The 72,089-nt window shown below is 34.2% G+C and overlaps 5 protein-coding genes across 7 annotated transcripts in view; 3 read left to right on the plus strand and 2 right to left on the minus strand.

The window, feature by feature from the left end:
- Positions 1–2,199, minus strand: part of LOC119835681 (LIM homeobox transcription factor 1-beta) — an 8,090-nt gene extending 5,891 nt beyond the window's left edge. The window contains exon 1 of the mRNA XM_038360650.1: positions 2,075–2,199. Coding sequence (XP_038216578.1) covers positions 2,075–2,165 — 91 coding nt within the window. The 5' untranslated portion in view covers positions 2,166–2,199. The remainder of the gene's footprint in view (positions 1–2,074) is intronic.
- A 32,361-nt stretch (positions 2,200–34,560) lies between these two features.
- Positions 34,561–37,263, plus strand: LOC119835769. Its single transcript, XM_038360755.1, has 6 exons — positions 34,561–34,568; positions 34,834–34,844; positions 35,062–35,296; positions 36,054–36,189; positions 36,323–36,450; positions 37,098–37,263. Exons 1-6 carry the CDS (start codon positions 34,561–34,563, stop codon positions 37,231–37,233), a joined length of 654 nt encoding a protein of 217 aa, XP_038216683.1. The 3' UTR covers positions 37,234–37,263.
- A 1,533-nt stretch (positions 37,264–38,796) lies between these two features.
- LOC119835770 lies at positions 38,797–39,814 on the plus strand. The gene is made up of 3 exons (XM_038360756.1): positions 38,797–38,837; positions 39,276–39,477; positions 39,560–39,814. Exons 1-3 carry the CDS (start codon positions 38,797–38,799, stop codon positions 39,812–39,814), a joined length of 498 nt encoding a protein of 165 aa, XP_038216684.1.
- A 3,111-nt stretch (positions 39,815–42,925) lies between these two features.
- On the plus strand, positions 42,926–60,166 carry LOC119835453 (F-box/WD repeat-containing protein 7). 2 transcript variants are annotated; one of them, XM_038360277.1, is made up of 13 exons: positions 42,926–43,099; positions 44,345–44,434; positions 44,719–44,761; positions 44,831–45,553; positions 46,257–46,340; positions 46,532–46,576; positions 47,051–47,223; positions 49,352–49,567; positions 51,496–51,784; positions 51,879–52,060; positions 54,522–54,747; positions 55,393–55,603; positions 56,172–60,166. In XM_038360277.1, the coding sequence occupies exons 4-13, from the start codon at positions 44,843–44,845 to the stop codon at positions 56,456–56,458; spliced, it is 2,424 nt and encodes an 807-aa protein (XP_038216205.1). In that variant the 5' UTR covers positions 42,926–43,099; positions 44,345–44,434; positions 44,719–44,761; positions 44,831–44,842; the 3' UTR covers positions 56,459–60,166. The 2 variants fall into 2 exon arrangements, with proteins under 2 accessions (XP_038216205.1, XP_038216204.1); XM_038360276.1 differs by lacking the exon at positions 44,345–44,434 and having other exon boundaries at positions 56,172–56,458.
- Positions 60,167–61,398: 1,232 nt separating this feature from the next.
- Positions 61,399–72,089, minus strand: part of LOC119835394 (protein bric-a-brac 1-like) — a 183,568-nt gene continuing 172,877 nt past the window's right edge. The window contains exons 2-5 of one of the 2 annotated variants that reach the window (XM_038360151.1): positions 68,419–68,476; positions 67,669–67,932; positions 66,245–66,411; positions 61,399–65,793 (exon numbers count right to left, since the gene is read on the minus strand). In XM_038360151.1, the coding sequence (XP_038216079.1) occupies positions 65,302–65,793; positions 66,245–66,411; positions 67,669–67,932; positions 68,419–68,476 (981 nt within the window). In that variant the 3' untranslated portion in view covers positions 61,399–65,301. Of the gene's footprint in view, positions 65,794–66,244; positions 66,412–67,668; positions 67,936–68,418; positions 68,477–72,089 lie in introns of both variants that reach the window. The other variant, XM_038360150.1, reaches the window with a different exon arrangement.

Raw genomic sequence — 72,089 nt, forward strand, 5'->3', positions numbered from 1 at the left:
TCCCAGCGAAATCTCGTGAAACATTTTCCCCACAATGTTCTCTGAATAAATACAAAACAAACAAAGTAATGATCACTTTAAATTTCACTAAAAGGTAAAACATTCAGGGTTTGTGCAATCGAAAAGCGAATAATTTCAATTTGACTGGACCATTTCCTGATAAATAACTCAAATATCTGATCGGAAGCGTTTTGTTTGCATTTATTTTCGGGCACGATTTTACAAATAAATTTCGGTTTTGTTTAAAGTTTTATCTCATGTACATATTATATAATGTAACCCTATTTTAATTACACATCTGTTTACTGTATATTAAGCAAACAATGTTGAAATTAATTTTAATAAAATCAAAAGGTAACCCAGTAAAAAGGTAAGTCAGTACGTAATATCGAAAATCGCTTCTTTTATAGTGATAAGATTATGTAAGGACTAGTCTAAATTTGGAGTTGGATATATCCGCTAGGATCAGGTTTTCCAATAGAGCCGTATTCAACCTCAGAGCTCCCGCAAATTTCGAAGAAAATTTTAAGTTTCCTAAAAAGCTTAAAGCTTTTCCTTAAAAGCTTAGAATTTGGCTTGGAGGTAGTTAATAATTACTGGAGGGCTAGGGTAAGAAGGTTTGAGAGATATCGCAAATTTGAATGACAGCCCTGCACTTATAGTGCTAAAAATATAAAGGGAATGTCGGTAGCCTGTTTGTTGAAAAGTTTGATGTCCTTCAAACTTGATAATTAAACTTCAATGTTGTTGAGCTCCACTAAGTATTCGTACTTTATTGCAACAGGCACGGACTAGAGGTGACTAAGGGTTTTTACAGATTGGTACTAGGGCTCAGACGTTTTTCTTTGTATTATAGATTCAGAATTGTTGAAAAAATGAAGAGTTTGTGCATAGGAGACAATTACGAAATTAACATTTTGACTGGGCTCCAGACCGCCACGCGCACTCTGTTTATTTCTTTATATTTGTAATCTTAATAATGAGTGTCATCCTATGGCTGAAAATTAGTAACGTGAAGAATTTTACCACATTGACTGAATGGACTATTATATGTTAAGTATAAAAGTTGAAATTATAATATTAACACCTATATAAGTCATTGCATCAAGTTAATGATCGGTCGGCTTTTTTATATTCAACTCGATAATACGAACCGTGGCTAAAAGTACATTATGGTACTTTAGGCGTGGTACTATATATACTATTACCATATACAAATTAAAATTCTGCACAATATTTAACAAACATTGTAATTTTTTTCCCAGACTTAATTTATGACTCATCTGTTTCTATTTTAAATAAGACAAAATCTAATTAAACAACTTAGTATATAGTCTATACATATCCAAGCAGATATACAAGACATCTCCACAACAATGCGGACGAGGTAGTTGGCTACAGCTTATAAATGTTTAATACAATAATTATTTAGTTATAATTTAATAATGGATTTAAAATTAATATTGAATGTTTATATGTATGTATAGGTACTAAGATATTACAAATATATTATATGCAATTAAGTATGTGTATACATACATATATGTTTGTTAAGGCAAGAAAGTTACCGTCGGCATCGACCAGAAACATAGACAGGAAGCGGAAATGCATTAAAATCCTAATAATATGCCAATTACGTATCTAACTTATGCACTAAGATTTGTAATACATATCTACACCAACACAAATTCTTGTGTACAAGGAATTATCAGCAATTTACCAGTAACTCGTTGCTTAATAATAATTATTAAATAGCTCTTCAAATTGCTTATTGAAATACAATGAATAAAAATGTTATCATCATAACTGGCTAATAATAATTATTTTACTGTAGACAACGATTTTAGAATAAATACTTAAAAGTTTTTTCCCTGATTTTGTATGTCATTTCATTACGTATAAACAAATCAAGTGTGACGTTTGTGAAGTAACTTTATCTTTAGAGTACATTAAAAATAAAATCTTCGCTGACTAAATTGATCGACAGGAACACAAGGCAAATATAAAAGTCTAAAATTAAACACATATTTATAAAAACTTCGCAATTTCATAAAAAAAAATCACTTCCACTGACCTGTTCTCCCTGCACAGGAGAGCGGCGGCTGCATGCCCTCCTGCATCAATCCCGAATTAATATTCGTGTAAAACTCTAACATTTTTTTCATATAAACTGAGTGACACACACAACGCGACCTCCGCGCCGGCCGAACGAACAGTGACGTCGACCGGGCACCCTCAGTCCTCACCGCTTCAGCTCCCATTCTTATCCCGCCAATCAGGACCCCTTCGTGCGACTCCGCCCAAAAGTCTAACCCAACCTACCTATTATACAGAAAGCTATTATATTTTCCCGCTGCGATACGGCGACTAAATGTTTTTTTCCGACCAAAGGAAAATTCGGCAGTGTTGCTCTGATTACGACCGCGAATTTTGGAACAGGGACGCACAATAAAAACAGCTTCAGTATTTAATGGGAGATTTTTACGAAAAGATTCCTAATTACAAGAAAATGTTAGTGAGAATTTTCTTTTTATAATCGATATATTTTAATATGAAGTGATGAAACAAGTTTCTTAAAAATATCGCGACTATGAAAAAAGTTTTAATTAATTTGGGTTATAGGCCTATTATCAAGACTACAATTATTCTAACTTCATATTTTCACTTCATGTTCGGTTATTAAATTTTGCTTTTTGTTACGTTGGAATACTAACAATGAAAGTTGAAGATTTTAACTACTATTATAATTTAATGGTGGCAATGTTTGAGAAATTTACTATTTCATTAGATTGATTATTCAGGTATATAAAATGAATATTGCAGTCAGTAGATTTTTTTTTTAAATCCTTGTATTTAACCATTTAGAGCTTGAACAGATTTCCACACAATTCGGTAATAAGATAGATTATTTACAAAGAGAAAAACAGGGAACAAAGAACTTGTGACATTGAAATGAAAAATTTAAATAAACCTAGTAAACTATGTTGGTAATGACTGCCTAATGAATTGAAATTATTTAAGTTTATCCTGTCTAGAACTAAGAAAGTTTTCTTATATTACAGGCTTAAACTTGATGTTTAACTCTATTCCCTTCTATTGTATTCATACTTTCATCGGGTAGAAAGAAAGTTTTATATTACTACACGGAATAGGAGATATGAATAGCTAAAGGTTGAACGATGAAAGTGTACACCGACCATGATACCTTCACGCTTACTTTTTGTTTTTCCATTTTTTAAAGTTACTTACTACATCTACCGTATTATCTTGGTAATCCAAGCGAAGAGAATCCAGCCTATTGATTATTTCAGCTATTCTGTAGTTATAAGTAAGTTAGTTTTAACTTTATAAAACTACTTTCATTTATATAGTAAACATTCCGCTTGAAGACAAATAAACAAATACGCTTTCCTATTTATAGTATTAATCAGCAAGTATAGCTAAATACAACTTGCAAAAGTAACCCTTCAAAATTAATGAGTCACAAACAAACTCATCGCATATATTATGAGTACCTAATGCAATTGTTTGACACCAAAACCGCAAATAATTTGAATATATATTTGTATTATCGGTACCTATGTGGGAACACTGGTATTATTTCGACATTCTTTCTATAACACCATAATGGTTAGCAATATTGCATTATTAATTAACTATTATACGTTAATCGTTTCAATCTGTTTATACAGGCTTCATTTAATTATTACAATAGTTTACGTAATTCCTGTATAACAAATACACACGAATATATACCTACTACCTATATATCCTACTCTTTACAGGCAGTATTTCTTAAATTTATATAAATAAATAAATGTTACTAATGAACTCATCTGCTTAAATGGTGATATACAATTTCATAGATATTAATACACATACGATCTTTGCTCTCGAAGCTTTTTCTGTTGTGAAAGAGTGTAGACATACAAATACGAATAGTTAAGTTCTTAGTCCGGTGTGCAAATGTTTACGCGGACGTATTCGGCGGGCGAGAGGGTTCAAGAACGTAGAAGAAATGCTGGAAAAGGCAATAGGCTAAATAAAAAAAGCAAATGATTGACTGAAAGCACAACATATAACTGTTTGATGAAAGGGGGAGGGGATTTGAACCCCTAAAACCACCTAACCTGGCTACACCCGTGATTGTTTGCAAGTACTACATCCAATTCTAATGGAAGGAAATATAAGTAACTGACATTTATGTATAAAATAATCGTGATTAATCTAAAGACAACCGATACTATTAAATGTGTACCAAACTATTCCATAATGTTACCTATACCGGGCTCTACGATCTGCTATACTACACGTTTTAATTATTGTTTCCTAAATAGATACAAGCTGTATGTTACGGCTAAACTATTAACAGACAGCACACCAAATGTAAATTTAATTAACATGTCTATGTTTGTTTATGTGACCCCGTGAATAAACATTTGTTGTTCAGATAATATATAGAACGCTAATGCCATAACATTATCCAATAGCGTAATAATGATCAAAGGTATTCACGGGTGACTAATTTGTTAAATGTTGTCGTTAATCAGAATGTTCAATGATAATATATTAGTAGACTAGCCGTGCCTGCGGCTCCGCGTGGGAGTCAATTAGATACAGTAGTACTTGCTCCCGTTAGTGTCAAATAAAAGTAACATATAAATCTAAAAAACGTACCTAGAGTAGCCCGTATAGAGATCAATACAAACGGGTATAGAAAATAATAAAGAACCTTGTTTGTGTATTTGTATTTGTGTACTTGTATGGTTCGCCTCATGGTAATCGAACACTACCGCCCATGAATTGTGAAAGTCAAATGGTACCGACCTGGTACCCAAAAAAGCCTAATAACCTTTATGGACACTGACTTGGACTTGATTTAATTTTTTACTGCTTTAGGGCAGCTTTATCTTTAAAAACATTTGTGTACTGAACTAGAGCCTTAATTCAGAAATGATACAAAGATCACCTCGCGTTATAATTAGTGTATTGATTTATCAAAACGTAAGAAGTTTATAATATAATAGACATACAATCTGGTTCCTTCAATAAATGGATTAAATATGATTACAGTATGTGTAAAAAGTTTCACTATCACAGAAGGTGGGGTAACTGCGGGGTATTAAATAATACCTAAATAAAAATAAAGCAAAACACAAACCTCGTATACATACTCTGTTATAAGACTAAGCCGAGAGAAACAATATTATTTAAGCAAAGTACAAACAAGATAGAACATTTCATCCCAGTGCTTTCAACTTTGACGACCTAAGCTTAAGTTTAACATTCTTGAGTTGCTATTTGCATCTTGTGTTTGATCGAAGGTTTCGGCATGGTTCTAAATAATAGATGTTTCTGAAACAATTAACAGTGTTCTGATGTTAGTGATAATGCTTCCTATTTCTATGCAGTAGTACTACTACGTCTTTTCTTGAGTTTGATATTACGCGAGTATATAAATTACTAGCTGTGCCGCGCGGTTGCACACGCAAAAGTAAGTGTTTAATTGATCATATGTAATTCAAAAAATAAAAGTATATCTTTTCAGTGGTTAAGTGGAACAACAAATATACATTATAATATTTAAAGACTAGGAGAATTATTCGACAGACTATCTAAAATCACGCTTGTTCCATATAAATAATGATAATAATAGTACAGTAACAGAATATAAATAACAGCATAGACTTTTAATAAATACCGTTTAATAAACTGACACAAACTCTTTTTTTATGTCACCGTCGGCATTAGAGCTGGAATCGAGAAAGGATTGACGAGAGGAATAAAGGAAAGGATGGGGAAAGATAAGGAAAAGTATATGGGCCTCCGGCACCCCCACGCACCGAACGAAACACAGCAATATGCTATTTCACGCCGGTTTTCTATGTGGGTGTGGTACTTCCCCCGTGCGAGCTGGCCCAATTCGTTCCGAAGCATGCTCGACTACCACAATAGAAACGTAGATTCAATCAACCATTTTTTTGTTTCCAAAATTATACCTATTTTATTTACCATACATCTTTAAGTAAGTACTTACCTTAAAAAATTGTACATACATACTTTTCTGAAAAGTTTATTTAATGATTTGCAGTTTAGTCTCGATAGCAATATAATATATGTCATCGATTCTTAAAAATCATTCACGATTCATATATCAAGAGATTTAAAAATAGGTTAAGAAACAATTTACATATTAATTATATTGCGATTTATTTATCTTCTCATATCTCACACCTATCACATCTCTCTATTCGTGGGGTACATATTCTCAATATGAACTATCAAAAACAGTCGGATGTACATAGTAAAAACGCGACGGTTGCATTTATTAAAATATAAAATAATACAGTGAAGAGAAATCCCTAGTTTTTTATGCCAAAAAACAGCTGGAGAGGTATCTCGGTTAGGGCACTTATCATATAGTATGCGCATTGTGTTCAAGTAGGCCAATTCTGCCATTGAACAACTACTTACACCATCCGTCTATAAACACACGTGGGATTACGAATTTTTTGGGATGTGGCATTGTGTTTTAATAAAAAATGCATTGCGAATTGAGAACTTCCCGTTGTTTCGGAACGATTTAAAATCGCTGCTATTCTGCGAAGTAAAATACGCCTTTTTTCCAATTAAATAAAATTGGGTCATCCATTGAAATTTTTCTCTCTAGTTTTTAAAAGAAATACCCTTTCACCGGGTAGAAAATTTGACCGATAACACAGCACTAAAATACTAGAAAAGGCACAACTAGAAATTAATAGAGTGACTTAAATACGAGTACATACAGTTTACAGTATCTTAAACTACTAAACGATAAAACTCGAATCAATAACGAGCAGAAATTCACACGATTCACCACAAGCCGCATCCGTTCTTCGTACTTTTATAGAATTTACATGGAATTATTATTATGTTTTCATTTATCAGTATCAAAGAATGGCTCTGCGTGCGTTGGTTCCATTGTGAATTCACCTCACCACTTCAAGTCCAATGGTGGAATGAACAAGTAAAATACGAAACGGGTTGCCGCAACCCGTTCTTAATACGAGTACAATTTGTGCAATACCCAGTTACGCGTGATCATTGAAGGTTCATAGATTTTTTCTAGACCTACCTGAAATGACAAGTAGATTGCGTATTGATGGATTGTGGTTTTTGTACGGGATAAAAAACAATGTTTGTTTAGCAAATAATATTCTACGACCATCTTTTTTTTTTTTTTTTTTTTTTTTTTTAATGTCATAGTCGGCAATGGAGCTGGTGGGACGCCTGATGGTAAGCGCTACCACCGCCCATGAACATTTGTAGAGGCGTAAAGTCGATTACAGACCTTACGCCTCTACAAATGGATTGCCGACTTAAAATTGGGAAGGGATTAAGAAAGGATTGGCGAGAGGAATAAAGGAGAGGACTGAGAAGGGGAAGGAAAAGGATATGGGCCTCCGGCTCCCCCACTCACCGAACGAAACACAGCAGAATGCTATTTCACGCCGGTCTTCTGTGGGGGTGTGGTACTTCCCCGGTGCGAGCTGGCCCAATGCGTGCCGAAGCGTGCTCGACTACCACATACAAATTACAATTACAATCGTTTTAATCTTACCTCTTAAAACCGGGTAGCACATTCGCAGAAGCACTAGCTCTGCGAATGTTCGTGTCGATGGTGATCGCTTACCATCAAGCAAACCTCCAGCTCAGTTGCCCGCTATGACATAAAAAAACCATTCCTCCTGCACCGAGATCAAATAGATAAGCATTACGAACGAAGTCTCATATATATTTGTGACAAATGCACGTCAATATATAAAGCTGCTTTATTGAATAAGAAACAACAACAATACGCACATTTCCAATAGTCGTAAGTTGTCAAAAAAAAATGAATATCTGTTTAAAACTGAGATGCGTAAACAAACTAGTTATAATGTAAGTATAAAGCCAGAGCCGCGCTCCGGGTAACTTTCGCATAGTTTGAATAGTGCTGTGTAGATGGATCCGTACTTTCACGTTGTAACTTCGTATTACGGAGAAAGCATTTTGTTCTTTACTAGCTGCTCGCCCCGGCTTCAACTGGCTTGACCTGAGAAAACACATAGTCTAGGTTACTCGGCAGAGTAATTGTTATTTACTAATGGTAATTTTTTTTTTTTTAAATTAGTGCCGAAGTTTATAAGAATATTTGTTATATGCTACAAGAATTTCTTCCAATACCACAAATGTACAAGTTACTCTGTCTGTTTGTCTTTTTCACGTCAACAGCACTGAACCGATAAGAATCAAATTTAGTATTTACAAAGTTTGAGGTCCAATAAAAGTCATAGGATCGGTTCTATTCCGGAAATCTCACGAGAACGGAAACCCCGATACTCGTTAAATATAAGAATAAAGAAATGGTCACTACCCGCACGTGCTACAATATAACAGAAAAATATTTTATTTTTATAATATTAGCATAGATAAAGTATCATATTTTTATTATTTTACCGTTGTCTATTTCGAAATTGTATGTTTTTACTTAAAACTCCACACCCGGCTACCGGTAGACTTTGTTTTGTCGCTTTTCAAGTTTGTCCATGAGGAGACAAATTCAACAAACCAAATATCATTCAAAGTTCACATCACAAATGGGACCAATGCCTGTTTAGATTTAACAATTTTCAACAAAAAAAACCTAAACTACCGTCGAGTTATCAGAATCAGGCCAAACAGGATCACACGAGAGGCACCAGCTTTCAAATAAAAAAGGAATCATTAAATTCGTTCCACCAGTCGAAAGTTTAGAGGTAGCAATGCCAAAAAAATAACCGAATTGACTATCTCCTGTTAAGAATTCGCTTGAAAAACATCGTAATACACACAAATGGTTACAACTAATAGATAACCAATAATAACTTCTAGAGAAAAGTTACCCCGACTTAATGAACCTAAGTTGATATAAATATAAAAATTTTAAATACCTAATATGCTAAAATACTCGAGATATCATACCTATACTAAAACGTCCTCTGTCTTTATCAATTATTTCTCCATCTTATTTCCTTTCCCTTGCCTTAGCTTTTTCATCTACATTCCATGTTCCCTATCAATCCTTACATTCATCCCTTATCCTTTAAAGACTGCAATCAGCCTCTGCAAATACATAATGCTCCTGACATATAAAAAAAGGTCAAGTCATACGAACCCACTACCTTTATTTCAGTACTTCGAATCACACCACGGCGCTACGCACGGTTAAACTAAACTGTTTGTTTCTTTGTGCGCGGTAATATCAGGAACAATTGCTGAACAATTTATTTATCGAGGGATCGCTTCAAATTGCTTCAAAAATACGATAAAATTAATATTGATGAAATTATCTCGGTAGGTTTAAACGTACTCACATCACGCATGGCTTTAATGAATCAAGCATAAATGAAAATGCAGTGTATTACACGGAAATATTAATTAAATGAAGGTACACATTTAATTAAAATTTCCAAGCGTTATATTTAACGTAAAAACGAAACGATTGCTTTATTTTTGATTGCAATTACCTACGATACACGAAAGCTTATTGGATATTGCTGATTTTAATAAGTGCATCTATAATAAACAATCAGTAATTGTTTTCAATAATGTTTCCTATACTATTTAGTGTTTTCTTCTTATTTATTAACACAAAGAGAATAAGTTTTGTAAGAAATCCAACTTATGATTTTGAAAATTCTCAGCAGAAATATCACCACACAAGTTTTTATTCCTTCATTCATCCCTTCTTAGCTTAATAATATTTAGATAGTAGTGAAAATAATAGAAGAATAGTTATCCCTGTAAAGTGAATTACTTACATTTCGCAGGACAAAAAAATATTGTTGACAATCGCACTTCCATCTTAGCTGTTAATGTTTTTAAATTGATAGAAGTCATAATTTTAATGGATTTACTGTTACTATGTTTTTCTTATTGGTTTTCATATGAATCTGATAAATACCTAGGCATCTATCGTTGCGATAACTAAACATATTTGTTATTAAAAATCGTTTCGACATAGTCAATAGATAACGATGCACAAAAAATCACTCAGAAATTCACTTTGAAAATATTAGTTTTACTTCAATTCAGTGAAACAAGGTTTATTGGTATTGCATGCCTTTGAACCATCATATATCCATTAAAAATGTTAAAAAAATACGGGACTTTTGCCGACAATATTGGCTCCGTCAGCAATATCAATCTGTCGATTGGTTTAGGCACAAACGGATTTTTTAAATATTATCTGCTGAAAACCGATACGGAGTTCGGAAATTAGTATTCTGGATAAGACTGGGTAATATTTAATCCTTCTATTTTGAATATAGTTACCTACATATTTAATATCTAATGTTTCATACATGTAAATGAATACAATACATTACAATGTTACGATTGTAACACGTGTAACGTAACATAGAAGCGACTTTGAATACGAGACCGTGTGGAATACCTTTACTTAGATGTTTCATTACTGTACAACTTCAAGTTTGTATATTAGATTCCGGGAATAAGATAAAAAAGTTGATTTAAGGTGGTATTGAAAAAACAAGTTATAGATATAGGTTATGGTTGAGTAAAGTGAACTTAACTGAATTATAAGTCATATACGGTACGGTTACGGATACGTCACGGTTTATCATTGAATGAAAAACCGTGACGTGAACATTTATTTCGATAAAACTTTCATTGAAAATATTTAAAAAAATATTTTATTTAAAAAATCATCAGTAATAGAATTCTCGAAGCGTTTTTTTTATGGAAGCTGTCTATGGAATTAAACAAAAACATGATTGAAACAAATTACGTTTCGTTTATTGTTTTCGAAAGGTCTGAAATTGAAGAGAGGTCAAAACATATACAGTATCAATTTTTTTCGAATAGAATGCGAACTACGGAATCAATCAACTTACATATTTTGGTCTCGGTATTTAAAACGTTATATATTTTCTTAGAATTCTGCTGAGTTTCCTTGGTAGTTGGATAAGTAAGAAATGTAGCGTCAATACACAAACTCACACGTGCCTGTACTGAAAATTCTTCCAGATCTTTCCAGATAAAAAAGAAGCTAGTTGCTTTTAGAATAAAGTTGATTTTCATTGGGAAATGCTCGATATTACGTAAAGGGACGATTTTCCCCCATGTTTACAGTAAAAAGGGTCGTGTTCTGTAGCAGATCAAAAGAGAGAAGCAGAGGCCCGAATATATAGCGGATTTTAGTTTTATGTATCGTGTTCAATATAGCGTAAATTTGGATTATTTATACAGTACACGTCACTTATTAAAAATAAATAGATGTTAAGTAAAATATTACCATTACTCTACTCAATTTAGGTTTAGTAATATGAATGGTTTCTATTATCATTTTTGATTACTTGTAATTATGTAATTTATATAACATACTCCTCAATCCGATTGCGCTTGGGTGGACCTTATTAATTTTTTACTTTTTTCTCTATTTTTATTCCAATCCAAACGAAGAAAATTCACCAATCCAAAAATTACAAAAATTCGCTCAGCCGTTGTTAAGCGGCGATACTATATAATATATACTAATATAATTTTCTTTTAAACAATATTTACATATAACGTTCAAAGACCGAAAAATTAACTCACCGCCTGTCGTGGTTCCAGTAAAAGATTCACCTCGCAAAACGTTCGTTCTTGTTACGTCTCGAAAGAAAGAGCTTTGAACCGCTTCACGATTCGAGAGAGCGTAGCGAGCATGCCGCGATAACAGCCGGCGATTAAATTACCAGAATCTTTTATATGAATTTAGAACAGGATTTCGCTAAATGGTATTTCTATGATTGTGACAAGGCGTCGTGAGCGTTTTCATTAGAGCTTCACGTGAATTGCGCGATGTGGATTTTTCATCCTGACCACGATGTGTTGTGAGCTATTTTTTTCTCAATAAGCTTTCGTAACATATATAATAAGATGAGTACATTTCCAATGATATACTAAATAGGATGTTATCGGTTTCAAAGCAGCCAAGCCAGCGTAAATTAAGCAGATCGCGTCACAATTCGTAGTAAACGTATATAAATAAGCAATTTCGCATGTAGGGTAGTTTAAATCTATAGTAACCACCGGCCGTGTTCAAATAGCTATCCTCACTATGTTTGCGAGCTAGCCTATTGGCGCAGCGCGTGTCTGCCACGCGTTCCGATTTAACCAAAATTTATTCGCTTTTATTTAAAGCATTCAATAATTCTTGCCGTCAATAATACGTTTTCCGATTCACCTGCTATAGAAGGGTGCGACATTTTGTAATCCTTTACTTGCTAAAAGTCATATGTTTAATATACGTAGTTACATATTACTTGAGAAAATAACAAATTTCATAAAATTTGTAATATATGTCAACCTACCAACATTATATAATTATAAAACGGTATATCCTGAGTGGAACACAATAGCCGTTTTCTTCATTAAAAGCCAGCATGCGATCATGCAAAAATGTTTTAATGTTCGCAATGTGTCTATCCCCATGTCATTTTATGATTTTTAGATACGAATAGTCATGCTGCGACCCTCTGTCGCGGATTAAACGGGAAAAAGCGGCCCCTACAGTTAATCTTCATCACACGATGATTAAATATTTCCGAACGAATTGACTTTTAAATTTGAATTTATATTTAGCGATTGCAGGTTGTTGGTCTGCGAAAATGAAAAAACAAATCTTGAATACGTATTTATTATAAGTAGTAAATATGTATATAGAAATAACATTTCTTGTTGCATTTGTGTCTGGATAGAAAGCTAGAGAGTGACATAGGCTAATTTAAACCGCGAGTAAATACCTTATTCTTTTGGGAATTTCCTTTGTCTACACGGGCGAACACGGGCGGTAATTGAGTAAATCATAAACTGAAAGCAATATTTTCGTTCGGTAATTTAAAGTTTATAATTAAAAGTTTTCATTTTTAAGGAAGAGGTTTCGGAATGTTAATATTAAATTTATAAGTGAATTGATTGTAGGTATTTCCCCTCCCTTAACGCTTTCATAGCGATCTGTTTTATTTTCACCCGAACGATTTGTCCGATACTTTAACTGCTATAATGTCGCCTTGGGGAAGTAACTGCACCGTTATTGGTATCTAGGGACTTGTTCATGATTTTGGATATTATCGAAATCATTGTATTTCCGTTCTAAAGGAACACTTCATTTAAAATTTTTCATATTATTTGTGTTTTATTAATCGATAAATACTAAAAAGAAATAAAAAATAAGTATGTATTGGTTTAAAATAAAAAAATCGATTTGATGCCTATTTTGTAATACTATCAAGTCATTTAATTATACATAATTTAATATAATATAAATTATCAGTCACGTCATCATTTTCAAAATTAGTGAACATATGAACAATAGCTTGATTTTTAGAATAGCGCTTGGTGGGATAAAAAAGTTTCATTGAAAAGAGCTTAGATTTTTTATTAGGGTATTAAACGATCACCCTGGCGCGTATCATTGAACTTCCCCCTTGCCTATGCTGATGCTCAAATAATATACTTCACATCCATGAAACTTTGAGCTATCTTAAGAAGAACAATTTTGGAATTTTTGAATCTTCTATTACCTATAATAATATATATCAATGGAAATCGGAAAAATATCGTATTCAGAGCGGTATATACTAATTAGGGCTTGTTGGTTGTTGGACTCAATTGTATAGTTTAGAATTTGAGAGAGATTGCATTGGAGATTATTTAAAATATAAAATATGTCTATTACATATTGATATTGTTAATGTGAAACGTCAATAGGTTAGCTAACTACTACGTATCTTACTTTTTTATTCTATATTAGTTGACGCCGTTATTAAGCCTTATTTCAGCAATACTAGGAAGCACAATTTACATTACAGCCAGTGAATGGATTATGATTGTTATTTTTAAGTTTTTTTTTTTCATCGACCAACGATTTTAACACTTACACTATTTATAGAAATACTTTTTATTTTTACATCACAATTTTCGGATTATTTGTTGATCTTATAATGTCAAAATTTTGTGGCCCGTCCTATAAGGGCGCGTCATCTCTTGGATTTAACATTGCATTTGTCTTTTCCTACAATTCTTTAAGCTTCTAATAGCTCTTGACTATCAACTTGTTAGTCGTTGGTAAATTAATAAGCTCTTTTTTCAAGACCTAATAGAAATAAATAGTAATTATCATACAAGGAACTAATGCCGCGTAATGAAAGTGGAGCGCAATATTTATATGCTTCATGCTTCATAGTTCATACTAGCCCTTGAGACCCAGCAGGCGATGAGTCGAAAGGCCGCCTGGCGCGCCAAGTGACCGCTCGCTCCTGAGTACCGATGCCAAGTGGTCAATTTGACCGAGATGACAGCTAAGCAAACATTTGGGCTGAAATTAAAAATTCGAGATTCAATTTCGATTTTTGGCAACGCGCTTGGATTTCAATATGTGTACATGTGTATTTACAGTAAGTTAATATTGCGTAGTTATCATTGTTAGGAAGTAATGCTAAAAATTAAATAGTAAGAAAATATCATGTTAACCGAATAAGCAGCCTGAATAGTCTCTATAAAGAGATTGTAAATTGGAAAATCAATACAAAAAATAGGTTTTCTTGTATACCTTAATGATTTTTTAAGAAATCTATTGTATATTATAACTTATAAGATTTAGTAGCTTCTCTGTTTTAATTTAATCAATGCTTAAATAAAGACTATTTATCTGAATCTTTTGTTCTTATTGCCTTCGATCGATACATGCAAAAACTTAATAAACCAGTGGAGGTGTAAGCCATAGTAAAGGGGCCAATAAGATTGTATGCGAAATTTGATAAAGCAAACTTTATAAAAAATATTAAGTGAGTAGATACTTGAGTTTAATAATAACACTTGTTTGATAATACCAAAAATATTTCATTTTACTCATACTTATGCTTTACAATGCCTTATATTAAAAACTGGATTTTACCCGCGGCTTCGCACGCATTTATTTTTGGAAAAGATTAATAGATAGAGATTATTTTTTTATTGAGAATATATAATACGATTGTTTAAAGGTATCGGATAGATTATCCAATGAAAAGAAACTGGCCGTCAATTTGAGAATATTGTAATATAATTGATAAAACTCAATAAAATTCAACATGTCAATCAAATGTTTATAACAAATGACTAGCAAATCGCTGGTGCCATCACAAGTAGGCTATTTTCCCATGCAAAGATTAATTGTAGCAGATATCGCCAATCGAGGGGCGCTATCGTCGTAGAGTAGTGTGAGAAAAACAGATATGGCACGACCATTTAGAGGAAACGGGGAGCTAATTATACATAGATACATATATATGTTTCACGAAATTACGGGGGACGGAATCGAATCAAAAGAAAAATAATAATAGAATACAAAAATAGTTATAAATAAACGCCCCCTCTCAATTTATACCCCGATCTTTACATAAATATTCACTCAATGTATTATTTTGCGTTTTCGTAATGAACCAAATGAAGTACAGATAGATTCAGGTAGTAAAAAAAGACGACATTTTATGCTTAAAAATATCCTACAGCAATAATTTTCAATACAAACGAGTAATTTATCATGTTTATAAAATGAGGTGGCACATCTGTAAAGCTTAGTCTACACAGGTACGGCACGCTCCCGGCACGCGTGCGAACGCGTGCTGATAACATCTATATTGGCACTTGTCTCTTTGAATGCGATCACATCTGAAGTCAAACGCTTTTGACTGAGCCTAATGAGACGCGCCGACTGTTTCACAAGCGTTCAAAACAAGATAATCTGCGTTGCATATCAGGCACATGTCAATTGAATTGGTGCTTTGTGCGTTCACTGAAACTTTCATTTCGATTCACTATCTAGAGATAGAAGAATGCACGGAAAGAGTTCAGTAACGAGCCTTATATTGCCCCGTGCATACCAAAAATCCAATATCCTATACTTTTAAATAGCCAATAGTCAAGCATTCCGCTCTCTGAATCTTACCTGAGTTAAAAATATTGTTCACATATTATTTAGTCCAGCTGAATTATTATTTGAGGGGATTTTAACATTAAAATATTAATTATTTTTAAGAATAACAAACAATTAACAAATAAATCTAGTGTTGTGACTAAAGGTCAATAAGTATAAACCATCGATTTGAGTCTACGTTTAACAAAGAGTAATATTAATTACGTCACATCAGAGTACATATTAGTGAGAACTGGACATTTGGCGATAAATTGTAACAGAATTGTTATCTTGTATGCCGAGTATCATTGTATTCGCTGCGAAATTACCTTCCATGTTTACTATAGGGCGGCAGATAACGACTGTACCGCGTGCGCACCGGAATCTTTCACTCAAAAATGTTGAAGCGATAACAACCTTTATGGCACGAGCAGTCAGACCAAAATACCATGCATTATTTTACAGTACTAGTTTTATTATTTGAGTAATTCACCTATTTATACAGGTGTTTTTATATGATTGGGAACTGTAACCTTTTCATAAGATCCTATCATGATAAAATTCACTTGTTATACAAGTTATTGAACTGATTAGTACAGATTCGAGTTTATCGCATACATGTAAGTAAATAGTAATCTAGCATTTTTAATTATTTCAATATTTATTTTTTCGTAAATACGTAGGTAAAATGCCCAGTGATCGAAATTAGTTCAAGTTAAATTAATAATTATGATCATTATATTAGATATAGTATTAGAAATTTAACAATGGCTGCAGTATTCATTTGAATATTTTTTCAAACAATTTATATCGTAAATTACAAATAGCGCAAACAATTTTTTTTTTATATAATTAAAGTGTAAATGGTAAAAGTTGTACTCAAAAAGTTATTTTTATGTACTAGCGTGTATATACGAAAATCCGCCTGATGGTAAGCGATCACCACCGCTCATGAACTTGTAATATGTTTGCCAAATGATTTAGTTTGCAATGAATTATTGTAGATGTCCCTACTATAAAGGGAGACCTAGGCCTTAGCCCTCGGACTAACATGTCTGGACATATCAATTTAAGAAAGTTATTTTCATAAATTTCCATGTCCCATGTCTATAACCTACTTACAAAATTGAATAATATAATAAGGTACAATATTTGTGGGTAGATGAGCCGATACACTTGTTTGAATTCAATATCAATATAAATAAATTCCCTTTACATAACGAAAACATTTAATACGCGCAACCAATCACAATTCTCACGTGGCATTCGAAATGTCGCCGCAATTTATCGCCTGAATTCTGTAAATATTTAGCGAGCGCAGTGCAAATATCGCGAAACGGGAAAAAATATTGTTTTTCCCATCGCAAAGGGTGACACGGCTGACGGCGGTGTTATAGTGTTATTGTGAAGGCAACAATAGGGTACATCCCACGAGGCAATAAAGCGTGGATGTTCGTGTGCAAACACCGGGCAGTCGCTTATCAGCCGGCTAAACTTGCCGCTAGATGGTGCGGTGTGCGACGGCTTAGAGGCTCGTGCGCCCCGCGGCCGCCACGTGCCCAACCCCGTCTATTTGGGAGGACTGAACGATTGCACTCCTATCAATTCATAACTTCTATTTCCTTATGTGCTACATTTTACGCATTTTATCTCTGGTACGCAAACAATTGGCGTGATCTGTTAAGGTAGTTACCTTACAATGTTTTTGTTAAATACTTAACCGCAATTGTCAGAGCTGGAAGAAATCAGACCACCCGGGAAGCACATTTAAATAAAGAAAAAATCATCAAAATCGGTACACCCAGTCGAAAGCTATGTTCTAAACACAAAATAATACGGTTGAATTGAGAACCTTCTCTCTTTTATCTCCTCTCGGTCGGTGAGAAAGAACACAACAATATACAAAATAAATATAAAATAAATTTCGATATAAAATAAATGTTGTTACTACTATTGAATTCCTTTTGATTGAAATATTAATATGAATATTAAGATCCGTTGGTTTTATCATTAACTCATTTCATACGCTACCCATTTTATTAAATATATCCACGGTACAACTTATTCATGGACTGTAATTTAACAACCCTGGGCTAACGCCTGCTTTACAAGTCATCATTCCCTACCGTTTAACTTACACGAAATTGAACTTTATGCTATAAACATAAAATCTTGATTGCCCGAGCGAAGCGTTTTAATAAAATTATTTATAATTGAGCTGTAACAGACGTCACAGAGTTCAAAATTGTGCGATATTAACATCGAGAAATTTTTAGTGAGCGGGCTTAGTTGGCTTTACGGTTTTAAGCCAATACGGGTCGATACCGGCATTTAGTGATATAAAATATAGTTTCATATCGGGCCGGGATTATCTGCGGTCGCCTTGGCTTACTTGTGTCAAAGTGCGGGAGGCAATGTATTATTTATGAAGTTAGAAGTTGGTGGGAAACGCGTGCACACGTCATATATTCATTACATTCATTGAATGACTTATAGGAGTTAAGGTGTAGAACGATTTTCTCACGATGTGCTTTTCTTATATAAACACAATATATAATAAATACAAAATAGTTTACGCTACATTGATACGTATTACATGTGTGATTAGTGGCAAATTAGTACTTTTAAACAAACTGTTTTTATAACTAATAAAAGAGTCAACGAAATTATATTAATAATTCCGATTTGTTTTTTAATTAATAATTATAAAGCTCATTAGTGAAATCGTTTAGATATATTTCGAAATAATTAAAGTACTTATCAGAAAAATACCTTAAAATCAGAGAAATCATGATGTGAATAAATCAAATACTTTATCTTCATAACATAAGCCAAATATTCCGCGGAAAGTGCGGAGTCGCATTCAAAATCTAGTTGAATGTAAAACTCGAATAAACAGTGAGACCACCGGCGGCGAAGGCCAGACAAAGAAATAATCCGACTAGTCCGCTGTCACTGCAACAAGTGGCTTATTACCATTTTATTAATCTCAGATGTTAATTTTATTGAAATAAAGTCAAATGACTTCGCGATAATGAAATGATAATGGCCAAGATGGAATTTTTTTTCATTAATAAAAATAATTAATTCGTACGTTCAATTCTAATTGAAGAATTTCGTTATTACCTAAAACATAAGTAAGTAAAGAATTCTAGTGATTTTTCTAATCAGCCCTTTATATTTTCGATTTAAACGTAGTCATATAAACCTAGGAAGATCGAAAGTATCAGAAAACATTAAGAGACATTGGAAATAATGAATGCTGGCATATTGTTGCCATTGTGAGATATCGTTACATCGATATGGCAATGTGTACTGTCAATGTTTTAACCTCCCGCAATTAAGATTACAATAAATACTGAACTCATTTAAAAATATTCCGGTGAATACAATTTGTCAACTGGGTACATAATTTTTTCTAAACAAAAAATTAACAGCCTTCAAATTGTCAGAACTATATGAAATTACCTCAGACCACATGGAAGGCACCATTTTTCAAATAAATAAATAATCATAAAGATCGATTAACCCATTAAAGATTTATGAGCTAACAAATGCAAAAAATATCGTATTGATAGTCTCCTGCTTTTATTAGAGTCGGTAAAAAAATCTAAATGTTCTAGATATCAACTGGATAACTTATTTGTTTTCTAATGATATATAAATTTTTACTGAAGCATTTACTCTACACAAATAAATGAGTCACAATTAAAATAATAAATAAAAAAAAATAAAAAAAGCTAACTTAGTTAGCTATGTAAAGCTATGGTACTAATTCTAATAGACCTTCCTGATGCCATTCAGTATAAACAAAGAAAAATGGTGCAATACAACAATTCATACGAATTTCATATCTAGAATCGTCTGTCTAAAATTCATGCACATTTTCAAAATCAATACAAAAGATAATAAAATGACTAGAGCGAAGTTACCAAAGGACGACAGATGTCGCTAATCGGATTAAAGGGACACGGACGAGACTGCTAGCATCATATACGAATTATAGTCTTATCGTAATTAAGTTGATATTTTCAATGCACTTTGCGTGATCTCTTAGCCTGGAAGCAAATTAGACATATGGCTCGCTGACTTTATAATTGATGTTGCGTTTTTTATTGATTGGATTTTTATTATTATTTATTTATTTATTCTTTATTGCGCACTTACAAAATATAAAACATATGTTAACTTAAAAAAAGCAACTTAAAACTAGTATGCAAATGGCGGCCTTATGGCTAAAAGCCATCTCTACCAGGCAACCTTTGAGTAAAGGACAAAATATTTTATAGCGAAACGCACATAGACAGGCAGTCTATTGGAAAATAAAAAAATAATAATAGTAAATTAATATTATTTGTACCTCTGAAATATTTTAAAGTTTGACAACAAAGGTTGACAGTAGAGAAAAAGATATATCTAGTGTAGTGTATATCTACTGCAGTGTATATAAATAAGTTTATTAGCAATCTATAAAAACAATTATATAATAGAAAGTCGTGTTTGCTAAACCACATGTAGCTCATGAACGACTTGGTTTGTTGGATTTATGTCCCTATAAATAATGACAGTTAAAATAACTTGAAAATCTAATAAAAAACAAATCTACTTGGTAATTCTTAAAATAAATAATTTAAAAGACAAATAATAACCGTCAAGAAGAGGTTTCGTTGTGTATATGTAACGATTTCTGAATGATGTATTTGCCTAATCAATCCTCATTAATCGCAAACTTTATACAATCCTCGTATATTATACTTTGTATAGAACATTTAAATTTAATCAAATTGTTATATCTACTCAATCCATACGCAAGAGGTAATGTATTAGTTAGGAATAAATAACGCATATCAGATCTACAACGTAGACCTTGCTACGAATAACGTAACACATGTCTACAAGCTACTAAGTCTCTAATATTTAATTAACTGTCATATCACCTATGAACGTGTAATACATGAGTATTTATGATAAATATTTGTCTATGATTTTTATTTATATGTCCAAGTTTAAACCTTTTTTTTATATCTACAATTATTTCGAGCCCTAACGCGCTAAATCTTTGCAACTATTCTGGAGTTTGAGTAAGATAAACGCAGCGCAATTGTTTTTTTTTTTTCAATATTACTACCTGACTTGTTTGTTATGTCGTTTAGTTACATATCATGTAGGGGAATAGAAAATAGATTGTGAACTATTCTCAGACCTACCTATACAGACAAAATTTGATAAAATTGGTGAAGCTATATCCGTTTTTTGCTGCAGCTGAAGCTGAAGAGGTACTACATCTAGCACGGACGCGTGGGTGGACTGTAGGTTCACCTTGCTAGTGACATGCCCCGTCGGTAGCGGAGAATTTCACAAGAAGTTTCATAAGATGTGCACGAGACAATCTGGCACTCCAAGTTTGTACATTTTGAAAGCTAGGCGTTGGTGTTTACCAATCAAATTGTAAGTAAGGCGTTTGCCTTCGCCACGCAGAAAGATAGCTCCCTTGGGGTGTTATCTACGGCGCGTAAGACCTTGAAGTATGTACTCCACGATACGGCGCACTTGATGAACACAAGACTGGTCTCGTCTAAAGCCGAATTGCTCGTCTGGCACTGACTACATCCCAGAGCCACTTGGAAATGAGACGTTCGTAAATTTTCCGTTATAATTAATAAAATCTATACACTACCATAAATTTCAAATTCAATATATCCGTCAACGCAATAATAGGTCGAAGGTTTAAAAATATTCGTTTAATAATATTTTAAAGATAATCTAATTAACATAGCAAGGTTCACTTCAATATCAAAATCGGCCAAACTAGTTTACATTTGATCACTCAACGTAACTAACTGGAATTAATCAAATCGTATGTGATGTTAGCAGTGGTGGCTCAGTGGTAAGGACCTCGGACTTCAAAATCGATAAGTCGGGGTTCGAGACCGGGCGAGCGCGCAGGAAATAAATTGATTTTTCAATTTATCTGCGCATGTAGATAACATCACCACTGCTTCAACGGTGAAGGAAAACATCGTGAGGAAACCGGCATGTCCAAGAATTAAAAGTTCGACGGCATGTGACATCTGCCAACCCGCACTTGGCCAGCGTGGTGGATTATGGCCTGAACCCTCATAGGAGGCCTGAGTCCCAGCAGTGGGAACATATATGGGCTGATGATGATGTGATGTTAATCTGAATCAATATTAACGTTATGGATATATACATACTTGTACACGTCGCATGAATAAAGGTATAAGTGTGTTGTGTTGAATTTATCTGTCGTAAATATCTTGAAAATCAATTTTTATACATTAAAATAGAGCGATGTTGTCCGTTTGTTCGAATATATGTTTGTATGTGCGTCAATCACGTAAAAACCATTGGGCAGAATTGCACAAAATTTTATATTATTTTATTTATAGTAATATAATGCTTATTATTCAAGAATCCCCAAAGTACAAAATATTGTAGTCCAAGCGAGCGTGCCGCAGCGTAAAACAACTGTGTAAATGAGTGTAAAGAAATAACTGTTTGCTCCAAATCGTAAAGCTCGAACAATCTTTCATTTTTTTTCATCATGCCATTTACACCGGACGTGTCATTGCAATCGGGTCAAATAGGGTACCACACAAAGGACCATGACAGTAATACGCGTCGGTGTAATTGATGACATGTAACACATTCGTGGACACGTTTGGTGCACTTGCTCAGAGCAAGGGTTGTAGATAATTAATTTACCGTCACAATTGTTATAATATATGTAGCATGTTCGCACATGCTTATTCGCATATATACCAAGATTCAAGATTTCAACGAAACTGGAGCGTGATTTGTAATAGAAACGGCAGTTACTGTAATCCCGTTAAGGAGCATTTTATTTTAAATATTGTTTTGAAATTCGGTTGCATTAAAGATTAATTTGGAAAAAGGATTCATTTTTATATACATAGATTTACCTAACAAAGGTGTTTCTAAATGAATCAAACCCATTTTAAATGAGCTGCTGATTATTGAGGACACTATACGTAGGTATCATAGTAAGATATAATAACTTGTAGTTTGAAGAAATGCAAGTTTTCATTTATACAAATGTTGAAAATTAATTTCAGAAAATGTTGAAAATTAATATCAGAAAAACTGGTAGTAGTAATATAGGCAAACTACATACAGATATGATAACTTTGACTACATACTGTTGTGTAAGGGACTGGAACTTGCTTCCGGAGTCTGCGTTCCCTGACGAGTACAATCTGGAGGTCTTCAAAAAAAGAGTGAACAGGTACCTTCTAGAGAAGCGCCTTCCATCTTAGATATGTTAACCCACCATCAGATGAGATCGTGGTCAAGTGCTGCTCTATCAGCAAAGAACCTGTTATTTATGAATACATTCATGATTTTTTGATTAAATGATCATAATATAGTCTCGATATGATCAGAAAAATATTTCAATAAATAGATATTCTAAGGTTTACCTCACACAAATCCCGTTTCCCTGGAATTTCCGGGTTAAAAATATCAATTCCTTATCGGGTCCATAAAATTCCTACAAAATTTTATACAAAACTGTTCAGTATAGAGATAGAAGAGTTGTTTTACAATTTATAATATAATATGTAGTTGCTATTAACTGGGTGCGTTACTTTATAAAAATACAATCAGTATTTACGAACTAGAATACATACCTAAGGCAAATATGATCTACCTATAACATTTTAAACTATAAATTATAAAAATTTTAAACATCACAGCCAAATTTTTTAGCCGTACCTAGATGGTTTTTCTGCCTATTTTAGAATGCCAATCAAGTTCCCAGTTTTTATTCTAAATATCTTCAATATACAACATGTACTTCTTTAAATTCAACTTCAGTTGGTGACAATTAAATTGTTAAACAATAACATCAGCAAATGATTATGATATTCAAGGAATATTTGACACATTTTTATAAGAATAATTATGTTTTCCTCAGAAGAAAAAGTATGATAAAGTCATACTTGGAAAAATGTTTTATGATCGTGAGTGTTATTAAAAAATTCTTTTTAAATATGCAGAGCATTTTGCTTTTATCCTTTATACTTCGCTTTATTATAGTGTTATATTACAGTTATTAATCGGTGTTGAACGCTATATTGATTGGAATATTAGGTGCAAGAAGCACTAACGAAAAGTAATCTATTTAAATTAATTTATAAAGAATTTACGTGTCTGTTACTTACTCGTCTACATTTCAAATGTATCAATTTCTTTTTCGTTGCGTTAATTTATTTTCATTCATATTTAAAAAAATAAACCATAGATTTCCTTAAAATTAAATATCGAATATATCTGCATAACATTTATTTTAACGTCTTGAATTATTGAAAATACTTAATGTTGTATCTAAAAGTTTACTGCTATGTTGCTTTACAATTATATTGAAGTCGAGTTTTATTTTATTACAGTGACGTTAGAGCATCCTTGTTAGGATTCTCGCAGAGTTCAAAATGTGCAACATTAGATCTCTAAAAGCCAAAAGGCCGCTGTCTTCGCAAACAGCCCCTACGTTTAGCGATCAGTTGCGGACAGCATCCCAGCACCTGTTACAACGCCCATGGGATTTCCCCTTTGCTTTTAATGTAATAAATTATACCGTATAAACATTTTAAACAAGACTACACTCTAATCCACGAATTTTAAGTTCATTTTTCCATTAATCACGCTACGTTCCGGTTGTAAAAATCGGATTAAGGATTTAAAAGGTAAGACGTAATAATATTATGTTTGTTGTACAAATAGCATATGAGTAGACTTTTAATATTTTATTAGGGTTGAGTCGAATTTGATAATAATTATAACAGATAATAAGCGATAAATTTTTCCAAAAACAGTTATAATGTATACATATACATTAATATGTATATATAATAACTTTAATATGTATATAGGCTTTGTTTAAAAGACAAATGTTCAAATATCTCTATACTTACACAACATTGCTGAAAAATATTCAGTAGGACCATTACATACAAAGGCCTGCAAGGAAAATAAAATGTTAGTACGTAGTGTAAAATGATATGAAATTTTTTAATATACTCGCCAGAAGCAGAAAGGTATTTCATAAACTTTCACTTACCTTTTAATCTTCCCTTAATTAATTTCAGATCAAATTACGACTTCTCATCAAAGAACACATAATTAATGAAATATCGAGTGATTCAATTAGACTCCATACAATCTAGTTACCTGATTCTACCTACGATCTTGTTAAAAATAATTGAATCTTCCATGAATAATAGTAGCTGAAGAATATAACGTAATTTAGTACAATCCTCTTCAGGCTATCAAGTAACATGTCGAAGATTTCATCAGGCTGGCATCCAGGTCACACAGACAAGCATCTGTGTAATTGTGTGCTTGTGTTAGTATATCTTTGAGCGCACGTGACGCCGCCGTGTCGTCGCCGTTGCGATATTAAACCGAGGGGCAGCGCGTTCCAACATTCAAGCAGCGCGTGGAATATTTGGCGTGATTATTTTTTTTGGAGCGAACCATTTTATTGACATGATTGGGGAGGCTCGAATATATCTATAATACATGTAATACCTTTATGAAATTCTTGTAGAAATGTCATTATTAAATTGTAAAGATTTTTAGATTATAATCTATTCAACGAGATTTAAATCAGTCAAATAAATTAAATCCGTAACAGTCTGCTCACGCGTTATTTTTTGGTATATTATGCGAAATGGGCATTCGATATGATGGGTTACTTTAAGTTATGGTTTTGTTTAAAATCTACACAGTAATAGGTCGACTCGTGCTCTACACCTGAGGACGATTGAGAAAGTAAATTCTCGGGAAAATAGTGTTTAGAACTTTCCAGTGACACATATACTACCTGACCCGGCAACGTCGTCCTACCGGGCTACCCTAAGACGCACGAGAAATTTATAACCACCAATTCTCAGGCGAACCGAATATATGGAAACAGTTTCCTGTATAAATAGATGTAGATAGTATTCATTTTTGGAAAAATATCATAAATACGGAGAAAATTTTGATCGTCCATCTAGGGTCTGTATTCTTTACATAAACATTGTCAAAGATACAATATAGGTGACTATTAGAATCGGTTATCCAGTTTTTATTCCATTATTTTCACTTATGAATAACAAAGCCTATGTGACATCAGTCTATGACTATATTTATTTATTTTTCTTCAAGAAATGGATATGTAATAAGAATATTTGAGACGTAGGTACAAGTATGAACAAAGTTTGAGCACCTCTACGTCTCACCCCAAGCGTGCGGCGTTGCTCAACGTATACATAGCGAGATCGCGCCAGAAAAATTTAATTGTGAAATACGACCACCCTCCCCCACACACCCCTGTAGCCGAAAATCATTCCAGAGGTAGGCGTGCCACTAGTTTTTTAGGGTCCCCTTTAAAAATTCTACTTTTCCTTTCTTCGAGGCGGCAAGGGTGTCGTCTTGTTGCTATTCTAACTTTATTTCTTCTATAAATTCACCAATTGATTGAATTGAAGAGTAATCGCTTTCAAAAAATAGAGGATAAAGTCGTGTAGAAGTATTATATGTTTTACTTGTTGGGCATTTAACCGTTTGTTAAAAATCATAACTTTTTCAATATTAATTGAAATCCTGGTTTTCTTATCAAAAAGCGATCCTTGGAATATTACCTTTCCACAAAAAAAAGAGTTCATAAAAGACCGCAAACGTACAAAATAATATACATGAACGAATTTACAAACCTCCTCTTTTTTGAATTCGATTAAAAATACATCATACATCAATAAGTGTAAAGAGAAGGTACTTATTATTTTCAGTGCTCCAATGAAAAATTCCACTATTCTTGCATTCACGAAAAGGCCGCGTCTGGTATGCGAAGCATTGATGGAAGGTATTGTGAAATATTCAAAATAATTTTGGAGCATCAGTGCATAAATAAATTTTGGAATGGTCGTACATTTTATGCCGGTAAGACATCTGCATATTGCATGCATTTTCCCGAAAATATATTTTTCTTAGGCGACTTCTATCTATTACTTAACAACTTACTGCACGAATGGTTTTTGTTGGATATGTTTGCGCTTAAAATAGGATAAGAACTAGTAAAGATTTAAAAAGTAAGAAATAACCGTCCACCTCGGGCGGAGCCATGCATGGCGAACAGTTAGGAATCATAAGTAAGACCGGTCAATCAGTTAATATCTTGATAATTAATTTGTTAAATAGATAAGGTACCAATAATTTATGATTTGTTTAATCACTGTTTTTCTTATTGTTATTACAGTGAAAGCACGATTGACACCAGTTTGTTTCAGAGTGATGATTACACCACTTTATTACCCACAAATACAATAATTTAATCTGCCGTTAGATTTTTATATGTACCTACTTCAACGTTATAAAACCTATGTAGGAAAGAATTTTTAAAAATAAATAGAGTTTTGAAGGAATCCCACAATCTTACTCGCGAGTGACTTGGATAGAAATAAAAGTAGACGGGTAATAGTAGAAGCTAGCAATATAGAAGATAGCAGAGTAGAATATTGGTAATATCAAATCAATATAAATAAGTAGCTTTTCTACTAGTGATCTCCTATCAAACGTGATATATTTATCAAAATTAGTACACATTAACATAAACAATTAATTATGCGCCTAACTACCCTCACTTTTCAAACGCCACACGTGGATCGAGGAATGCACTGGGGTGAACTCTGGGGGTGCATAACAATACGACCCAACATATTGCGATACCTAATAATAATTCAATTTTGCGGGGACAAAAATAATTAAATAATACCGTATCGATGACAATAAAAATGTTGTTTATCAGGTGGCTTAATCCTTAATGATGGTTGAAATTGCTGCTTTCTTGAATTGGATGAATTTCTGTTTCGCGTCATTAAATTTTTATATGATTTATATTTATATTTATATTTGTATTTATATTTACACTTATATTTAGAGAAAGGATGCGTTTATATAAACATAACGCATCCTTATTAAAAATAATACTACACCTAATCTTTATAAGTTTATACTTTTGCAACAAATGCGATTTAAGGAAAAAATACTAAAATTTTCGGACAAACCCATATTGAAAAAATTTATTATAGACTTTGTTAATTTTTTCAGTTCGATTCCAAGATATTACATAAGCTGCATATTTATAAAAACTTCAATATAACTTGAGATGATAGATACAATTTTAAAGCAGGTTCGTAAAATTTACTTCCCCACGTAAACTCTTGGAGAATATGAAATCAGCTAAAGGAAGCGGAAGTAAATGCGGATTAGCTATTTAAAATATTTCCCGAGACATTATATTTTCTAATTTAACTTGATCTATATAAGTTCTTTATTTGAGTACTAATATTTACTGCACCAATTATAACCAATGCAAGGCATGATAATCGAAATCCAATTTGCTTGGTTATGAACGCATCGAAAAATCTTAATAAATTATTAATTTATAAAGTGCTTCAATAATAATCAAGGGAAAACAGCCTGCGAATTAATTTATCGACCCATTTATTGTGTATCAATGCTCACTGAAAACTCAAGATAAAAAAACAATCGCCTCACCTAAGCGCAGCAACTTAAAAAAGCGCGAAATTTACGACAAGCGCACACAATAAGCCCGTTCTTGTCAAATGTCAATTTGGCAGCGTTGCAAGTGACACTTGTTTGCAACAAACAAATATTGCATGTTTTGTTACATTGATTCGCGTCAGTTGTCACGGTGCCTCCCAATTGGTCAAGGTTGATCGGTCGTGGTGTGGGGAGGGCAGTTAACAAGGCGCATCGCTTTACGCAATATCACAGCTTGACAAACGATTTTCAACGCGCACTCGCTTCGAAGCACAACGCGGCGTAGTTAGGAGAATGCTGATACGCTTTATTCAATCGGGTAGTATTTATCACGCAGAGCGCCTTTATATTGTACCTGATGGGATTATACTAGCATTAGTATCTAAGATAGGTTCAAATTTTATATTATTAAACGTTATACATACTATATGTTTTGTAAATTATAATGTTATGCAAAAAAAAAGGGATTCACTGATACACAAAATGGTAAATATTATTTAGTTATAGATAAATGCACTTTTCGCACCCTTCTGAATCCTTAAATAAATCATCCTGTTCTGACAATTTATACCCTGGCCTGAAATTACACGTACAGGTTTCTATTTCGTTACCTCTACAAATAAGACAATGTAAAAAATTACAATAAAATATTTAAGGAGCGTCTCTATAAAAATACTGTTAAGCTAAAGAAATTGTTCGTCCTATTTTTACTTTTTTAATTAACAAAATACTTTAGTCCTGCAAAGGCTACAAACAATAACAATGTTGATAGTTATAGCCCTGTGCCTTAGGAATCTGAAACACTACAAGAGGCGACAGGTGGAAGATAATAGGGTGACAAGAAATTCATGAAATTGTTTCACATTTTTAATGGTAATCGAGAAAAAGTATCAGAAATGTTAAGAAAAGAATTCTGAATGGAGTAAAAAAATAAAAATAACATTTATATATTAGAATTTATGTTATTGCTGGTATAAATTTATCTTAATAGCAAGTAATTCAAAGTTAGTGCGCGCAACCTTATCGACTTACAAGACTTTATCACGGCATATGTTTAACATTATCATAAGCACTTCTGGGCTCAGTAATTTCACAATTTTTATGTATTTATAACAAAGCTAGCCCATCCAATCGTATGAGGAAAGTGTGGCCACCCACTACACACGTGTGTTCCCCTCCAGACGTATAAATTACGGCTAGGTATTGTCCGCTGATGCGGCGTCCCTCTGCAACATATTGCTGGCAATGCGTACACCATCAACATTGTGGGGATACCCAAAAAACAGGCATCTCGAAATTGGTTCTTAAGCGATACTTCGTAAGAGTTACATTTGAGAGTGGATTTATTTGGATTTAAATAATCACAAAATTTGTCGATTCTTATATGTCGTGGATAGTAAACGCCGAGAGCACTCGCTCTGTAATACATAATGATTCCAGAGGTTTATTGTGAAAATAACTAGGAAATTATTTTTACAAACAAATTATTTTTAATTACGTTTTCTATGCAGTGGTGGCTCAGTGGTGAGAACCTCGGACTTCAAAATTGATAAGTCGGGGTTCGAGACCGGACGAGCGTGCAGGAAATAAATTGATTTTTCAATTTATTTGCACATGTAGATAGCATTACCACTGCTTAAAACGGTGAAGGAAAACATCGTGAGGAAACCGGCATGTCCGAGAATCGAAAGTTCGACGACATGTGACATCTGCCAACCCGCACTTGGCCAGCGTGGTGGATTATGGCCTGAACCCTCATAGGAGGCCTGTGTCCCAGCAGTGGGAACATATAAGGGCTGATGATGATGATGATGATGACGTTTTCTATTTATGTGGCCGGTTGGCCATACCTGTTTGCAGATTAAAGCCTCTATTCATGCAGAGCATGTTAGAAATCAAATTAAGAAAAAATCGTCTAATATATAAAATTCTCGTGTCACAGTTTTCGTTGCCATACTCCTCCCAAACGGCTTGACCGATTTTGATGAAATTTTTTGTGCTTAACGGGTAGGTCTGAGAATCAGACAACATCTATTATTTATAACCCTAAATGATAAGAATAAGGCAGAACGGAGTTTGCTGGGTCAGCTAGTAAGTCTATAGAATGGCGACTAGCGAACAATCTACATACATGTGAAATTTTATCAATTTCGTTCACCTGGAAGTCTCTTTCCAGGTTTCATTCAGAACAGAGACAAGTTGTTTTACAATAACGATATTAAATCGCGAATATTGCATGTGGAATACCTGAGGTATCTCACCAGGTATTAAATTCTATGAACATTTCTACCAAGACAAAGATATACTTACGAAAGCAATATAAATCGTTGAAGTGTTCTTTCGCAATATATTGCTGGCCTTTGTGTGACGAAGTGCATGCTTGATGCTGCATCTTCCAATAACCAAACATTTACCATGCTCGTGATACCTAGTACAAATTGTAAATTAACCTTTGACGTACATAAATACAGTTTCAAATGTAGGGGACACTCAGTCAATATTTGAGTTGCACGCTCCAACAGAATTTATTAATAACAAACCCAACTTGTGCATGTAGGTACACTAACCATCTAAACCTTCCTTTAATATTATAAAAAGACACACTCGCTTACCTACATCAACATTTTTAATTAACCACAGATAAGCAATGGTTCTCTGATGATATAAAATGAACAACGAAATCCCTATTTATTCGGCTTTGCCATATCATAGTAGGCTAGGTGACACAAAGCTCATAATTTCTCAACAAATTCATACCAAAATCTGCCTTATTCTAATGCAATAAAAATAAGGATAGCGTGCAGTTATCACTTGTGTAAGTACAATTAAATGTATTGGAGCTTTGGTATCAACGTGCAGATAGCGCAATTTATCATAGCTATCAGCACTCGAGAAATAATCGCGATAAAATCGGTCCAATTGATTTTTTCCGACCTTTCTAATTTTTCTCATTGCATAGAACTGCGCACTGCAATAATCTAAGTCTTATTAATAAAGTTGTTATATTTAACTCGTTAAAAATATTGGTGCAAATGCATTTAAATGTGGAATGTTGATAAAGTGTAACCAAATCTTGGGCCATTAGTTGTTCAAAGAGCATTGAATGCATGTTATTAATCAGAAATAAAAGTAGTATGCGTCAGGTATTTTTAATTAATCGAAATTTTATTTCAATATTTTGTGCATCTATTAAAAAAACCCAATCTAAATCTGATGTGTAATTTTAAATATCTTAGCATATATAAACACATAAAACGGAAATCGACTTTGTTTTGTACTTAAGTATGTAAATGTTAGGACTAGATTATGTTTTTTTTATTATTTCTTGGATATCTAACATCCATTTTGAACAGTAACATACAGGTAACATACTTATCTTTCAAAATAAACAATCAGTTTAACTAAATTCGTAAAAACATCGTCACGGGACGGTTCCGACAAACGATCTACATGACAGCATTACCGCTGTCCAATAACCCTCTCTGATCTGAACAAATATTCGACGACATGAAGAACTAATTAAAGTGTCGCCCTGTCAGCGTATATTTCGCTAGCGTATCAATTTTCATACAACAGATAAATGTATGCGCCCTGTAAATATTACCAGATTCATTGGGTATATAATACTAAAATTATATCCAGCATCTGAAAAACTCCACAAAAAAACTCTACATGTTTTTTATTGGCCCTTGCTAGATCGATTTATCTTTCCCGAGATCCTCTGCATACTGAATTTCATGGAAATCGTTGAAGTCGACTCTGAAATTCAGGTCGTTTACAATAAGTAAATAAAAATAGGCTCGGGCCGAGGTTGGAGAAGGCGTTATTTCAAATTTGCAGAGGCTCCGCAATCCGCAAATGTCGATAGTGGTCACTAACTATCACACAACTCACCAGCTTCATTGTCTACTATATATAAATAAAATTTGTGAAGAAAAATCAATTCAAATTAATCGTGTTGGAGCTTATCCCTTGCACCTAATGTCTCTCTATTACCAAGCATAGCGGGTGATTGAATACATACAAGTATAAATAAAACTTAATTTCAGACAAATTTCTGGCTGCACTGGCTTTAAGAACAATTAACATGAATTATCTAAAAAAATTGCGGATTTATGAAACAAAGCAATAAATAACAGACTGATAACACTCATAATTTATTGCTGCCTTAATATCCTTAAAGTCACAAGTCCATTAAGTCCATTTTAATGCTTACAGCTCCAACGTTATGGCGGATTCCGGATTACCAATAGGTGCAATTGAGGTCAACTATACTTTGTTGCCCGAACATGACGTACGCATTCCTTTGTGGGTTGTATATATACGTAATAAGTATAGTATTTGATTGAGAAATATTTACTGAGCAAACTTTTCGTATTGGATAGACAAATTTACGTATAAAGTGGCGCAAATCAAGTCCAAAAGAGCACGTGAAATCAAACATACAAGCATACAAACATACATGTGACGCTAATAAAAGCGTGTTAAAAAGTACAATTTTTACCATTACGATCGATCTTATAAAAAATAACCGCCTGTTGCGTTCACATTAAAGAAGAACAATAAAAAATCACATTATCATAATGGTAGAGCAATCGATACAAAGTATCCTTCAAAATGACATTAAACGAATTTCAATAGACAAAACCTCTCCAACAAAAAGGGGTGTGAAGTAAAACAAGAAGAAAAATATAGGTAATGTTTGTGACGAGTATTTGAGCGTTTTTTGGGGAAATGCTCAACAAGTTTTGGAGAGCTTTATAAATATTGACTATGTATCAGCTTATCTAACCAGTGAGCTGGTTATATAATACAATATTTTTCAAATTATTTTCACAAGTTTCACGTAAAGCATCCATCTAATCTAGTGCCCAACGAAACATTAACATGAAATAGATACAATATCTAACTACAATATTCAGATGTAGCAAATATACAATATATATAATACAATTATATCTATATATTGTCTACGCAATAGTATGAATCAATAAATGATTTTCAATAAAATCTTTATCGATAAATGTTAATAAAACGTCGTTCAGTAAACAGAAAAGATCGGTAATAAATAGTAAGAAAGAGGAAACCTCACACAGCAATAAAGTCGTAGCCGGGAGCGATAAATAGTATATCGTTTGTAGAGCACACGCCCGCCTGAACCGCGCCACCTCTCTTTATCCCTGTACACAATATGGTGCCCAATCACGTTTCATCTAGTTTCAGATTAGCTTGTATTAATATCGGCGTGCGCGCGAAACTTTCCTATGTTTGTTCGCAGCTCGCGGCGTTCATGCTGCGGATAAAATTCATCCACTATGCTCTGCATGATGAAAGTAATATAGTTACACGTTGCGTACTATTGCACGTTAGTTCCCTCCGCTTAAGTCAACTGAAAGTTATCAAACAGTACGCCACACTGACTGAATTGGACAATAATGTTTAAATAGGAATCGAATGTGTTTCCATAATTATTAAATTTGTTAATCATCTTCAAATGCACACAGTATTATTTACACATATCTAACGGATTTTCGATATTACATACCTGTACTATGTTAGATCTCCATAAGTAGAGGCACAGCATTGTAAAGATGGCAAAAAATATGAAAATTTAAGATTATAATGCTGTCTAATGTGTTACGTTATTATTTTAATTCATCCCTATATTGTATTTAAGTAGAGATCTAAAAGACTATCTCATTAATATAAGTAGACGGCACTACTGAAAACCAACGATTTCATAAGTAGATGCTCAATACAAATGTCAAAGAATAAGATTTTATTAAAAATAAATTAAATTGATGCCTGAGCAACCTTTTTGATGTTAAACTAAATTTAAAACATATTGACATAAAAAATTTTGCATGATGTCATTACCAAAATTTTATCGGTCCGTCAGTTAAAAATTAAAAATGTAAATATGATCAAAAGATTTTTAAAAATACATTAAAAAATGATATTACTTTAGAGTGCTTAAATTTTTTTCATAGAAAAAAAAAAACACTACAAAAATGGCCAGGTAAGAACCGTATATGTTAAAAACATACAATGTGAATTTTGTACGCAGTTCATTATTAGTAATCCTTAGAGAAACAGAAGCATATTATAGAAAAACTATGAGGGTTCCGTATTAACGGAACCCTAAAATGACGTGCACGAAGGTTTTCGTGCGCTACCATGTTCCCTTGCAAACTTTTCCCACTGTAAAAAAACGCCTCTCTATTGCTTAAAAAATACCTCATCTCCAGAAAAAGGCCTCATTAGTCAATATTTGGCATATGCAGGCATACATATGGTGTGGTGCACCTCAAAGAAGATCCCTAACCGGATCATGCTTGCCCCCAATTATTGTTCACCGCTTTTCTTGCAAAACGGAAAATCTTCCTGTCAACTACCCAGCTAAAAATCCAAAGGTATCGAGAGTGAGATAAGTGTGCACGCTCCGCGCCGTTATTCTCATAACTGGCTGCGTATGCCGAAGTGACGGAATATCTTCCCAATTATCATCATAGTAATTAATGTCCCTAGTTGTTGCGCGTGCACTGGCGCAGCTGGTGGCAGCGCAGCCAAGTCCGGCCTGCCTCTGATCTGCTTGGTGCCACGCGACGACTCGCGCCCAGAGACATCTACGAGACCCCGGCCAGCATCCGCCGCCGCGGCCGACACAGGCTTCCAACTCCTCGATGAGGACTACATAAAAAAACATTTCAAGCTGCCCCAACGGGCATTATACTTGGATCCCTTCAGGTTAATGAAACACACAAGTAGTACGTAAAGAAAATAAATGAATCATATCAATTATAATTTAATAAAATCACTATAATAGTAAATAACTGCCACATTAATAGCGTTTACGTGGTCGTCAATATGACAAATATTTGATATTGAGGCCCTGGAGCACGTTAGGACAGTGTCGCTCATTCAAGCTTTGGACAAACGTTCAAGTTTGGATCAACATATTGTTTATTACATAAAATATCGCATCGCTACTACAAAATTATTTTTAATAAACACAAATAAAACACTGCAACTTTTTAGATTCTAAAATGAGCACACATGAAAGATTGTTATTTTCAAATTTGTATTTTGTTATAGCCTTACGTATATAAATACTATTTAAATTATATGTGTGTGCGTGTCTTGTACATGGTAGTGTAACTGCTTTTTTATGCAATTTTTTTAAAAACTGTTCAAATTATGCACTCTTCTCTTTTTTCGATCATTTTCAAGTTATGATATACCCAGATTTAACTTAGATCTATAACATTTATTTAATTTCTATGAAGATTAAAAAATATATATATCATAACGAAAAACGTTAAATTAGCAAATAATTCAGAATATAATTAAGGATTTGTAGAAATTGTCACGTTTGTTTATATATTGATTACAAGAAAAATCACTTACGATGACAATTCGTATATCAGATTTTTTTTGTAGTGGAAATTAGTGGTTTGGTATGAATGGTTTGGTATTTAGTATGAAATTTGTCATTGCTTCGCAGACGGCCTTTAATTACGTTTCCTATGACTCAAGAAGACGTCAAACATTTCAACTTGGCGAGAAAGTACAAAATCAACCAGCAGATACTTGATGGGTTTCTGGATCCCAGCGAGGCTATTTCTGCGCCTAGTGTCTTTGTAAGTTTAATTAGTGTGATCAAATAGATAAAATATAGAGTATGTTGATGATGATGATGATGTCCTGCGTTTAATATATTACAATTGAAAAGCTTAGTTGAATGTGTCGATAAAAATGAATTTTGTGTCACAGCCATATGCGAAAACGGAAACTGATAAGAAGAAAGACTCTGAAGAAGAGGAGGAAATCATCTACATACTACAACTTCCGGATTGGGAATTCAAATGCCCAGTCCATAACCAGACCATAAAGACGCCTAGGTATTTTTTTCTTACTTTATTCCGTAATACATAAATATTTTTAATATGTTGTCGTAAGAATCTACCTAGATCACACTTATTATTGCTAGAAATAAAGTTCCGTAAAACCGAGACAACGGTTTCTGAAACACAATTGATATTACTTTTATACTTTCCATCGAAATCAATAACATTTCACTGTATTATCAACTGCTCCCTTGTAGTGCAAAATTTAAAGTTTTAATAGTAGCCATTGCATTAATCTATTTTCCGTGTTGTTCATAAATAATCATTTATCATAATGCCGTAGTCATTTGTGTGACAAATTAAAAAACTGCCTGTAAAAAAATTAGCTGTTTAAAGATGTATCTATACAACATTCGAAAAAGAATATTGAACGTAATGCAATTTTTAATACGAGCGCCATCTAATAATTCATTTCATATATAAATACTGCATTGTAATGTTATAAGATGTATGTACTAGGTGGCGCTGTAATAAATTACCCTAAACTTTATCAATCGAACTTAACGAACATAGTTTCAATGCAGCACTACAGATGGCGCTGTATTTAACCAATAATAAAATAATTAATTATCATAAAACAAACAAAAACTAAAATGTAATAAAACTAAAAATGCTAAACGCAACGTAACGTTCTTTTCCAGGTTTATTTGGCATTCGTGTAAGAAGACACCAAAAGGAAAATCAGCAGAACTAAAACGGGGAGGCGGACCACTCAATAAACCTAAGCCGTGGCTTCTGAGTAGACATACTGACTTCGATCTTTTATCTCAATGGTAAATTTCATGAAAATCAAATTTTACGTGGCATACGCATGTTAACAACCTTTAAGTGAATGGAAAGATGTAATAAATGTGTTGATCGAAGATAATTATGTTTCATTCAAATGAGATTATTGTTATCACATAAAGCTTTTAAGTTTTAAAAATATGTGATAACATTCCCGTAATTTACAGATACATTTACAGTTTAGCATTCTATAATTGGGGGGGAAATGGGGGAGCCAGAGGCCCGTATTCTTTTCCTGACCCCTCCGAGTCCTTTCTTATTCCTCTCATAAATTCTATCCTATCCCTTTCGATTTTAAGTCGGCAATCCATTTGTATAGCAAATGAACTTACGTCTCTCCAAATGTTTATGGGTGGTTGTAACTCTTACCAACAGTTTCGTGTAGAGAAGTCATCAGTACTAGGTATACCTAGTACAGTTATTATATCTGCACTTCAGGTTAACATTGGTTTAGCAACAAAGTTGAATCAATTTACCTGATGGCAACGCTGCTGTTTTACAGGTAATTTTTGCTCATACATTTTCCAGGAAGGTAGGTATAATTGAACGATAAAAACATATGAATTTTTGTGTGAATTTATTTACATTGGTTACGGATACGACATCACATTTAAAATAGATTCATTATGAAAATAGCAATAAACACTTAAGGTTCGGAGAGTATTTTTTTTTTTTTTTTTTTTTTTTTTTTTTATGTCATAGTCGGCAATGGAGCTGGTGGGTCGCCTGATGGTAAGCGCTACCACCGCCCATGAACATTTGGAGAGGCGTAAGGTCAATTGCAGACCTTTCGCCTCTACAAATGGATTGCCGACTTTAATTGGTAAGGGATTAGGAAAGGATTGATGAGAGGAATAAAGGAAAGGACTGGGAAGGGCGAGGAAAAGGATATGGGCCTCCGGCTCCCCCACTCACCGTACGAAACACAATAGCAAGCTATTATTTCACGCCGGTTTTCTGTGGGGGTGTGGTACTTCCCCGGTGCGAGCTGGCCCAATTCGTGCCGAAGCGTGCTCGACTCCCACAATGAGTAAAGCCGCAAACGATATTTATTTATAACTTGCTGACTTAGCAAACGTTTTTCTACCAGGACATCATTATATGGACATGAATAAAGATTTTAACGGTATGTTTTCAGACCAACCGAATATATAGTCATAAAAATAGATCAAACCGTATTTGAGGAATACGCCTCAACTAGGAATACTCCTCCTTGCTATACAGTAACGGATACTAAGGAACGATAATTTATAAATTAGGAGTTTTGTAATCGATAATCATAATCGGTTGAATTTAGTAACGACCTTATATTATGTTATCTGTATTCTGTGGTAACGATTATGTCGATCGAGATGTTAGTGGGATATTACGGGAAAAGAGGAATACCTACCTATTAGACGACGCACCATTAGATATGTACCTCAATTGTGATAATTAATATTGGCATGTGAGAAAATTTAAAAAAGTTACTGTCAATACGACATCTAATAAATTTGTACAAAATTTTAAGTAATAACTATAATTTCCTACAAAAGCCCATAAAAACTTGAAATAATGGGTAATGAAAAAAATATTTTGTCGAAAGTTGCTAATATGTAAGTATGATAATTATCTATGTATAAAAATAAAAAAATTGCTATTCTTTAGTCCCGTTGAATCTCGAGGACCAATTTTGATAAGTTTGGTTTTGAAGCATTCATAAAATCCAGGCCTAGTCTAAAAATGAGGAAAATATGTCAAAAAACTTCCTATGTCGTTGCGAAGTTTTCCATGTCAGCTAGTCTATTTCTCTATATAAATAAAAATAAATCGCCAAATGTGTTGCAAAGCGTATTACGATCGGTTCGACAATATGGCAAAATTTTATTTAACATTTTTGCTAAGGCGCAAGGCATAAAAAACGTACCACGGGGGAAGCCGGCGCGGACCTCTAGCTGTTAATGTCTTAAAAATCTATACTAAACTTTGTATTCACCTACATATGTAATTTATTCTTTCTTGTTCTTCCTTCATATGCATATGTAATTTCTCAGACCTCTAAAGCAACCAGGCTTTGACGCATTAGATGTTTCTGCACCAGTGCTAGTGCAGATGAATCCAAATGGGAAATGGGAAAATTGTAAGCCAGGGGATCTGGATGAAGAGCGGCTCAAAAGTATTGTGCAACATTTAGTAAAATCCAAAGCAATTTCCGCAGCACAAAGCTACTGCTGCCAATGTGCCACAGAAAACCAAGTAAAATTACACCATATCCTTCATACTAAATTATTATGTACTTTAACAAGATAATGACAGTAATGATTGTTCGTTATTACAGACAGATTCGGGTGGTAAATCCAATTATGTACCGGTAATTATGATGCCCATATATTCCGCAGATGAATGTCCATTTGACTTGGACTGTGAGATAAAAAAAATGAAAGAAGCGGAGAGTGATACGAAACCAACAAAGAAAGAAAAAGTTCAACAATCTGCGAAAGAATCCGAAAAGGATAAGGATAAGAAAAAAACTAAAAAACGAGGATTTGTTTTACAACGATTAACAGACTTCGATTTACTTTCTCAATGGTAATATACAAAAGTGTGCATTTCGAAACCTCGTGATTGTATCAAATAAAATTTGTCAAAAATAACAATTGTATCAAAAATAAAGTGATGTTGATGAGTAATAAAAAAAGTGTTGTGGAAGCGTTAAAATATTTAAAATTGGTTTCATTAGTAATGACGAAGTTCCACATAAAGATAGTAAAAAACTTACTACATTTCATTCACTTTGACTTATCTTCAAGCAACTTATGATTTTATAAGTATTTATCTAATCGGAATATACTTTCAAGATATTTATCCTGAAGTCTCGAACAAAACTCAGATTACTTATGCACTAATCAGTGATGGAAATATGACAAACATGTACTTAAAGTAATAAAATATGTCTATGAGGCTTCATGGTCAAGATTCAGCATAACTTTATTGCTGCATAATAGCGATGTCTACCAGATAAATATACATATAAAACAATGCGTTAATATAATGCGCAAAAGTAATATAGGTTTTTTCAATAAGAACGGGTAGACGTAGAAATGGAATACTACAAGCTGTGTGTGAGATATTGACAAATTTGTTTTGATTTTTGAAGGGCCCATGTAGATACATAAACATGATGTTAACTTACTGGGCTTTTTTTTTACTTATACAATACGATGTTTGTCGTTTAGTGTGAAATTTGATTTCGTACATAGACTCGCTGCGTTATCTCACTATGGCACGACTCCAAGTAGTCCAATTTCAAATGTCTTTTACACATTGATTATATACCTTTCGAGCATCAATCGATTGTGGATTTTCTAAAGACCTGCGACTTTAACCCCACAAGAAAAGTCAGCGACGAATGAAGGCTACGTCTACAGTGCACAATGCGTTTATTCTACCGAACACTATTTTTTAATAAAGTCGTAACATTGTTCATGCTCTTCATTAGGCGGATCTACACAGAGCGTGCTGTGTAGACTTGCCTCAGCGGCTGAGGCAGTGTTGCCAACCAACTAAGCGTCCTCCCTAGCGTCATCTCCAAATCCCCCTCTTTCCCCCCTAACACTATCGCAAGAAATTTGAAAGAGAAAGGAAAGTAGTACAGTGTCATTATGCCTGCCTGCTAATTAAATAATAAATAATAGCGAATACTCAATATTCGCTATTATTTTTTAAATTTTCACCTTAACTTACAGAGAACATTTTTCTGCTGATGTTTATAAGACTTTACGTAACAAAATCCGCTAGATGAGAATTAACGTAATAAAAACCGCTAGAAAAAAAACGTAATTCCTAAAAAATAAAGATAAGGCCCCTTAAAAATACCCCATTTCATCTAACTTGCCCCCAAATTTAGGGGGAAAACCCCCAAGTTGGCCGCACTGCCTCAGCCGAAAAAGCACGTATGACGCAAAATCTTCACATACTGTTTTTTTCACACACATTGCCTATTTGTCATCAATTAAGTAGTTTTTTTGCAAGAAATTAATGAAAACAACAATATAAATGGGGGAGACTCGGTGTACAAATATCTATAGATTAAAAGCCCAACCGATATATTACTTTTTCACATTTTATTTCTGTCTGTATGTCTGTATAAGTGTTTCTAGACCAATTAATATTACATAAGAATATTTATTATGGTGCTTTTCCACCGGATCGCTGTGGATGCGTTTAGTAGGTATCCACCAATCATACTTATTATATATTTACTAGCTGCACCCGGCAAACGCTGTTCTGCCTTACTCTTATCATTTAGGGGTGTGAAAAATAGATGTTAGCCGATTCTCAGACCTACCCAATATGCTTACCAAATTTCAGAGGAATCGGTCAAGTCGTTTCGGAGGAGTACAGAGACTAACATTGTGACACGAGAATTTTATATATAAGATTCAGACCTTAACACTTGTGGAAGTGGATTCATCTAATATATTATGTATTTTATATGAAAGTATGCGTCCTGTAGACGTAGAGTATGTACAATTGTCGTTGAAAGTAGACATGCCATCGTGGAAGCAAAAAGTTATTTTATATCTCGCAATGTGCAAAGAACTCCTGGAGGAAGATGAATTTTTACGCGGCGGAACTACGTTGCTGAGTATCCATGGAAACGGTCACATAGTTACACAGCTTACCTATTATATGCATGCTTTTCCACCAGAGAATTGCTGTGTTCACCTTATCACCTGCCTAACTCTCCCAATGTTTGCGAGTGCATGTACATTTTAGAAAAATTTGAAATATACAACTCACACAATTTAGAGTCAAGTTTTTCTCATCATATGATATTTTCTATGTATTATTTTTGTTTATGTAAAGTCATAACCGGGTAAAACCACTTTTATCTGAAGTTGTGTCGTCAAAGTGGTTTAAAGAATTGATCAAAATTACTTTTCAATTAAAAATAACAATTTTTATCAGTAAACAAAATTAGGTAATTATCAAATAATTTGGCTGAAACATAACGATACACAAATAACATGGAAAATGATATTTGTGTATCAAGTCCTTTAAACCTACATAGTTTATTTCTGTTTTAATTGGAAAATGCCCTAAAGCTGCATCTAGCACTCCCAAGTGACATAAACATTATCCTTAGATTGTCAAACTATTCAACAACCTTTTTTATAAAAGTAAATATTCTTTGGCAAAGCACCTCAGAGACAAACGTTCAATGTTTTCAAATATATTTCACGTATTTTTACGCTACAATTTTACATACGAAATTGTTTTCACTGGGCTTTAGTTCATACACTAGTATAATATTATGTTATCTGTGGTTCATACGTTCACCGTGGGCTTCTTTCGTGACAACATTGTTTTTTGAGTGCTAGGTACGGGCTATAATATAATATATACTGCAAAAAACTGGTCATTATTTTAAGTTGGCTCACCATACAGAGATAGTTCTCGTTAACTGTTACCTCCGTACCTCCTTCCTAATTTTTCAAGAGTAGTTTTGTGGTTTTGACTGGAAATATAATATTGACGAAAACATTATTTTAAAGATAATTAAGAATATATGAACAAATTGATGTTACTGTACTACTACTACTACTTATATAAAATATTGCCCCCACGGAAAATCATAGACAATACGCAACTGAAAAGATAATTTTAGGTTATGGCAATAAATTCACATGGTTCTATTTATTATGGCTGATGGCCGACCACGGGTGTTTGTCGTGAAGTAGGTAGATGATAGGTATATTACCTATAATGCTGCACACTGCACATATTTTGTAGGTTTTAAGTAACAAGAAAAATGTTGCAATAACAAACACGGTATCGTCCAAATGAAGTAAACTTTGGTGTAATTTGAGAACAGGTGAGTGATAAGGAAGTATTTGTAGCGGACGTGGTGTTAGTTTCTCATTACACTTTTTATGTTTTCACAATATATACTTCGATATTCTCATTATGAGCTTTTAGGGCGAAAATGCTTTTCTGCGCATGCAGCAAACTCTAGATTATTGAAGCGCATTCGAATGGCTGTGCATAAAGGCATATCTTGAAACATTTTGCCACGGACTGTTAGTCTATACGACCATACGTTTTTTTTTGCTAGCTCGGGTGCATGTGAATTTTGTGTTCAGTTAAAAAAATATTCTCACGGTCGGAGTCCTTTATCTCGCACTCTTTTTTTTCTGAAATAAGGACACATGGTTAGACTTCCTGTATTGGCGATGGGCAAAATACGCTTTTAAGAATTTCTATAATGGAATGAAGCTGTTACTGTATTGTTTTAGAAGCAAGTGCTTTATTATAAAATAAGTTTGTTATAAACTGGGCAGGTTTTGTGAACATATGATTAAATTGGCCTTGATTGTGACAGTGGTAGACTATGCATTGAATAGTGGCCTTGTGGGACTCTGATTGCGAAGTAATTACGTCGTCGTGATGATTTGTTGTTTATAGTGGTACCCATTTGCACCTAGCTAATAATCATTTGCCTTTTGCCTTTATTTTGTAGGTTATTTACACAAATTGAAATACAAGTTAATTTATTGTATTATTTCCTATATATACTCATTCATAGCATGAGCATACAGTATATTTTGCTTACATATATCATTTCGTTTGTTTGTCTGAATGAAAGTGATTAAAAAGGAGTAGTACATTTTGTTATTGGTTCTACTACTTGACTTTCATGCTTTTTGTTCATCGCCTTATATTCCATATACCCTGTTATGTGTATAACATTTTCAATATACTTAGGGTGTTACTCATATCATAGAAACTGTACCTTAACATGATATATTAATCAGGGGTTAATTGGCATACCTTCTATTAAAAATGGGAAAGTTAAATAACTTTTAAATTGTGTATAATAATATTTATTATGCATTACGTAATATTTAAATATTAAATAGCAATAAACTTTATATTAATAATGTGATCAATAATTAAAGTATTGCACTTGGTCGTCACTAATTTGAATATAAAGCATGCTGCCGCCTTCATTTTGACTAAGTTAGCAGTAAAATATGAAGTATTGATGATCAATGAAGTTTCACAATTCTAATGATTTATTAATCAACACTATACTGTTATTTTTCTTTTGTTTGAATAGGTGGATATAATAATTTAACAACGCTCACATGATTCAGAAGTTAATTTAGTCTCAAATTTTGTAAAAGTTGGACCAATTTGTACTTTATAGGTAACACTATTTTTTTAATCGTTATTAAATTTATTTCCTACTTAATATAAGTTAATATTTTTATGTATCTGTCATTTTGTGTGTAATTGTTTTTTTTTCATCTGTCATTTTGTTTTCCACAATCTAATTTTAAACAATTTAATATTAAATTTTTATCCGATTAAACTTAAATACTAACCTAGGGTCTTGTCTATAACGACCCGTAATTCAAATTGTAAAATACTTTGTGCGACTTGTCTTAATTCTTTATGCCTCATGCAATATACATGTTTGATTGTTTTAAGGTGTCATCTTATACATGCAGGGTTAATTGCAGAAGCAGCAAATGTAAGTATATTAAAATATCTTTAAATTGTTTACCTAACGTTTGGGTACTGATAAATAATTCCTTTACAGAAAACCTTTAGAATGGAACCATCATGTTCACAATCTAAATGTGACATCTATGAGAAAAGTTCTTTTGAAAATAATGTAGAGAATAAGACTGATAATGATGCCAGTGTTGTAGACAAGTCAAATAACTGTAATGAAAGACAACAAATAGATGACATAGAGAGAGAAGATTTTGAAGAAGAAAATAGACTATTAAAGCACTGTTCCAGTATGATAGTGGATGAAGAAATGGCAGCCACTGCTCATTATTCTGGAACCCTGTCTAGTGCAAACTCAAGTCTTGCATCTAGTTCTGAAACAATTTCAACACTATCTAATCTTATGGCTAATGACTTCAGCTTACCTGGGTGTAGTAAAGATGATTGCGAGGGTAGTAATGCAACAATAAAAAACATGATTCATTCTAGGACAACATTATACACTGCAACAAAAGAAACTCAAAAAGAAGACTTTATGCAAAAGTTATTGAATAGTGGAACCCAAGAAAAGAAAGAATTCCCAAAAGGGAAACTATATAAGGGTGATTTAGAAGGAAATAGTACTGAGACTACAATGGAAATTGATGCCATAAGTGGTCCTTCCGGAAGAACTAATTCGAATGCCTCAAGTATTGCAAGTACTAGCCCTGACAGTAAAGAGTTTACAGTGCCTTCTACGTCAAATGCTGAGAAACTATTGGGACTGGATGATAGTAGTAAAAATGGGGAACGGAGTACTCAATCTTCGGTAAGTTCTAGAATAATAAAGATAATAATTTTAAAAATCACTGTACTGTGAGTTTTAATTCAGGTTTATTCATAATTTTTGTTCACATTGACAACTTACACATAGTAAATAGATAAACACTGAGAAATATTTATGATATAAATGTTTTTGCTATATAAGGTTAAATATCATATTTTGCATATATATTATCTATTATTCTATGGTTAGTATATTCTTAATTAACCAAGATTTTATCTAGTTATATTTTAATTGTTTAAATTATCTGATTAATTGTATTGTGAAGGACTATAAATTAATTAAATATTTTACGTATGCAATTCATATAACTATCATTTGCTGAACTTGTGCTGAAGATAACAGTGTTATTATTTTATTTATGTAATCATGTGTATTGTCAATTGTTTATCATTCATATACTGAGATTAATTTATGCAACTGTTTTTCCTATTAACACTGCAGAATGGTATGATATTGTTGTGATGTGCTTCAATTGCTTCAATAATGATGAGCTAATAAAACATTGAATTGATATGATTGATGATCGTATATTGCCTTCATAGGTTAATGTTTCAAGATAAAATGTACTTGTATATGTTTCATTTTCATGAAATGGTATATGTAATTTCTATATGTCTAATGCAAGGTCAAGAAAGAATTGCTTTTTATGTATGGGACAAATACTATTTTACTATGTTATTTTTAGAGCTATCAGTACTGCGATCAAGATGACGATTCCGATGATGAAATCAATGAGGAGTCGTGGTGCACTTGCCTTAGCTCCCATGAGGTAACCGCCTTTTTAACTACCTTCAACAGAATCATTGTTACTGTGTAACCTTTCTGTATAAAAAATATACTTCCCACATGTTTTATTTGCAATTTTTGTGTATCATAATTTTTTCCTTTAATATAACTTGGCTTATCATTTACTCGTCTTTGTTTCTCTTTTGTGATTGTTCTAATGTGGATTCTTTTTAGGATGATGAGGATGATGAAGAACCAGAGCCTGATGATAGATTATGGGTAAGTGAACCATAAAAAAAATTGCATTTCACATCATGCTTTCTATATTATGTTCTATATGTAGACCAAATATGTATTGTATTAGTGATCTTATGACTAAGTTGTTTGGAATTATATTCAAGTACCACAGTGGGCTTTGGTATGTTTATAATTATTCTTTAGCAGATTCAGCAAGGCTGTTTTAGCTCCACTCAATTGTTTTCCACACTGTACCGAGTGCAATGTAATAAAACGATTGTAAATAATATTCATCGAGTTCAGTACTGATAGTAAATGTAAAGATTTGTATTGAAATATTGCCTTAATAGAATTGATAATATTTCGCTTCCTACTCACGATATTGCGCCGACAGGTCGGGTTGAAACCAGATTCAATGTCTATTAGCTACAACTAGCGTGTGTGTTCTTATTGAAATCGCCATGGCATTCGATTTAGTGTACCAATGGAGTACGATAATTGTATTTGTTTGTGCAGAGGAAACGACGTTTCGAGCCGCCACCGCCGCAATCAGCTAAGAAGTTCTGTCCTGACGGCAGTATGATGCCATGTTCGGGAGAGTGGAACGTTCACGGGAGCACTGGCCTGCAAGGCATGAACCAGAACAATATGCTTCAAGGACCACCAGAAATAAAACAGTGGCTCAATCGGTAAGAGGCACTTTTGTTGTACCGAGGTTAATTATTATTTTCAGCACGTATGTAAATGTTTTCTGTTGAAATATATGCATAGTGATAAGCGTAGGCTGTTTTCCCGTCATAATATCCGAAAGTAGATTACTCGTTTGTTTTATTTACGCTAAATTACACTAGTTGCCGGCACCGGTATCACTCGTAGTGGTTCGTTCAATTTACCAAATTTTCTTTTCATTTTCGGTATATTTTACTTGAAGCGTCGGAGTTAATTTCAATACATCACCGGGGGCAGGACAAAATAATGTCGGAAATAGTCGAACTTTATACGCTCCTTGCAAATTTCTCGCTTCGTTATATGAATTGTTGGAATTCCACAAATAGTTTTCAATGACGGAGACAGTCGTGGGGGGTCGCACGTCAGTTGCACAACGTAAATGTCAGGTGTACAAATTGTTAAATGTTTGCATATTTAAGATCGCATAACGACGCCCCGGTGATTTGTTTATTTTTCTTTAAAACCTACTTGTGCAAACTTGTAGTGTGATACTAATTAATCTCTTTAATTATTATATCGCTAAACTAGATAAATATACTTACTCTTATTACAGCGAATGATACGCCTACATTAATATGGAGGCGTATAATTTGTTTTTTCAAATGTAATGATAATAATCATTGCACTTAACATCTGTGTTTTGTATACTAATAGTTTAGGTATCTTGTCACATAAAAATTGGTTTCCTTTTGTATAATGCTCGGGATGTAAAGATGGTAATTTATGTGGTAAATCCCTGTTACGATATGTTTATTATAAATTAAAATGGAATGCAAACTGGCCAGAAATATTTGTTATTTAAAACGAGCTGTTTATATTTCACATTTGGTATTCGAATACATTTGATGCCCGGCGCAAAGATATGACTCGTCACAAATGAATTGTAAATATTTTTTCTGGTATCTGGACGTATCAATATCTCACAACTATCTCTATACATATTATAAACATTATATTGTAAAAGACTGAATAACGTATTTATTATTTTCAATTTACTCGAGACATTGTGTTTCTTGCAGTTCTATTCTATCCAGCCACCTTTGGACGTATATAATTGTATAATTTATTGCGCCTCCATTCAAAATCTTGAACGTTCAGCAGTTAAATGTGCTGGCACAATGGCTTGGATCTCTTTGTACTATACATAAAAGAGGACCGTTTTCCACATTTCGACTATAGAAAGGAATTTCGGTTTAAGTAATGGTTTTACGGCCGCGATTTTTATTTTTATGTGTATTGCTTTAAACTATACGATTTCATGTATTTAACCGTTATTAATGTGAAATAAATTCTTCATTTTATATGAAACTCGTTATTTGTGCTCAGTATTTTTCTATGCAATCATCTTATATAATATGACCTTCTTTGATGTGATATAAAAACATAATTATTTTTTTTTATACCGACTCATGGTTATCGTGTGGTTATTATGTCCTTAAATTAAATACGACACTAATTCTGTCTGTCTGTTCCTTACATTATTATTATTGGATTATGTCCGCGAATGGGATTTACCACAACTTTAATGACAATTGTTTTTATAAAGAGACGTTATATGCAGCTTTTTATCTGTGGGACTACGCGTAGACAGGGTAAAATAGAGATAGTTATTCAATATGGATCGACTATCATCCCATAACGTACGCATAGCAACCGACGAGGTAGAAATTTATTGTTGATTACTCAATTTGTTGTATACTTTGACACGTATACGATATTTAATTCTGCAATTAATAATAAACCTTTAGTCACTAAGATTCTATTACTGCCCACAACTGAATGTCTTTGGTATGTTATGCGCAGTAATCTTGTAATCTCACGTTACAATTCTGCTAACATGATAGCTTCCATTAAAAATACAAACCGTGAGAATGATGCGCAGTATCTTATCTTGCTAAAACATCGTAAAGTAGAGAATAGACAATAATTGGACCCAGACCGAAAAAATAATCTGCCAATATAGCTTGCATATTCCTCAAAAGTTAGTTTAATTAAGTTTTGATTTTTTATTACATCTATTTTCTCTTTTGCATTTAGAATAGTCTAATATTGCTTTTTTTTTTCATACTAACATTCATTTCCATGTAGATTCCAGTCATGGTCGAACAGCGAAAAGATCCAAGCGATAGACGCGTTGATAAGCCGCTGCGCTGCCGGCCACGTGCGTCACATGATGAAGGCGATCGAGCCACTGTTCCAGCGGGACTTCATATCGCTCCTGCCCAAGGAACTAGCTCTGACGGTGCTCGGGTACCTGTCGCCGAAGGATTTGCTCCGGGCCGCGCAGACGTGTCGGTATTGGAGGTAAGTACCGAACTCCCATGGGTTGAGACGGTCGTGTGTGTAGAAAAGCCGTTAGGTTCTAGAATGAACTAGAAACTACTTCCACTAGTTAGCTAGGTTCTTCTATTCTGCTCAGTTATAATCTCTATATCAAGGACCAAGCTCATTTATGGTGTTACCTTTTCACTGACATTTGTTATTTTAGCTGACAGATTAGCTAAACAGAACATTATCAAATCTGCATTAGATATTTTTTATTCGTATTAAGCTGTCCTGCCAGAATATATAACATTTGGTAGCCCACGTCACTTTTCACTTCAACTATCTCGAAGTACATAGTTCATACCATAAAATCCCTCAGCTGTGGTGTGAACGAAGGAAAAACAAACTAACATACTTTCTTACTTAAGCATACTTACCCATTCTTAACATTAGAAAGGTGTGATTCATGTATACAAAATAAAAATGTAATACCCAGAATCATTATCAAACAAGATTCCATTAAAGAAAATATGGATATTAGTGGATATTAGTGAAATATCTGCTTTTGTTTTCATGAATATAATGAGCTGATAAGGTGTTACGCTATTTTAGCAGTTTGTTGTCGGTTTCCATAAGCGTGTTCAATTATTTTATTTACTTTGACTTATTTAATAAGTCAAAGTAAACATCACGAGAAACAATGCGTGACTTTAAAATTTATACCAATTGTGCTTTCCACAATTGTATGGAATTTCTTTTAACGAAATTTGCACTGTTTATGTGAAATTACAAGGAAAATTGAGTATCATATTTATATTCAAGCCATCACCATCCATTAACCACCAAACATCATCTCACTTGTGATGTAGAATACAGCGTTGTAAGTATAAAGATGCTTAAATTTAACAAAGGCTCTTTACAATTACAATTATTATTAGTAGAAGTTATGAGATTTCGACCCCTTATTTGGGTAGAGGCCTCCTCCATCTTTTTCATGTCATTTCCTGCTATGGGTGTTATGTAAGACGACACATTGTACGGCACAGACGACACAGACGGTGGGCTACCGTTCAAATTGTCGACCCTTTTCCCCTTTGGTTCCTCCTATGTGTAGCTTCAATGGTCCACCTCTTGTCTTTATATTGTGAGATGTGAGATATATCAAAACCATCTCCACTTAAGTGAGAGTGCGTGCCTTAGAGCATCGGTAATGATTTTTTGACGAATGTTTTCATTTCTAATTTTATATATTCTTCTAATTTTTAGCATGCGTCTCTTCACGCTGCCTTCTGATTGATTGCATTTTTGTCTTTTTTTATTTGTGTATTACCAAGTTTGGCAGCCATACAACAAGCAAGTAATGGACATGTATCATATATATTCACCTTTACATGTGCAATCTGTACTTCCGTTTGAAGATTTCTTTTAGTGTCCATAATTTCTTCGAAGTGGTGTTTTGAATGAGATTTGCTTCCGCGAGAAGATGTATTCACTGACGTATTCAGTCTTATTACCTATCGTTAAAATATTTACGAATTGACCTATTAGATTCTTCATATATTCTGCTAAGTTCAATTTTCATATATTTGGTTTTATTATTTCTGTCTATATCCAGGCTGTTGTAGTATGTTTGGATATCCATACAGTCTGTCTCTCTATTTTGTATGCATTTTTGTAGATTTTCGATGAAGTATTTGACATTCTGTATTCGGGATATGAGGTGGTATTTGTGTGGGTTTTTCTTCTTTGTACTGGACAGATTAAAAGTAATGTTGCTTTCACAAATCTATGATCGGTAAATTTACATTTACACTGAATAATTGTATGCATAGCACAGCTTACAGTTCTATTATATTTTCAAATGCAGTTACAATATATATGGAGTTCGAATGTTATTCAGAGAATTACAATTCAATATTATTGTAACATTGTATCTACTAATTAAAAATAAACTATTAAAATTGCAGATTTCTCGCTGACGACAACCTACTATGGAAGGAGCAGTGTCGGCGCATAGGTCTTACTACCCTGAAGAAAATGCCGCGATCTCTTCCCCGATGCGCCAGTCCATGGAAGGCGGCGTATATGCGACAGTCACTGATACAGGACAATTGGCTCCACAAACCCGTAAACAATCCCATAGTTATGAGAGGGCATGACGACCACGTGATCACCTGCTTGCAGTTCTACGGCAATCGCATATTGAGCGGCAGCGACGATACTACGCTGAAGGTGTGGTCGGCTATTACGGGGAAGGTTAGTATTAGTGGTTCTTGGTAATACTACTGAAGTATTTCTTTGTTACATGTACGATATGCACCTCAATTTTATATATTTTTTCGCATTTCAGTGTCTCCGCACGCTGGTGGGTCACTCGGGTGGCGTGTGGTCGTCGCAAATGGTCGGTGACCTAGTAATCAGCGGGTCGACGGATCGCACTCTGCGCGTGTGGAACGCGAAGACTGGTCACTGCCTGAAGGTGCTCGCCGGACACACGTCCACGGTGCGGTGTATGCACTTGCACCAGAATAGGTAATAAGGGGTTTCCAGAATTGACAGTGTTTGCTTGATGTAGGGGAGATTCCAGTGAAGATTTTTGTTTGTTGATACTATGATATTTCCATAATTTAGGGAAACTTTTAGTTGATATTTTAATGGACTTTCCAGAAAGTAACATTTCGATAAGAGGAGTTATTTCACACTGATCGGTGGATTTTATGTATGAGGTTGCTAACATTGCGTTTGCGTTGCGTTTTTCATTTTGAGCTCCTGAAAATTTTGCAATTGAATGCATAATGGCGAATGAGCTGGAAAATATTAATTTTATAATTTAGATAATAGTTCTCTGATCCTAGAATATATATATTTCATAAAACTGCTGTGCGATGTTTTATGCATTATGCGAATTTATATTTATTGCTCTGCTGTTTTCAGATTTCATAATATGATAAATGATACAGTTTATAAGCTTCCATGTAATTCCACACTCTTTTGATTTGTACTATTATTATTTAATAAGAAGCAATATCAGCGGATTTTCTGCTGATGAAATATCATGCTACATGATAACCTTTTCTATGAACCAAACAACTTGATAATAAATCACATAATTGAGACTTATCAAGGTACTTTAGTTCTGAAGTCATTGTATTGAATTTTTTATGTATTGGTCGATTTTTTAAAATATGTTTACAATTATTTTACTTTATATCGTGCTAGGGAAAATTGGTCGGATACCCAACTATAGGCACATATGCTCACAGATGGGAAGTTGTTTTACCCTTGACGCAAAAGAGTGTTTGAAGTCGATGTATGTTTATCTGTGTGTAATACTTAACATCACGTTTTTTTCTCAAATCTGCTCTTGAATTTGTCAAAACGATACAATTATTATGAAGAATATGCACATTACCATTTATGAATTTTAATAAGAACTAACTACTAACCTCGCCAACATGATCAAATTTAAATTATAAATTTTCGAAGTGTTAATGTGTAACTTGATTTGATTTGAAACATAATTTGGCGGTCAAAACAGGCGGTCTTATCGCAACAGTAGCGATCTCTTCCAGACAACCTGGTGGACAAGGAGACGCTATTCATATTTAGTTAAATGTAATACTATAGTAATAGAAATGTATAGGAAACCATAAAAAACATGAATATTTATTTACATAGTAACATATATACAAGATAAAAATACATATATACATACACATACATAAAACCATATATAATAATATAAATACGCATACATAAATCACACCGATGCAGCTAACTCTAAATGTAGGTTCAAATAAATAGATAAAGAACAAATATATTAAATACCAACTAAGTGGATAGATGAAATTGCTTCAGTAGGTTTTTGAATGTGGGTAGAGATAGAGCTTCTCTTATCTCTAGGGGTAAGTCATTCCAAAGTCTAATAGCACGGACAGTAAAGGAACAGTTGTATATATGATTGACATGTGTTGGAAAAAATAAACGGTGTTTATTGGATGAAAGTTTGGGGTATACGTTCGACACAAGGAACTCAAATCTCTCTTTCAAATATCGAGGAGTTCTCGCAACAAACAAAACACAGTACAGAAGGTGAAGGATATATGCGTATTTCGGCGAAGACGAATGGGAAGCCATTTGAGCTTAGTGCGAATCTCAGAGACATGATCGTATTTGCACAAGCCAAACACAAATCTTATGAAGAAGTTCTGAAGGCGCTAGGCAAAGTAGCAAAGTCTATTTTTGTTACGAAGTATTATGTACTACATTCTAGAGATGTTAGTAGCTTAAGTTGTTTTTGATCCATGTGTAAGCGAATTTCATCAGTAACTTTAACAAGAACAGCAACCGTAGGGGACGAAAACCGGATCGGAAAGGATTAAGGAGATCAAACTTGTTTGCATTGAAATACAAATGCAGTGGTTTTGCAACATTTATAATTGTTAACTTGTCTCTCATCTATATATCGTATAGTTAGTTCATATTGGCTTCGCAAAATGACAACCAATACATACAATTTTAAGTTCATATTCGTCTTAGTAAAAATATTTGTACAACCAATAAAAACACTAAAATAGATAAATAAACATTCAACACTATTTTATTCGATATGTGTACAGAAAGTATCTACCGTTATTTATTTATATAGTAGTAAAAATTATATCGGGAAATACTAGTCGACCTTTAAAACCTGGTTACTTGAATGAACTCGCTTCAGAGCACTTCTCTAATTAAATCAATACAGAAATACAATAATCATCAATGGCGATCATGTGTATATTCGTTAAGAAGAATTTCGCTCGCGACTTTGTTTTCTGAGTTTTCTCATTTCCTATAGGCCATGTCACATGTACTTAATTGATATATGTATGTATTTTAATTCAGTTGCGATATTGTAACCAATAGATAGACTAGTTTGACGTCATGCCACGACGAAAAAATGAAAATTGAAAATTCGGTAATGTTGCCTACATAATGATACATTTGTCACCAGGGTGGTATCCGGGTCCCGGGACGCGACACTCCGCGTGTGGTCCATTCCCGACGGGCGATGCCTGCGCGTGCTCGTCGGTCACTTGGCGGCGGTACGGTGCGTGCAGTACGACGGCAAGGTCGTGGTCTCCGGCGCCTATGATTACTTCGTGAAAGTGTGGAATCCTGAGACCGGCGAGTGTTTGCACACCCTAGCCGGACATACTAATAGGGTGTACAGCTTGCAGGTGAGATTTCGGACATTTCTTGTGAATGAACTAAACTGGGTTTTGTTCTGAACGCCTGTTTTATGAGATGCTTTTTAAATGTTTAAGGAAATTGAGTCTGAATAAGAACAAAGACGAGATAATTCAAGGGTTGTCCTCAAATTGTAATTTATTCAATTTCATCGTCTTTACGTTTATTGTCATCACAGCAGAAGGTAATGTAACACTGCAACAGTAAATGCGTTCAACCAACAAACAAAAACCTTCATTCCTATATTATTCAATTTAGAAGAAACAATAAAATTTTAGATTTAAATAAAATTTTATGTAACGAAACGGAAACGCTACCTAAGTTTTATCCATTCTTTTGAGATAAAACCCTCTGTACATTATTAAATTGTTGTTAGTGTACAATAAAGTATTTTTCATTGATTATCCTACTAATATTATAAATGCGAAAGTTTGCAAGGATGTGTGTGTGTTTGTTGCTCTTTCACACAAAAACTACTGAACCGATTGCAATGAAATTTGGTACGTAGATAGCTGGATAACTGAAATAACAAATAGGCAACTTTCTATCCCGATATTCCTATGGGATACGGACTTACGCGGGTGAAACCGCGGGGCGCAGCTAGTCAATTCATGAATGTTGTACAACAATTGCAGTTCGACGGCGTGCACGTGGTGAGCGGTTCTCTGGACACGTCGATACGCGTGTGGGACGTGGAGTCCGGGCAGCTGAAGCACACGCTCACCGGCCACCAGTCGCTGACGTCCGGCATGGAGCTGCACTCCAACATACTGGTCTCCGGTAACGCTGACTCCACCGTGAAGGTCTGGGACATCACCACGGGCCACTGCCTGCATACGCTGTCAGGTGAGGAGAACATGGGTGTAGTAAATTTATCAGACTACAGATATTATTATAAAATATGCGTAGTAATCTGGTCAAATAGACGATTTGAAAAAAGTGATATATTGCGTTTTGATGCCCTAAATTAGTTAGTTTACATCGATTCATCCTCAATGTTGTTAGTAGTTTATTTTGTCCACAGATATTTTCCTTGTAAAATAATTCTGAAAAAGGATATCGTCATGAAATAGACTTCTACGACACCATTTATCCAATGTGAAGCGAATTGCAAATTCGAAAAGAGCACATCAGAATCTATATAATCACCCATGTTCAGAACTGCTCGAAAACTTTCTAGAAAACCCATTTTTTTAAACAAAAGACAGGACTTGGTTGTTCATTTTGTTAAAAAAATGTTCATCATCATAATCCTACATATATATATATATATATATGTTCCCACTGCTGGGACAGGTCTACTATGAGAGTCCAGGCCATGTCAAGTGTCAAGTTTGTCAAGTGCACCTCATTCATTCACACACATTCACCATGTTGGTCAAGTGCGATGTTATGTATTTGAAATTGTCTACAGGTCCGAACAAGCACCAATCGGCGGTGACGTGCCTGCAGTCGAGCAACCGGTTCGTGATCACGTCCTCCGACGACGGCACCGTGAAGCTGTGGGACGTGCGCACGGGTGAATTCATCCGGAACCTGGTGGAGCTCAGTTCGGGCGGGTCCGGCGGCGTCGTGTGGCGGATCCGCGCCTCCGCGACCAAGTTGATCTGCGCGGTCGGCTCCCGCAACGGCACCGAGGAGACCAAGCTCCTGGTACTCGACTTCGACGTGCCGGGGGCTTGCAGGAAGTGCGATGAATAGCATAGACTTAACCGGCGCCTCATGCGTCGATACGCCAACCTGTATGCGCCGTGGCACTGCTAATAATTACTGTATTCGGAACGCGATAAACGTGATTTTGTTGTGTGTATGATTTTTTTTTTGTACGGGAGTGGATTCTGGATTTAGTTCTTAACTCACCCGATTGTAATTTGGGTGTGCATTGTGTCGTTTTATGGTTCATACGGTTTTATTTTAATGACGTGGCGCTTAGCTTTATAGAATACCGACGTTGAGGTATTTATTGGTTAGTCAGAATACCAAGAATACTCAATTCTGTTTTTGTATTGTAAGTAATGCCCATAGTTTAGTAGATATCTCCACTCCCGTCTTCCATTATAAGAAACGTACTGAACAAAACTGCGCTTATTGATTAAAATACATCGATTAAGTGATTAATTAGGCCACTATATGAAAATATCCATAAATAAAATGACGTAATGTAAAGTTCTAATATAGTGATGTATAATCAATCTGACCACTCAACTAATTTATTTTTGTAATTTTTAATCATTGTATGTATCTCATTTTACATATGACTTTTGATATATTGTTCTAAGTAATCACAAGGTCCATATCAAAGCTAGATATAGTTGGTGAAAGTGCCTCCTTGGCCATACAGTTAGGTCTTCCTTCCACGGTTAGCGCCCACCGGGGTTCAACGTGCTCTGCACGATAATTCACATTATCTGATTACCTGCATACATTCAATACCAATATGATACCATTACATATTATACTTAGTCCTAAGAATTCAATTTCAGTTGGTTTAAAATGATGGCTGCCATCATGCATTACCAAATTTAGGTTCTGAGTGGTATGCTTCATTGTTCCAAAGAGTACGAGGATATCGGATTTTAGCTTTAGTTTAGACTAATGGTGTGCACACTGGTCAGTGTTGCTGATCGAAATTTTTTACTTACATTTGTTTTTCATTCCATATACTATAGCATTGTTCATATCATGTGAAGATTATACGATCGGAGATACGGATATTTTGAAATCCATGATTGTGTACATTAATTTAAGGTGTTATTTTAATTTCTGAATTTTGATAGTTTTATTTTGGCTTAATTATTGTACAGCCGGAAATTTTTCCAGGGAATAACATTGTTGTCATTTATTTTCAAATTCAGTTATTTTAAATTTTTCTATGATTCGTTATATATATTGGTGTCTTTTTTTGTGCATTATAATTCACCTGGACATGTCAATTAGCTTTTTTAAGAAATATGCAACCGTTATACCAGTGAATAACATTAGCGAGTCAAATGTTTATTCATGCCCTAGCAAGTTAATATAATATTGTCTCACTGGCCATGTGGATAAAGTTTAGGTTAATGTATTAGTTTATTCGAATTTTTTAACATTTAATGATTTAGTCTCATTAGTTTAGTGTTTCCATTGTGTATTGTTGTTTTTGACGTTATGTTTGCGTGCAATTAATTAATTGAGCAATAATAAACATAGTAACGAAGCCGCATAATAATTCAATTGCAATACAAAGGTGGGCATTTACGGTCAATGCAATTGGTACGACGAAAATTGATTGAGGCGATATTGATATGAGTGGAAATACTATTAATTAATATTATGGCAGTCTATCGGGAATTCATATTCTGTATTAAATTGTGGGCGTGGCCCGCCCTATTTGATGCTATAGATTGACCGTAAATGCCCATCTTCATCGAGTCTTATTTGACACATTAATATTTAGTCTCATTAGTTTAGTGATTCCTATGTGCTAATACTTAAATCACCAATAATCATAGTTACGAAACCGCATAATAATTGAATTGCAGTTATACTATAGATATTTGGCACATTAATATTTTAATCATTCACAACCGATGTTTCATTCAGTTTATTTTTATTCTTTGAGATCTCTCCAATTGCTAAATATTATTATTGTAGTTTTATTATATATTTATTGTAGTTTTATTGCGTATAATTTTGTTTTTCGACATTATGTTTTTACATTATAATTTGAATCAATATTAATACGAATGAATGTGTAATTAATTTATTATAAACACCCATTGTGATGTCCCATTATGTGTAGTAATGAATATTGTTCAAAGGCCAGCAAGTTATCTATAATATTCATGTAGTGTAAGATTTCATTAATGCCTAATCAATATGTTATAAATATTTCAGACTTTTAATATGAATAATACCGAATTAAATTTAATGTATTTGGTGTTTAGCGTAAACCGAATGTAACGAATAACTGTAGTGTAAGTGGCTATATATCGAGACGTGCACATAGCAATATAGCGGATAATTTCTAATTACTATGTATATAACAATACGATAACATTAACTTAGGGATTCAGTGAAGTGATGTGAGCCGGGGCGCGTCATTTGTTATGATGTTTTGGCTGCAAGTCAAGCGGCGCGGCCGATAGCGTTACTCATTTCTATGGCTGAATATTTTAAACGAAGACTGAGGTATAGGTATAGTGTAATAATTATAGTATTTAGTAATGTCGGCTGTTAAAATGTATCCAACGAGTATTTTTGGCGATCGACACGTTGTAACAGTCGGCCTCGATCACTCCACGCTACCCACCATCACTCCTGTCTTTGTTTAATTGTAACGATTTCTTTCTTGACTTTCAAATGATTTGCATCGCGATTGTAGTTCCGTGTGCTTGGAAAAATGCATTCATTACCCTTCTACCAATGCATTCTAATCCTTCTACACTTACCGATTATCGTCCCATATGCACTAAGTCAAATGGCTTCCCATTCGTCTTCGCCGAAATACTCACCCGACACGTTCATCCAATAAACACCGTCTATTTATTCCAACACATGTAAATCATGTATACAACTGTTCCTTTACTGTCCGTGCTATTAGACTTTGGAATGACTTACCCCTAGAGATAAGAGAAGCTCTATCTCTACCCACATTCAAAAACCTACTGAAGCAATTTCATCTATCCACTTAGTTGGTATTTAATATATTTGTTCTTTATCTATTTATTTGAACCTACATTTAGAGTTAGCTGCATCGGTGTGATTTATGTATACGTATTTATATTATTACATATGTTTTTATGTATGTGTGTAACTATGTATATATTAATATATATTTATGTATTTTCATGGTTTTCATTACATTTCTATTACTATATTATTACATTTATTTTTTATAGCACCTGTTGCCCCGTTTTTTACTAAATATGTTTAGCGTTTCCTTGTCCAACAGGTTGTCGGGAAGAGATCGCTACTTTAGCGATAAGACCGCCTGTTGTGCTTCTATAGAGTTTATAGTTTTTTTCTGTATGACTTGGTGCACAACAAAGTATTTTGATTTGATTTGATTTGATTGTCGTTATTAAGTTACGTTGTAAGTAATGTTTAGATGGTAAGACTATGGCCCATTGCTGGGATTCCGGTCGCGTAATTGGTTTGTGTATAATCGATATTGAGGCGGTATAATCGTGTTCATTAGTTATACAGAACGGCGAGCATCCAAGATGGATGTGATTACGCAAAATGTAATCTGAAGTAACATTATGTAATTCGTTTAATTTTATTCGTCACGGTGTTTATTTTATGTTTGGATGATTATGTAAATATAGACGCGCGGCGATACTTCCTGTTGACACTTTTCCTAAACTGTATTTCCTTTGCGCTTTTTATGTAATAATTACCTTTGAATAAAAATCAGTTGTTTTTCAGCTTGACTTCTTTCATTACACCCACATCTCCTAGGTTCATTTACGATACCGTTTGAATAGATTTTTTTTTGTAATTGAAACTAATAATTAGTTGTATGTTTTCAAAGTTATTATTCTTTGTATAAGCAATGATAACATAACATACAAGGCCCGTATGCTTTTTCCTCGCCCTTCTCATTCCTTTCCCTATCCTTCACTCCCTTAAAGCGGGCAACGCATTTGCAGAGGACCCTACCTCTGCAAATGTTCATGGTGGCGTCAATGGTGGTGATCATTAACCATCAGGCGATTTCTTCTCGTTTGTTACGATTGAAAAAAATCTGCCATTGGAAAAAACATCTTTATGTCGGTGCAAGATTAATATTTATTGGTTACTCAACGTTTCAATAGATGGCGTTTATCAAGGAATTGAACTTCTGAATTTTATTAATTATAATGTTAGTAGGTGTAACTAAATTTAAGTTATTTTTATTAAAAGACCAGAATAAATGGAATTACCAATATGTAATAAATACACTGACTATTTAGCACAGCGCCATCTATCGTAATACAGCCCCATTACGAAAACAACATTTAAGTCATGGGACAACAGTGCCCCTCGTTAAAATACACCTAAGATAGGATGTGACACAGACAGATGGCGTTCTTTCTAAAAACCTACTTTAAAAGAGTTCTTGCCCCTTGCTGTACTTCTAAAACTTCGTTACAACGCATTTTCCCGAGTTATAACTAAATGCCTAAGTTAGTTAATAAAGCGAATTGTTTGGGTTTTGCCTAACAAAATTCTCAAAAATTTTAAAAAATACCAGTTCAGAAATTACCACCGGTTATTGGATGTACAACAAACGGTAGCTCTAACAGAGTATTATATTGCTAAAGATTTTGCAGTTCTGTACAAATTATAGAAATAGGACATGGATTGATCTGCATTCGGATAGGCTTGCTTATATTTTATGGTATAGTGTGTGAGTTTTTTAAAACGTGTTCAGAAATAAAATGGTTTGATTTTTATATGATGTCTGAAAAAACTTTTCAAGTATAAATTGTGTAAGATATTGAAACATTTTTTTTTTCAATTTGATCTCAAATAACATAATATTGTAGTTTAATTCATTTATTTTAGAGAACAACTATAGGTTTTGGTATAATAGCAGAGTTTATTATTTTATTACACTACAAATAGGTTGCTACTAAGGAAGAGATTGGAGGATTAAAATAAAACGACACTTTGCTCTATTTTATATATTTATTCAGACAACGGTACACTGTGACAATAACGAACTTAAATTTACTGAACCGTTATACAATACTACATAATAATAATAATAATAATTTATCAGGTGACCTGTCGCTAAATCAAATATGTAGGTAATTGGATACTGTCAACTACAGGTGTCACATTAAAATTAAAACATTCAAGAATTACATCAAATTTCAAATTGTACTTGATGACAGACGAATGAATAGCAATTTGTATTATACGTTAATACAATATTGTTGATTAAACTTAATCATTGATTAATCCATGATTGATGTAAATATTAAAATTAATTTAAAATTACATAATTGTATTAAATCATAAATATGTCATAAATATATTGTGACTGAAGTTGTAGATGATTATCATATTGAAGTAAAGAATACATTTAATATTATCAGACATTGATTACAACATCTAAACATCCATATAACAGCGTACCTACTTACAGTAACTTAATATCTTTGATCTCGAAAATGTGTCACATTATATTGATTTAGAAGAAAGTATGCACATTAAAATAAACAAAAATAATAACAACAATAGTTGAGTTAAGTATAACATAATAGTTATGACTAATACGCTACACAATGATTTAACGTATATCTAGTTACATTTACATTATATCTGTTGTCTTTGCCTCCCGTTCTGTTGCGTCTCACAAAAGCACACGTACGCCAATTTTAATGTAATATTAACAGTCATAAATGTCATAAATATACATTATGACCACAAAAATCATAAGAAACTAACCACACAGAGTTGAAGTTATAGAACATTTATAGCTCCTCTACATTTGGACACAACAAACAGGGGGGGCACATTAAATAATATAGATATTAAAAGAATATGATAAGGAAACAAAGAAAATATATATAATTAGTAATTACATATCGTTAGTTGACATCCATAGACACATTGCATCACTACTTACAACTAAACAGTCACATTAAATAGGTACAATACATCGACTGAAATAATATTAAAGATTTTTTGGTGAAACTATAATATGTAAGGTCAATCAATAAAATACTTTGAGCCCACAACGGCGGTAGGAATAATCTTTTAACTAAAAATAAATAACATTATTAAACAGGTATAGCAGTAGGTACAATAAATTGTGTAAGATTTTGTTCTTTACAATTCATCAATTTTTAATAGTAAGTATCACAAAATAATGAAATAATATTTTTAATAAGAACGTTGTCATGCTACAAGCACACCGTACGTGTGTTAAACATTATCTACTTTAAACTCATAAATAAGATGCAGATACGAGTCCTCGTTACCGGCCGTCCACAAGGCCCCAGTACACACAATTACAAGTAATCTTTCACTTAACTATCACGAAAATTAACACATTTCACTTAGGTATATCGTATGCAATCGAATCGTAATTTTTACCCAGATCAATAAATAAGTTTAATTTTTATTAAATATAACTACAAAACACCGAATGTGATGTTAAACGAACAATTCAAGTTCAAACGAATGGCACTTTGCATGTCTGCATTGTAAGACTGATTTAAAATAAAAATAGAATTAATTTTGATGCCGAATAGTAATCTAACGCTTGCCAGTCAGGGTATAACCACATCGGCCAAATATATAATTTTTGTATATTTTTTACTATATAATAGTCATATGTATTTAATTTTATATAATAATTTTGAATTTTCATTATTCTAAAATTTTATAGTAACGTTCAGTACGGTCGAATGGCAGTGAGACGAGCCGCATCATCGAGAGATTCTTAGAAAATCTTCATGAGATCGTTGCAGACGGAAGTGATTACCGCAACGTACTCTGTAAGTGCGCTATGTTTGCATTGCGCGCTTGGCAAGGCGAGTACGTCCGTTGGTCACCGCACACTGCGCAATGGAAATGCAAGCAGTCCGACCCACTGCCACGGGCCGCTCCCTTCCGATCATCGCCGCACCCGTTCCAACACTAACTGTGGTCAAAAAATTTGGAAGGCACTTTCTACTTTTTTCAAAAATTTTAATTTAGTTTTTGAACACATTAGCCTAGACTTATACAATAGAAAATATGCGTAGTAACATTTACCAAAATTTACGCAATACACCTGAAACGTATAGGCCATTTATATAACATTTTAAATTTAATTTTTTCCCTAGGTTAACCATTTCCAAAAAGATAGCCAAAAGTTTCAACACTAAATTTGATTGTGAATGAATTCTTTTTATAATTTGGTCTTTTTATATACCTACAAAATTTTCAAACTTAAACCGAATGAGTTACTCCAAATTCCAAACAATAGTGAGATATCAAGGCCACTTAGAGACTTACTTATACACCGTTTCGAACATTCTGCGACGAGACTCGCGCGGCCGAAGCGCCGAGGCCCGTGGGGCGCCGGCACTTCGTCCCCCCCTCCTTTCATTAATTTATTGTGTAAACGCCAACGAATACCCGCCAACAATATCTAAATCATGGTATACCCTTGCGGCAAGAAGGTCCGTATACTAATATTTTTTCCCGCCGAAACTATTAATAAAAATAACTTTGTATCTGTGTATGAAAGGTGCTGATAAAATAAATTTGTACATATACACCTTATTATATGTTTTTAATTTATTTTCACACTAGCAACACTGAAGGGAATGTGAGAGCCCCAAGTTGTTGTCAGTCAGGCGCCGTAGCCCCTGGCGTACTCAGTGTCGCCGGCGCGATGCTACACCTAGTTACACAGCTATTCTAAGGAAATTGAAAATGTATATTCTAGCTACGAGATAGATTAACAGCCGTTCGAAAGATGACATTCAAACGCTTGGCGAGTGTTTAGTGCTTCTAATCCTAACATGGGCAAGCCGATTTTCCTCCTTACATTAACGAATAATACAACGAATACAATTTTTTTTTGTATTTTTTGTGATATAATATTTTGTGATCTTTTGACATTATTTTAAACGTGTGGACACAGATCCGTAGAGTTTTCTAGTACGGATGAACTGGAATGGCAATTTTATTTAATAGGGAACATGCAAAGCTGTACACACCGAGCTAAAGTTAATGCAGAGAGATCGGTCGCCCCAGACATCTAATTTAGCCTAACATTTGGAACAATCACTACTGGCTAAAGATACATCTATAATACATTTGGCGATCACTAATTCTACAAATATGTATGGGTGATTGGCTGCACGACATGTGACGAGGAGTTGGCTCGGGGGAAGCCGCAAGCAACACTCACTACTACGCTATAGAAATCGACATCGACCTGACGACGACATGCAAGTGATATACATATAATTTAAGGTTATATCTAGAGCTAATTTATAATTTTGTCTTAGACATATGCATGCATTCTGCTGAAATATAGGTAATGATTAGGTATACCAAACAGTCTTTTGAATCGGGCCAAATGTTTTAAATTTTGATATCCTTACGTTTATAGATGGATCTAGGTTATAATCTTAAGCTTACACGTACACGATAGGTATATTCATACAGAGCAAGGGACGGCGTCGCGAGGGCCGCCCCTTGCTCGCGTTGTCTAACAAATAATAATTATATGATGATCCCACTGGGACACTTACATAAATGTCTATGTATAGTAAAAATAATAATTATATATTATAATTAAACTAAAAATAAAGTTCCGTAGTTATACAAAATTTGTAACTAAACAACGAGCAATTTATTGCACAGTGAGTCCACTTTAAACAATTAAATATGAAAGTAATGCTGACAAATTAACGATAAACATAGAGTTAGCGTTCGTACGTCCTAGTGGTACGAGAAGCCATTTAGAAAAAACCGATGGAGTTGCGGTTCGGAACAAAATAAGGGTAAGCGGGCATCGGAGGAGGCAGGCCGACCGGCGTCTGCGACACCACCGGGCCCGCGGCCTGGCTTCAGATGTTCTCCGCGCGCGCTTCCGCCTGCGCCGCCTCCATCTTCACGGGCAGCGGTGACGACATCTCCTTGCCGTTCTTGCCGACCGACACCGGAGTTTTGGGTGGGCCCATCTCAGTGATCTCAGCGACGACGTCGCGTTCTCCATAGCGGCTGTCCGGGCGGGGAGAGACGAAAGGGCGGAACGGGTCGGTGGGCTTCGGCGGCTCCAGAGCGTGGCCAGGGGGAGGAGGCGAGCACAGCGGGGACTCCAAGCCGGTCGAGAGGGGAGAGGGCAAACGCGGGGACTGCAGGGGCAGAGGCGGCAGGCCCAGGTGTGGCGGGTGGTCGGGCGGCCTCTGCGCGGCGACCACCATGTTGCACATCTGCCTGCGCAACCCGTGCGCCACGGCGGCCACGGCTGCGGCGGCAGCTGCGTTGGGCGACACGCCACCCTCACGCCCGTTGCCGCAAGGAACCGGATATGGACTTTGCCCCACCGTCATTACATCCTGAAAACACACACCCCGACCATATTATACACCTTTATGTACAGTATACAGTACAATAAAGCAATGTCTTACCGAAATCCTTGTAAAATTCAGTAAGAAACTCCGTGACATTTATCTGCGAGGCTCATCGACATTTGCATTCACATTTCGTGTGCAATGCATTATTATATTAAACAATAAAACAAAATAACGTAATTATTTAATACAAATGGTCGAGAGCTGAACAGAATTCCAAGAAATCTTAATTAAATCTAACGCGATGGTAATCGCCAGCCAATTACAATAATTGAAGTTCGCAAAGGCATATTCGCATTAGCAGAGCGAAGGGAGGGTCATTGTGAGCAATGAATCAAACGCATGAACAATAAAAGGTGCAATTCCGTTTCTTTCGGACGTGTGGGTTTTATCGATGAAGAGAAATTGCCCTCATTAGTGGAGTGTGTATACTGACCGTGATCTGTGGATAGACTGGGAGCACCTCCTCCTTGATGTGATGGGCGGTGTGGGAAGCTTGCGAGTCGCGGAAGACGACCGCCCGGATCACGCCACGAATGTGGTCGTCCGGCCACACTCCTAGCAAGATGCGTTGAGGCCGACCTCGACCTTTTGGCCTCAAATCTGCAACGACACACAACAGTAAAGCGTGAACAGGCAACGCACAATTACTGTTTCCCTGGATGGCGGACGATACAACAAATGACATTATGAAAAATATCCTTTGTCGATTCAATTCAAGGTTTTTTGAAAACTTTTGTGCGCTTTTCCATGAGCGACCGAAAAAAACTTCTTTCATGAAAGTTAGATGTGGACCGATTCTATTATTGGGGCACTAAACTATTTGCCCAACACATTACGTAGCAATCGAAATTAAATATGCATATAAACATTGTGCAACATTAAGCGAACCTCAATTCAATCCCAAACATGTTTTGGAACAAATGTTGCGGCCACAACCATCTAATGACGGTGAGTTTCGCTCGTGGGTGCAAGTGCAGAGAAAGTTTCCAGAAGAAAACTAAAATACACCTTAAAATACTTCGTAACTAACATTACATGCTACTTATACATAAAAGTTATTACATTCGCAGATTCGCTCACATTGATCATTTAAATAAGTAGTATTACTGTCGTTCTGAGTCTTACACAACTAGACAATAAAATTGACATGAGAAAAATTCGCAACACAACAATTCGCAATGCATAACAAATATAGTGTATACGTAATACTGTGTAACTTACAACATCTCATTAGTGCATATTACGATTTTATAACGAATAAATAATACTTGGAAAACATACTGATGACAAAGAGAATCAGTAGATATGGTAGTCATAATAAACATAAAAGTAATGGTGGCAAATAAAAAGCTTTCATCATTAAAATCGATGAGAACTTTTTTGATAATTATACAATATCAATTCAAAATGGATTACTGTAGGTTTCTTTTTTTATTAGAATAGAGTAAATTAGAGGGACTAACATTTTTATGCAATAAAATTCTTATCAAACAAATGTAACTCATATTAATTTTTTTAATATGTAGTCACTAGAAAAGTCAAAGATATGTATTTGTACTGTATTTAGTGTGTTCGCGTGTGTTGGTTTGTATCGTGTTGATACACATAAACACCGCTGTGAATACATTCATCTCATTTCGCTACGTTTTTGAAAACACAGGTGACCATGGTTAGAATAAGAATATTTGCGTCTGTATAATTATTTAAAGTGTGTTTTTAGTCGTAAAGTTTAGTTCAAATTTAAGTAGCATATTACTTTTGTTTATATTCACAGGGAACTACTACGATAAAATGATAGTTAGTCTTTATTTGCCACCACAACAGAAGTAAGATTAGCAAAAAATCAACTGCACGTACCTGTACCACCGTCGGCGCTGGGCCCCAGCATATTGTGGACCCGGTTAGCGTAGAGAACAAACGTTGGGTATGGTATGTCGTATTTCCTTGCAGCTTGCGACAGAGAGAGACCCTCCTTGAGCACTGAGAAGATAGCCTCCGCCATGGTTTCTGGACGCCAGGACTTCAGAGGGCCGCGCTCGCGGAACCGCAGGTTATGGACCAGGCTCTGGTTGGTGTTCCAGCATTTCTGCCACATGGATTGCAGCTGGTACTGGTAGCTATCTACTGAAATTGAAAATTTGTTGTATTAATGCATCGGTTGATTCATAATTTTATTTTGAAATAATCCATGAATGCTTTCATTGTATTAAGGTTGTGAAATTTAGATCGATAAATAATAAAAGGATAAATTTTATGAAATTATCTATATTATTTATTAGATAAACGAATATTCTATATCTTTGCCAATAATTGTGTTACAAAACATCGTTAATTAGATCTTTGTTTATTAGTTAATAAACGAACAGGTGGCTTCAGAAGCTTTTATTCTTTCAATCGTTATATCTAATTATTTGTTTTAGCAATGTCAACTGTCAAGATGGCGGGGCGCCATTTTCAACAAAACCATAAAAATCTGTTTAATGTGTTTTTATAAGCTAGACGTTGAATACATTCATTTTATAACAGAATTCATTATCTGTCTTGAATCGTAAGAAAAATGGAATTTACACACAGAGTACAATATTCAATTTAAATGCATCGACTGACCTGCCAAAGACGATGTGGATGCTCCAAGCCAGGCGTGCGAATTTTCAAGTATTTTAGCCTGTGAACAATAGACATGAAATTACTTACAATAACATTGGTTATGCCTAAAATATATTTATGTCTACATACTATTTTACAAAAATAAAAACACAGTGACATTGACTCAATATGTTATAGTCGTTAGTCAAATTACGACGCGCAATTGCGCATGCACATGGTCCGAATATGCGCAAACACTACTTAAATAACCGCAAACGCTTTTTTTATTTAAAAAGTAATTTTTAAGGAGTACATTGAATTTCCTGGAGATAATAAGTGCCATTTTTATATTGCATTTGTTTACCATGTCAACAACAAATATTTTATTGTTATTTAATATTCAGGGTGTTACCATATTTAGTAAGTTTAATCAAATATTGACACAGCAATATCTATAAATTCAAAATGGCTAATCCAAATAGCAGAGTCAAGTTAAACAGACGAATTTATACGTTGCAATAAGCATGTTTTTCGTATCACAATTACAAATAATAGACGTGTATATTTTTTTTCTTTTGTATTTTTGTACGTTTGTCACATTTTCACGCAAAATTTGCTAGATCGATTTAAAAAATTCTTTCACCACTGTAGAATGCTGCAACATCACTGAGTGACATAGTGACAGAGTGACTATATACGTACCATGGGCGAAGCCGGGGTGAACAGCTAGGAGTTTAATAAAAATGCATTCAGTAAACGACAAAGCAACAACAAAAGCAGACAATTATTCAGAACAACAATTCCAAAAGCGGTAAACGCAAAATAAGTTATTTTATTCACATAGGTGAGGATAAAAAATGATGTAACCACTTTTAAAATACGTAATAAACAATAGCAAACTCTCCGAGCGTTCCGCGTCAGACACGTCCACAACAAAACCCGTTGACTTTTTTGAATCAAAGTATTTCACCGTGATTTTCAACGTGTAAAATACCGCAATGTTTTTTGTTTGACATATTCGGCATCACGTGGGCCGGGTCTATAAACAGTTGTGCTCTAGGCGTTTTATTAATGCAGATGCTGCTGTCCTAAATTAATATTTAAATAGTGATGCACCCTCTGTTGATGTAATTGTAGACGTAAAAAATAGAAGCCGAAATTAAATCTCATAATTATTGTACGAGGATATTTCACATTCTGTCTTTGTATATTTAATCAATCATAACTCATATTGTGTTAAGTATAGAGGCATCGATTATACTTTATTACTTCATGAAATTTATGAATACATTTCATAAATGACATTTTGTTTATTAGACAGTCTCTTCCTAATAAGAAGAATCACATATTTACCAGACTGACAGTTGCAGCTTAAATAGAAACATTTTTCAATAAGGCAAGCCATACACGCTACGGTCTACCGTAGAGGTCATCTGTGCAGCTATGCCTGTGCAGGTTAACCAAACATTGGTAGCGTGTATGGGGACATTCCGGTGTACCGGAGCGGTCTTCAGTTCTTTTTGCGATGGCATCGAATGAGGACGATGACGCGCGGGCAGTGCTAGGCCTTGCTTTAATTTTGAAAATAAAAGATACAAAAACAGTGAAAAGGAAGCGAAAAAAGTGGTGTAAGCATTGGTTATTGAAAAGGAGAACATATAGTCATGTTAACTTATTGAATGAATTAAAATTTGAACCAGATGATTTTAAAAACTATCTCCGAATGGACGAGAAAGACACCTTTGCGTGTGTGCGTGCACACAATTAAAATTTGAACCAGATGATTTTAAAAACTATCTCCGAATGGACGAGAAAGACACCTTTGCGTTTACACCGTACGGCGTCACTCGAAAGAATTGATTTTCGATTTTGCGCCGGTCGCCTGCGCAGGCTCAAAAAACTGCACAGGTCTATTCCCACACACATTCCGGTCTACCTGCGCAGGCATACTTGCTCAGGTGGACCTTTCCGGCAGACCGTAGCGTGTATGGCTTGCCTAAGACAAAACTGAAATTGATCAAATGTTCCATCACATTCACCTAATAGGTATGTCGTGTATATTTTCGACTTCGAACAAGCACGTATTCTATATATAGTGAATACATATGTATAAATTGTTTTTCCGAGTGTACCTAATAATATTATGGGCAAGTCGCTCGCGCGGCGCATTCATAAATCTATTTTATCGTACGCGAGCAATAAATTTTATTTCGGGATCTTTAATTCTTTGTTATTGAATTGGATTTTAGTGTTTTATTTGGGTAAACAAACAATACATCGGAACGTTTGAAACGGTACTTAGGGCACGTGCGCGCAACGTAAATACGACTAGCGAACCGGTGCGGCGTCGCGTGCTTAATAAAATTTTTATTTGTAAAAACCTTTCTTACTAATTTACTGCTGAACATTACACGGCGCTTTTGTCTGCGTTCACAATTAAAAGTTCGATAAAGTTTTGTAGCGAGCTACAAAGAGTGCCGCTCTTTGCCCGAGCGATTACTGGCGCAATGTAAATAAAGAGCACCGTACGCGCACGGGTCCGACTCCGAGGCGACCGGTCGTAAACTTCCTGTTCGAGATCGGTAGGTGTAAATTAAAACATGAATCGATTTTTTCATCTGACCGTTACAATTGCTATCGTGAATTAAAATGAAAACCTCTAGGAGTTACAACAAAAGTAAGGAGGTTCCTTTGAACTAGACGATATGTGAAATGTAACACATGTTTTGAACCTATAGATACGTCAACTGGGTAATAGAAACTGCTAGAATAGTATATATATATATATACTCTATTTACTAAATTAGTGTCGCATTGTGCTGAATGATTACAGTATGGCTAATTTCTTGGAGTTGCAACTCGCGATATGAATAGATTGCAGGACGTTGACGCGCGCAGTGAAATAAAAACTATTGAGTAAGGTTAGTTCTGAAGGTTCCGGAGCTTGAAAACTGACCGGTCTTGAACTGCTTTCAACGATCTCTTGCTTGGTGGAGCGCGATCTATTGCTTCGCTTGGCCCTCTCTGTCAGGCTCACTGGTACGTTTAACTATTAAGTACTATAAAATGAGGAACATTATGTAATTAGTTACAAAAGAAAGCTCAGGGCAACTGCACAAGATTTTATACTAAATTGGCTTAGCGCTGTTGACCACGATATTTTTATACTTGGAGATAAAATTTTAATATTGTAATTTTAAAGGCGGTCGTTCATTGCGTATATAAAAAAAACAAATATAAATGGATTTTTATGTTCTTTTCTATACAAAATCACAATAAAAAAAGAAGTTTAATGAATTCTGGACATAATATAATATTAAGATGGCACAGATCTATTCAGAGGCTAGAAGATCGGTCTCTTTATTCTTTTTATTAGGGTCAAGGGTGAGACGAGTTAGTACAATTGATCTCAATTAGAATTATTAATATACCTTGATTACCATTAAATTGTGCGTACTCTCCACCGACATTTAAATGTTCAATGACTCCTTTTGTATTTGGTTTGTTTTATAAGTATAACTACTTACCAAGGTATTGTAATATTTAATAACTTATAAAACTTTAACAATTTCATGTTGACATATATTATGTTATGATAAATAAATTTTTGGATTAATTTTGCATTATATACTTCATCTATTTTTAAGCTACTTATATGTATGTATGTATACTTTTTGGTGAAAATAAAATTT

The sequence above is a fragment of the Zerene cesonia genome, chromosome Z, assembly GCF_012273895.1.
Source record: "Zerene cesonia ecotype Mississippi chromosome Z, Zerene_cesonia_1.1, whole genome shotgun sequence".
NCBI classification, from domain to species: Eukaryota; Metazoa; Arthropoda; class Insecta; order Lepidoptera; family Pieridae; genus Zerene; species Zerene cesonia.

Coding starts and splice junctions, on each gene's coding strand:
- LOC119835769 (XM_038360755.1), top strand. Junction 36,190..36,322: donor TTTCTGCGCCTAGTGTCTTT/GTAAGTTTAATT, acceptor TTTGTGTCACAG/CCATATGCGAAAACGGAAAC. Junction 36,451..37,097: donor CAGACCATAAAGACGCCTAG/GTATTTTTTTCT, acceptor GTTCTTTTCCAG/GTTTATTTGGCATTCGTGTA.
- LOC119835770 (XM_038360756.1), top strand. CDS start 38,797: ATGGGTAATGAAAAAAATATTTTGTCGAAAGTTGCTAATAT. Junction 38,838..39,275: donor TTGTCGAAAGTTGCTAATAT/GTAAGTATGATA, acceptor GTAATTTCTCAG/ACCTCTAAAGCAACCAGGCT. Junction 39,478..39,559: donor AATGTGCCACAGAAAACCAA/GTAAAATTACAC, acceptor TCGTTATTACAG/ACAGATTCGGGTGGTAAATC.
- LOC119835453 (XM_038360277.1), top strand. CDS start 44,843: ATGGAACCATCATGTTCACAATCTAAATGTGACATCTATGAGAAAAGT. Junction 52,061..54,521: donor ATGCACTTGCACCAGAATAG/GTAATAAGGGGT, acceptor ATTTGTCACCAG/GGTGGTATCCGGGTCCCGGG. Junction 54,748..55,392: donor ATAGGGTGTACAGCTTGCAG/GTGAGATTTCGG, acceptor CAACAATTGCAG/TTCGACGGCGTGCACGTGGT.